The sequence below is a fragment of the Ochotona curzoniae genome, unplaced genomic scaffold (assembly GCF_017591425.1).
Source record: "Ochotona curzoniae isolate NIBS_2020 unplaced genomic scaffold, NIBS_Ocur_1.0 contig_4501, whole genome shotgun sequence".
Taxonomy (NCBI): Eukaryota; Metazoa; Chordata; class Mammalia; order Lagomorpha; family Ochotonidae; genus Ochotona; species Ochotona curzoniae.
Genome location: NW_024466307.1, coordinates 18,975,978 through 19,048,066, shown reverse-complemented (window position 1 = coordinate 19,048,066; position 72,089 = coordinate 18,975,978). Strand labels below are relative to the sequence as shown.

The 72,089-nt window shown below is 46.3% G+C and overlaps 1 protein-coding gene across 1 annotated transcript; it reads right to left on the bottom strand.

Moving 5' to 3' along the window:
• Positions 1 to 56,183: 56,183 nt before the first annotated feature.
• Positions 56,184 to 65,948, bottom strand: ENC1 (ectodermal-neural cortex 1). The gene is made up of 3 exons (XM_040985910.1): positions 65,847 to 65,948; positions 60,922 to 62,736; positions 56,184 to 56,992 (listed from the first exon to the last, which is right to left on the bottom strand). The coding sequence occupies exon 2, from the start codon at positions 62,721 to 62,723 to the stop codon at positions 60,954 to 60,956; it is 1,770 nt and encodes a 589-aa protein (XP_040841844.1). The 5' UTR covers positions 62,724 to 62,736; positions 65,847 to 65,948; the 3' UTR covers positions 56,184 to 56,992; positions 60,922 to 60,953.
• Between the last annotated feature and the right edge of the window lie 6,141 nt (positions 65,949 to 72,089).

The window sequence follows — 72,089 nt, the reverse complement described above, 5'->3', positions numbered from 1 at the left end:
TTTCAAGATAAATATATAACTCATTTTAAAAAATAAAAATAAACATGCTGAATTCAGTGTCAAATCCAGAGTACTTAACATCGCAAATAATTTTTACAACCCCTTCAGTGGAGGAAAAATGTATTTTTTAAAGATTCATTTATTTCTATTGCAAAGTCAGAAATACAGAGAGGAAGATCTTCCATCCAATGATTCACTCACGAAGTGACCACGACAGCTAGTGCTGAGCCAATCCGAAGCCAGGAGCCAGGAATTTCTTCCAGGTCTTCCATGCAGGTGCAGGGTCCCGAGGCTTTGGTACGCCCTCCACTGATTCCCAGGCTACAAGCAGGGAGCTGGATGGGAAGCAGGGCTGCTGGGATTAGAACCGGTGCCCATGTGGGATCTTGGTGGGCTCAAGGTGAGGACCTTAGCCACTAGGTTACTGCTCAGAGCCCAGGACAAAATATTTTTAGTGATAACTCTAAAATATACTTAATAAAAATGGCCAGAAAATAGACACAGGAAATGGAAATTTTTATTTCACTCATATTTCCTGTATTTAGCCTAATTGTTCACAACTGGTTGAGATGTCTGCATTTCATACTAAAATACGTAGGCTCTGGGTCAACCTTCCGGTATAGTAGGTAAGCCTACCACCATATGTCAGAATCTCATACAGGCACTGGTTCAAGTCCCAGATACTGCTCTTCTGCTCCATTCCCCAGCTCATATGCAGAGGAGGCAGCAGCGGAAGATTGCCCAAGCCCTTGGGTCCCTCAAAACATGTGGGAGACCTAGAAGACACTCCTGGTTCCTGATGGGCCCAATTCTAGCTGTTGTGGCCATTTGGAGAGTGAACCATTGGATAAAGAATCTCTCTTGCTCTCTCGCTCTCTCTCTCCCTCTCTCTCTCCCTTTCTCTCCCCACCCCCAGCTCATACTCCCCGTAAGCACTACCCTGCAAATAAACTATTATTTTTAAAAGACCACCTTTTTAAAAATGAAAGCTCTTGTTCCTGAGTCTAGCTCTCTGCAAGGTAAGGATTTAACCATTAAGCCACCGTAGGGCCCCATGAAATATAGATATATATATGTATGTATGCATATGACAGGATCACAGCACCATGAATCCCTACATGGCTTCAAAGTGAACAAAATGAAGTTGAATTCAGAAACTGCCTTCATAACAATGGGAGTTACAAAGATTACAGATCACTAGGCACTCAAGATTCATTGCCAGGTTTGGTCCAAATGGCTCCGGACCAATTGTTGAAGTCAGGGCCCTAGTAAAAAGCTCTTTGGTCTAGGAAATGAGCAGGACTGGGTCAACCAAGAAGGGTTTATCAGTGTCAGAAGATGACTGGAAACTTGGCAAAATTCTTCCAACCAAATACTATGCTCCTATTATTGTTCCAAAACCGTGGTTATTTATGAAGTGAATATTAATCTGGGGATGTCTTCTCTAAAAAAAATTGAAGAATGAAAGGGGTAAAATAAAATTGTGCTGAGACAAACCATTTCTTTTGCTGCTTCTCCTTGAGTTTCTGATGTGGCCTTTTTGAAAATCATTCACAGACTTCCCAAGTTATTATGTGTCTACGGTGCTTCAAAAACCACCTGCTCAGCAGCTTCCTGTGCAAACTTTGATTTTAATTATTATAACCACCATTTATTGGGCATTAACTCTGTTCCAGCACTATGTTAAGCTACATCTATAAAAGTAATGATAATAGTTGGTCTTTTCAACGTAGATTTACAAAGAGATAGTTTCCCATTAAAACAAGAACAACAGACAGGGAACAGCTCAAAAGAATTAGTCACCAGGCCAGCTGATAGATGAAGTCACACGGCAAGGTGTGTTGGAGTCAGGAAATACCACAAGATTGCGTAGATTTCAAAGGACAAGGATGACTAATTATTCACCTCCAAGTAAATAGCATAACTGAATCACAAATTCATTTTTATTCTTTAAGTTTCTGGCTTGTCTCTTAGTATTGCAGGTCAGGGATGGCTATAGTGTCCATCGTATGGTCAACAACTGCTGGGGGAGCAAGGCATTGGATGCAGAAACTTGAGCCTCTCCTGACCACACCTCCTGTGACATCACAGCCTGGAATAGGACGAACCGTTGACTTCTCCAGGATACAAAAACTTCTAGGAAACAAGTTGAAAAGCAACCTTTTTAGAAATGATTTGGAAAGGCAAATTTTCCATTCGTTGGCTCACTCCCCAAATACCCACTAGAGCCTGGATCAAGCCAGGTGGAAGTCAGGAGCTCAGAATCCAATCTGGGTTTCCCACATGGGTAGCATGATACCATTCTGCTTGTTTTGAAGGTTCCTTACGAAGGTTATAAGAGATGACAAATGTGAAGGTACCTGCGACAGGTCAGACAGCACATGAAGTCATTTCTTTCTGAAAGATTCACTTATTTAAAGCAGAGACAGAGAGGGGCATCTTCTGTTCACTGGTTCATTCCTTAAAAACACACAGCAGCTGGGGCTGAAAAGGGCCAAAGCCAGGAACCAGGAAGCCCTTTTGGTCTCAGACAAAGGTTTTAGGAGCTCAGGTTCCCAGGTTATCACCCACCACCTCCCAGGAACCTTAGCAGGAAGCTAAATCAGAGACAGAGCTGCCAATTTTCAAAACAGGCATGCTGATAAGGCCTGCAAAGGATCTCAAGCAGTGGCCTGAAAATGCTGCAGCACAGGGCCCAGTGTGGTGGCCTAGCAGCTAAAATCCTCACCTTGAATTTCCCAGGATCCCACATGGGCACCAGTTCTAATCCCAGCGGCCCTGCTTCCCATCCAGCTCCCTGCTTGTGGCCTGGGAAAGCAGTTGAGGATGTCCCAAAGCTTTGGAACCCTGCACCTGCATGGGAGACTCAGAAGAAGCTCCTTGCTCCTGGCTTCAGATTGGCTCAGCTCCAGCCATTGTGAATGTTTGGGGGAGTGAATCAACGGACAGAAGATCTTCCTCTCTATCTCTCCTCCTCTGTGTATATCTGACTTTGCAATAAAAATAAACCTTTTTTTAAACTGCTACAGCACAAAGACCGTAGCAGAAGAGATCATCACTAATATTGTCTGTAATTCCTTTCATGCCAAATGCATGCCATTGACCACAATCTTTTCTGAGCAGCAGACAATATTCAATTTTAAAATTTGAATTTAATGTACAATTCACTCTGGCCAGCATTGTCGCATAGTGAGTCAAGCCACTGCCTACAGTGCTAGTATTCCATATGGGTGCCGGTTTGAGTCTAAACTTCCAGTCCAGCTCCTTGCTAATGTGTCTGGGAAAACAGTCAAGGACCAGCCAGGTCCTCAGGTCCCTGCATCATGTGGGAGACCCAGAAGAAGCTCCTGGCTCCTGGCTTCTGATTGCCTCAGCTCCAGCCATTGCAACCATTTGGAGAGTGAACCAGAAGATGGAAGATCTGCCTTACTCACTTTCTCTCTCTCACTCTGTATTTCTGCTTATATAAATAAATTTTAAAATTAAATTAAAAAATAAAAATAAGATACATTGTAAAAGCTATTCGAGGAAAAGCAATCCTCTTAGTTTGTTTTTCTTTTGTAGGTTGTCCTACATGAGAAATGATTTGCTCTCATACAATCTGCTTTTAATCTTTTCTATTTCATTTGGACCAAATGCAAAAATGAGGAGCAGTGAGGAAAGCAGTGGAAGTGTGGCCAGATTCTTGCATGGTCTCAGTTTCACTGAGGACTCTGAATGACACAGGATTTAGACCAGAGAGTGAGTAGTGAGGGAAGCCGTAGGGATTTCCAGCTCTGAGAAAATGTCCTTGAGCAGGAAACAAACCCTCAAGGGCCTCAGATTGCAGTAAGGCACCAGGTCATTGTCAGCCCGGTCCACCCTCCACCCAGGCCTCAGCCCCATGACTCTTTGACAAAGAGCTCAATGGGGAAGCCCAAACCCTGGACCATAGCTGATGCATGCTGCTGTAACCCATGGGCTGGGGAACAGTATCTACATCAGAGAGCATGTTTACTTAGGTTGTGGCAAGGCTGGCTTCGCACAGAGTAGCTATTTGTTTAAGCCTCAAAGCTGATTAGACAGATTAGGAAGCAATTTGCTTACCCTGTCAACCACTCAGTCTCTCATTGTGCTGGTGTTTGTGTCCCTGGCCGTGCTGTGTTCATTTGTTAGTGCTGCTGGAGGCAGGCAACTAGCAGTACGTGTGTACGGAAAGGGTCTCTCAATAGACTATTGCGAATAGACCATTTCAAATGTCCTGTTTTTAGTATAAAATGAACCTTTCATTTGAATAGGGCATTAGATATGGCCTGCTTCTTTTCCCACCTAACTTCTGCATATGACATGTTAGACCACAATCACATTTTCTGATTTCTACTTTCACTTTGATACCATAGAAATTATCTTGCCTGGAAATATGTAATATACAAGAAAAAAATACATCTGGAGATTACTGAACATTGAATCTGTATCGTAACTGGTCCGACACTCTATGTCTAACATAGTTGCCCCGAGAGACAAAGAGACACACATATGCTGAGAATGAAACCCCGGTTTCATTCAACCTTTGTTCACCAGGAGGGAGACAAAGCCCATACATGCAAGACATCACAAACATGTGGCACTCAACAGCGACATGAATGAGCTGAGAGACCACCAAGACCAACTTTCTCATTTAAACCTTTCTGGGTAGGCTTGCACTGCACTAGAAGCACAGCATCAGTGAGGACACGAGATTGCCTAAGCGCAAGTCCCAGCTTTGCTGTTTACCAGCTGCTGTTCGCCATCAGGCAAGCATGAGTGCCTCGGCATGCCAGTCTCTTCATTTGGAACATGAAGATAATGATGGTGCCTACTCATGAGGTCATTGTGAGGAGTCACTGATTTCATTCTTGTAAAGCAATTAACCAGCATTCAGGTTATAGTAAACATGGAATTATCGTTACCTCTTGTTATTATAATTTGAAAATTATGCTACTCCATAATTACATATTTTTTGAAATATGTTTGCTCTCCTAATCTCTCTAACCAAATTGACCAAAATTAAAACTTAATAATAATAGAGAAAAAGAGCATTTCTGCACTCACAGAAGCATTTGATATGGCAGCCACAATCCTAAAGCTACATGCCAAAGACATAACCCTACAGGAACAGGTTTGTTAGAGCAGAACTTTGCAAAAGGGATCTGCATCCCTGAGTTTTTTTCACTCTGAGCCCTGATCATGGCTTTCATAATCTTGGAGGATCCATCAAGTCAGGCATCTCCACACAGCATTACCTAAGAGTTCTTTAACTTCTGACTTTAGGGGGACAATTTTCAAAAATGTGTTGAAAACTAAAAAACACACTCTGTGAGAATTATGTCTAGCTTGTATGGGTGGTGTGTATATGTACGGAGTATCTATTGAAAATAAACGTAAGGGAGACGATGTGCTTGCCTAGTGGCTAAGAAACTACACACCTGATCTCCCCACCCCTTATTGCACAGTAGAGTCATTGAGTTTGACGCCCAGCTCAAGTTTCTGATTCCAGCTGCCTGCTAATGCAGACCCCAGGAGGTAGCAATGTGGCCAAGTACTGGACTCCTGCCACACATGGGCAACGTGCGTTAGCTTCCTCATGTCAGGGCTTGGCCTCCCAGCTTTAACAACTTGAAAACTGAGGACATTTGGTAAGTAAATTAGTAAGTCAGAGTTCTCTCTCTCTCTCTCTCTCTGTTTTATGTGCACCTGTTTCTTCTTTCTTGCTGTGTGTGTGTGTGTGTCTGTGTGTTTGTGTGTCTGTATCCGTTTCTGACTCTCAAATAATGAATTAAAAAACACGTATATATATATAAAGTAAACATAGGCGATATAACAGTGGGTGGTATAACACTGTTTTAGATCTCAGTTTAATTTGTCTCTAGCTCAAACCCAGTATCAGCCGCTTCCCTGTGGTTAAACAGAACTGCCCTGGATGTGCGACCTCACTGGCATTTCCCAAGTCATTCATGATGATGCCTCCTGCTTTGCCTCACCTGTTCCCAGGCCCTTGCTTCCATCCACGTGCAGTTGTAAGTCTTTATTGCTTATCAGTCTTACGAGTGACTGTGTAATGCCATACTTCCTGCTCCCTGCAAGCATTCTCTATATCATTGCACTGTTCAGCAGCAAATGGAAGGCCTGGCAGTCACCCATGTTTTGGTCATAAACAAATTCTTGCTGCTCAGAATGGGCACTAAAACTGGATGTTGCATTATTCAAAAATATGGGGCCACTAGTCCCCTAGTACTCTGCGGCAGGTTTCACTGGCCCAGGGGGTGGGATGTTGAGGTTTAGTGCTTTCCCTTCCAGGGTTTACTCAAAAGAAAGCCTTTCTTGGGTCTCTGCTTCAAATTCTTTATGAAGTTCAGACTGTCTGCTTTTAAAGACCCCAGCCTTGAGCTGGACTTCTATCCATCATGTTTAGCTAACGCTGGAGGCAGCTTGATGAGCTTGAGACAGAAAAATATTACTGTGCAGACCTTAACTATTTGCCTTGAAAAACATCCAAATTTGAACTCCACCCTTGGGCCTGAGGCCCAAAGCTTAACGACTTTCTACTCATCCTCACTTTCTCTTGAAGGATCTATGTGTGTTCCCACATAAATAATTCCTCAGAAGAACTCGTGCAGTAGAAATGTGGATAACCATGAGTTCTTTGCACTTAGAATAATATATTTAAAACAAGGAACTCATCCTCTAGAAAATTTGTACACCACAATATTTGCCAGAAAGTTTGGAAGGTTCTGTACACACCTTCCCTCCAACCATTCTTGGACTCCAACAGGTCCAGGGGAATCAGGTGGGGACATAGGGTATTTCCCTTCCCAAAGATACAGGAAACTGATGCCACCTACACTTGCAGGAGAGTCCATCAATCACCCCCTCTACTGGCCGGATTCTTCCTGGAAATCAACCAGAAAGCAACCCTGCTCAAGGACCTGGATTTCAGGGAGGTGTGGGGAAAGCACCAATGCCTCACAGAACACAACAATGGGCCATTGCTAAGTTCCTGCAGGGTGCTAGGACCAAGGAGAGGGAGTACAACCAGCCCCTTCCCAGCCCAGCTGGCTTCAGCCACGAACCTTGGGGAACTTTGACTCAGGGTCTCAATAAGTGGGGGTTCTTACCAATCACGTGTTCTGTCTCCAGTGGAGAGCAATGTGGCATTTCCCAAATAGGCATGCATTACAAGCTTCTTGGCAGTTATCAGACAAATGCACATCCTTTTAGAAAACAAATCATAAGAATGAAACTGTGTTTCAAGGTTGGCGATGGTTTGAATCCAGAACACATGCTTTGTATGGGTGAGTGTGCAGGGGCTGAAGGTCCAGAGAGCATGAAAGGCTGCCAGGAGAAGGTGGGGCTTGCGTCGAGCCTATATTCTAGTTCTCTCTAACTACTGTTCTCTTCAAAGAACACTTTCTTCTACCCCACCTCCACCTTAATCCACCTCTCAAATGTTGTCTTAGCAACCCGTTTACTGATTAACACTAACAAGCCAAGCAGGCCAGCATCAAGGCTGCCGCCTGAACTCAGTACTGCTTTTATAACCTCACAGAGTTTCAAGGTCAGAAGGGACTTTACAGGTCCACCAGTCCAAGTTCCCTTCCATTGCGAGGGAGGAGACATCTGGAGAACAAGTTCTGCAAATCTCTTGGGAGGGAAATCCTGGGGCTGTGTTCATCCAGCCAACAGAACTAGCTTTGTGCCCACAAAGAAACAAAAGATGCTAAGACGCTGAGTGCACCGGCACAAGCTCACTGGCATACAAAATCCAAGCATCTCAGAGATACAGGCCATCATGGTACCAGCTAGTGTGATGCCGACCCCATACTGTATTATCTCTTCAACCAATCACAAATCCCCAGGCCAGTCATATATTAACCATAAACCTTAACTGTAAAGATGGTATGGAGTTTTAGCCATTTACACCCAAGCTAGCTCTAGGTCTAGCTAAAACTCCTACTGGAGGACCTGGTGCAGTAGACTAGTGGCTGAAGTCCTCTTCTTGCATGGGCCAGGATCCCATATGGGCCCCTGTTCGTATCCCAGCTGCTCCACTTCCGTTCCAGCTCCCTGCTTGTAGTCTGGGAAAGCAGTTGAGGATGGGCCAAAGCCTCAGGACCCTGTAGCCACATATCAGTTCAGCTCCGGCCATTGTGGCCACGTGGAGAGTGAACCAGCAAATGGAGTATCTTTCTCTCCTACTGGATTAATTGCCATTCACTCGTGCATCTCCAAAGTCAATACAACATCTGAGCTTGAATAAATGGTCTAGCGTAGCTTTGTTGGACAGAACTGAATCGCACGAACTAAACTATACTAAATGATACAGAACACATTATCATGAATGTGAGAAACATGAAACACAAAGAATATGAGAGCAGGTGAAAATGAATACAGACATAAACAGTAATTCCCCACCCATAGCCGCCTTAAGTTCTCCAGCTCAGAGAAATGTTTATTCTTAAAGACATAAAGGATATCTCAATTACATCTAGGAAAAAAACCAATGACTAACAGACAATACGGACATGTGCGAAACTGCTTTCATTGAATCCTCACAAGTTGGTCATCTTATGATCTCCATCCTGTGGGTGAAGAAATCAAATCCGATAATAATTTACATTGGGATCGTAAGTATAGCAATGGGATTTTATTTGTAGCCTAAGTAGAAACTGGTCTGGGTTTCTAGGGATGGGTAAGAGTTTGATATCAACATTTATGTAGAAAGAAAGGGAAGACAGAAGGGAAGGCATCGTCAGAGGGGTAGGAGGGACAGTGTTCTCACCGCAGCCAGGAGGAGACGGAGCTTCCACAGGGAAACTGGGACACTCGTGTGGGACAGAGGCAAAGGCAGATAAGGGCTGAACTTGCCATTGGATTCAGCAATTGGGTGAACACAGTCGAACTTGACAGGAGTCGTTTTGACTGAGAAGGAAGCCAGATTCCAGTGGCTAGAGCAGAAATGAGAGTCCAAGGACACCACAGCAGCCCACTGAGGAGAGACAGCCTGGAAGAGCATCGTGACTGTTGGCAGGAAAGCTGGCAGGAGAGATGTGGAATGTAACGGTAACAAATGGTAGAAATGGAGGGCAGTAGGGTAGTTTGCTTTCGGGAGAAAGAGGAAAAAGCAAAAGACAAGACACTTTGCAAATAGCCAACTCTTTTCTCCCCACATGCTATGCACAGAATTCGTTAAATACATTAGCCTTCTTTAAAAAAAAAATAGCTTCCACTTCTTTTTTTTAAGATTGATCTATTTTATTGGAAAGGCAGATATACAGTGAGGAGGAGAGACAGAGAGGAAGATCTTCCATCTAATGATTCACTCCTCAAGTGAGCGCAACGGCCAGTGCTGCGCCGATCTGAAGCCAGGAGCCAGGTGTTTCTTCTGGGTCTCCCACACAGGTGCAGGGTCCCAAGGCTTTGGGCCATTCTCGACTGTTTTCCCAGGCCACAAGCAGGGAGCTGGATGAGAAGCAGAGCAGCCGGGATTAGAACCGGTGCCCATATGGGATCCTGGCACATTCAGGGCAAGGACTTTAGCCATTAGGGCATGGTGCCGGTCCCAAAATACACTAGTCTTTACAGCAGTCTTCAGTTCTGCAAAATAAGCAGAATATAAAGATGCTTCCCATATATTCCCTGTCCTCACACATGTATCTCTTCCCGCTTCATCCACACCCCTTCCTACAATGGTACAGTTGTTACAATCAATGACCCTACATTTACACACCACTACTGTGCAAAAATCATGGTTTACATCAAACTTTAGTCTATGGGTTTGGCTAAATATATAATGATGCATTATCTACCACTAGCGTATCATACAAAGTGATTTCATTGACCAAAAAATCTTTTGCTATACACAGATATCAAATTAAAAAAAAAAAATGTGGGCCTAATGGCTAAAGTCCTTGCCTTCCACACATGGGGATCCCAAATGAGTGCTGATTCTCTTCCAATCCAACTCCCTGCTTGTGGCCTGGGAAAGTAATCCAGGACAGCCCAAAGCCTTGGGCCCCTGCTCCTGTGTGGGAGACCTGGAAGACGCTCCTGGCTTCGGATTGGCTCAGCTCCGGCCGTTGTGGCCACTTGCGGAGTGAATCAGCTGAAGGAAGATCTTTCTGTCTCTCCTCCTCTCTGTGTATCTGACTATCCAATAAAAATAAATGAACCTTAGGAAAAAATAGTTTTGTATTTCTGCTTTTTTGGAAAAATGACAAGACAAGACAACTCAGAGTATATGAATTCTGTGTCAAGCTCTGTGGTGAGTAATTTGATGCTTATTTGATCATCAAAAATGCATGTTTGGCTACAGAAAGCGGTTTGCCAGCCAGGTGACATCTGCTTCTAGTTCTGGAGGTTGGAGTTCAAGGCATCCAAAGTACTTACACTAAACGGGCCTTGACCGTTGCTATCTGCCCATTGAAAGCTCCAGAATGACAGAGAATAACTAAGCCTTTGGGATTCCCCTGTGGTCTGTTGCCATCAGGCAACTTCTCATTTAGACAACTTAATCATAAAACATTGTCTTTTTTCATCATATGAGAGAAAGTTTAATACCCTCGGGAATAACAGTTTGCTGATCCATTAAACATTGATTAAACATCTATTACATGGTAGGCTATAGTGATTTGCTTTTGATGCTTAATAATCCACCTCAAAGCAACATTTATCATTTCTCACAATTCTATGTATCTGAGTTAAAGTCAAGGGCAGCGGTGCCAGGAAGGGGCTCTGAAATGGTCCAGTCTGCTTCCGAACCGCAGGAAAAATGCTCAGCAGAAAGATTGCTGAAGAGCTCTACAAGAGTGAGATAGGACTCTTCGGGGCAACACCCCCATGCATGATGCGTCAGCCAGTTCTTTGATTTAAAGGTAGCTGAAATTCCTCACAGCTGCCTTAGAATCAAAGTCTCACTCACCATTCCTTGTTCACCAGTCCTCCCAGCACCACCCCACATACAACATACACCTACACTCAAAGATGGAAGTTTCTTTAAAATTCTCTGTTGATCTAAAGAACAGGATCCAATCAAAGCACCACCTCCCTTTAGATTCTTTCTTTGGGATTCTATTAACAGATGAAGATTAAACTCATACCATTGGGGAACACTGGGGCCTGTAACCACTCCCAGACCGTCACAAAATAGTGTCTGTTCTTTGGTACGTTCTACTGCCAGAGAGAAAAAAATCATTTACAAATCTTTGTCAACTCTTTGAGTCTAACCAATTCCCCTAGAAATTATTTACTATCGCTTCAAAATTATCTACCTCCATTTCCTCTCCCCTGTGAAGAACACACAGATTTCTGAGTCTCATTTGGGATATTTGAGTACATCGTGATAAATATTTACTCATTCTTTTCTGTTAATCTACCTGCTGTCAGCTCAATTTAGCGAAACTTCAGAACACAGAATGGGGGTGAGCACAGTGGCTCAACTGGCTAATCTTCCACCTTTAAGTACCAGTGTCCCTTATGGGCACCAGTTCATGTCCTGGCTGCTCCACTTCTGATACAGCTCCTTGATTCTGCCTGGGAAGGCAGCGAAAGATGGCTCATGTCCTTGGACCCCTGAACCCATATGGTAGACCTATAAGAAGACCTGGCATACCACCAGTCATTGCAGCCATTTGGGGAGAAAACCAGGGGATGGAAGATCTTTCTCTGTGTGTCTCTTGTACTCTCTATAAAATTGCCTTTCAAATAAAATGAAATAAATCTTGTTTAAAAATAAATAAGTAAATACAGAGTGGAAGCATCCTCCCCACCCCCAACCCCCATAAGTTCATCCGGCAATGAGAACCAGAGTGGCTCAGGAAAAGGCAGAGCAACTTAAAATGACATGGGGAGCTTGAGGAACTACAGGATGGGATGGGGACCAGCAACAGATGACAGAGGCCAGGGCAACCATACTAAAGCGTCTAAATTACATCCTGTCAGCAGGAAGAAGCTACCGTTGTAAGGAGTTGCCCTGAAGATCAGTAGAGAGGGAGGTGTGAGGCATGATGGTATGGAGAAGAAGGGAGGAGGGAGTTAATGGAGGACGTGTGGAGGACGGGATTAGAGCCAGCCACGCATGGGTTCAGATGATGTTGAGAGCTGTTTTGAAGTATACTCGACAAATCAGTTGTAGAGATGAAGTAAAAAAATACGAGTGACTTTCAGATTTGGGCCAGGGGTTGATAGACAGACAGCATGTTAATCAGCAAGACAGACACAGAAGAGAGCAAGGTCTGAATTAACAATGTAAGGTAGAAAAGCATCACGAATAGAAGTATCATGGCTGACACTCCTGTAACAGGAGAAATGTTCCACCATATGGATCATACAGCCAGTAGACCAGCCAAGGCCATCAAAACCAGCTGGGCTAGTGCCATCAAGGCAACTACAGACGGTACTCAAAATTTTGTAAGTACACAATAGGCTAATGTTTATGATCCAGGAATGATATTATGGATATCCAATTGGCCTTTGGCAGGAAAAATGGTTCCCCACTCTTGAGTTCGAAGGAGAGAAGCAGCTTGGGCCTTGTGGTGCAAGTGGATTGAGCTCCCACTTGGGATGCCCACATCTCTTACTGACATGCCTGGTTCATATACCAACTATTCCACGTCTCCAACTCATTTTCCTGTTATTCATCCAGAAGGCAGCAGATAATGTCCCGAGATCTTGGATTCCTGCTACCCACTTGAGACACCTGGAAGGAGTTCTTACCTCCTGGCCTTTGGGCTAACCAAGCCCTAGCTGTGTTGGGCACTTGGAAACTGAACTAGCAGATGAAAGATCTCTTTCTCTCCCGCTCTTTCTCTCTCTGTGTATCTGTGGGAGTGTGTGAGTGTGTGTGTGTGTGTGTGTGTGTGTGTGTGTGTGTGTGTGTCTCATCCTGCCTTTCAAATACATCTTTTCCTAAACAGAGATAAAGAAGCACGGCATATTTACTTACTCTAAGATTTATGTGACGTGGAGGCCTTCAGGAATTAAAACCCAAAGACCCAGGAAAGCTATTTATTTGTATGCTTCAATTAGATGATGAATGGAAAGTCATATAGAAGGATAATTAGACAAAAGGGGAACGGCCTAATGGTAAAAAGGTGAAGAGAGACTCAGCAAAGCTCGTCTGTTGGACTCCTCTTGACCTCTTCAGCATAGGATAGGACCACTTTGGAAATAACAGTCTTAGAATCTACTACCAAGTCAAGACAGGTCCAATCATTTCTCTATGGTCAGCTCTCACATAGAAAGCCAAGCAAAGGTTAGAGTAATATTTTTAGGTCTTGTGGCTGGCTCTAAGGGAAGGGTTCCTATTTCTGCATCTTATATCAAGGAAGGAGAAAGTTAACTTCTGTGGCCTGGGTTGCTGGAGAAAACAGAACAAGAGAGGCAAGGGCAGAAGAAAGTCAGGAAGCTCTTGCATCTGGGCCCTTTCCTTCAGTTAAAAGTATCCAGCCTTTCAAGGCGCTGTGCTGGGGGATCTGGCCTCCTGTGTCCCCGCAATGGTGAATTTGTGTGGGGGCTCCAGAATATTCTGGAAGAGCGATTCAGTGGGTGATCTGGAAGTTAATTTGCAAGCTGTCAGCATATGTAATGTTTTAAGGATATAAAAAAAAAATAGAGATCTTAATCATGAATCATCCCAGCTGGAAAACAAAAAAAGAAATCATTTCTCGTTAAAAATGAACAATCATTTTCCAATTCTCTTCTCTCCCAACCATCAAAAGAATTAGCCAAGGCTTTGTTTCAAGAACAAACAAAAAGGGAAATAATAGACTTTCTACATGGGTAATTCATGACGCTCTGACAAATACAGCTGCAGTTTTGCCAATAATTTCCTGTGCATATATAAACAGTAGAGGCATCTCTGAAGCTGGGCCACCATGCCTGTCCCAAAGTATCAGAGCAGAGGGTGGGCCATGTCAGGCTGGACTGCACCACTCCACAAAACACAAGAGAACCTGGTGGCAGGTTCTGTAGGGGACTTGTGGGCTTGCCTCTGTGGGACTGCAGCCTCAGCCAATTTATGAGGAGAGTTGGAGTGGTGACAGGCCTGGACAGGCTGGACAATGGAGCTCACCTGAACTTGCAGAGGCTGGCACTGGGAGAAGGCCAAGTGAAGGCCAACTCCTGCTGGCTCATGCAAGGGTCAGGACTGAGGACAAACAATGCCAAGCAGGGCCTCTGCATCTGCCAGCATGTGTGGGATCTGGGGATGGCAGCAGGTCTGGTAGAAAAAAATGGCAAACTCCCCTACTACTCCACAGCTCTCTCTGTGGAGCACAAGAGTCAAGGATGGGCTGGGCCAGGCCAGGAAAGCCTGCAACACTCTGTCATTGTCTGTGTGGGCCAGGTCTGGGGATAGGATGTGATGGGCAAGGGCTTAGCACCCACCGGATGCTAAGAGTCAGGACTGGGTGTGGGACGCACCTGGTTGGGTTAGGATGCAACACCCACCAGCAAGAACTGAAATCGCAAGGTGCCATGCCAAGCTGGGCTGAAGTACCTCCAGCAAACACAAGACCTAGGGCTGGGAACAGGCTTGGTAGGGGGATTCTAGGGACTCCCCTGCTGGACTATAGCTCCCACTGATGAGTGTGAGAACCAGGGCTATGGGCGAATCTGGCTGGGCAAGGCCGCAGCACCCACCAGTGCCCACGTGGGCTGGGTCTGGGAGTGGGCCAAACTAGGCTAAGAAGGGTCAGAAAAGGGGGGGACAGGCCAGAATAGGTTGTAGTATTCAGCAGTTCACATGAGAGTCAAATCTGGGGGTGGGCCAGGATGAGAGCCAGTCTTGGAGTGCATGTGTTGAGACTGGGCCTGATCACTTGCTGGTGCCTGAGCTGTGGACAACATGTCCACATGTACACCAAGCTCGTGACTACCAGTTCATCTAGGCCAGTAGGGATGTCTGTTGCCTTGTCAGAGGATGGAAAGCAGAGCAGGCTGAACAATTCTCCTGGACAAGCTTTGCAGCATGTTCCTGAATCTGTGGATACATTAAGGTAAACCTTGTCAGCCAATGGAAAGACTTTGGAAAGATTTTCTCAACCCTGGAGCAAAACCACTCAAGTAACACCCTTTGAACTCTCTTCCCCACATCAGGGTCTCTAAGATATCACCAAAGGACAGTCTCCCCCATTTCCTGAGTCCCCCATTCCCAGGTACCGAAATAGTTAGACAGCAGGAAGCACCTGGAGGCCTTTTTGTCTGCCAGGTGTGGGGGTGGGGATTGGGTGGGATTGAGGGGCGGGTCCCAGGGGATTGGTGCCTGCAGGTGAATGCCTGAGGATGATTGGTGAGTGGGCGGGGTTGGGGAAGGGGCTGGAAGATTGGGGGTGGGATTCTCAGGTGGAATGCCAGGTTACATCTGATTGGTGGATGGCTGGACTGGCGCGAATTTCGTGAGCTGTGAGGGAGAAGGAATGGCGCCGAGTCCAGGGTGGGATATTCGAATAACTCCTTACAACGTGTCCCACCCACCTTCCTCCATACCTGACCAACTACGCAGACAATATTGAAATAAACTTTTAAAAATAAATAAATAAGTCTTCATAAATTTAATGAATTTACTTCTACCCCCAACGACGCGGCAAGGAAAAGGTTAGGTACAAATGGCCCAACGTGGTTAGCCAATGAGGACTGGGGAGGGGCAGGGACAAGGGACCACAGTAACACAGTCCTCGATGTATCATTTCCACCCCTTGCCAGAACTGTTCGCTACTGCAAAAAGGACATTTTGCTACTGCATCAAAAAGAAAAACAAGCAGTGAGCTTGGAGAACACTGGATTCCCCTCCTAGAGAATGCTAGCGTGGGCTCTATTTGGCCCTAGGAAATACCGCGATGTGTACTGGAGAACTAACCCCACAGAGTGTCCCTGCAGGTCGCAAGCACCTGCGCCAACCAGGAATTTGTAAAAAGAAACCTGAATACTCCCCAGTCCCACAGAGCCAAGGGTGAAGATCTCAGCTCTGGGTGATCTTTTACAATTTAAATTCTGAGTTGTTAGTGATCAAAACAGCTTCCTCCCCTCCCCGAGAGGTGCTCTGCAAGGGAGGAATTCCTATTGAGGAGGAAATCTACCATTTCCTGCCAAAGCAGCTTTCTAGCTGAAGAGTGCACTGACCCCGTGAGTGAGGGTGTCTGTTGTTGGATTTCTCTAAGGTGGAGGAACTCAGAATTCTTTGCCTTTATGCAATACACCTCTAGGGAAACCCCACCACCACCACCAAAAAAAAAAAAAAAAAAAGAATACAGCTGATTTTTGCAGTTACACTTTCTCTTCTACTCTGCAATCAAGTCGACAGAAAGCACTTTGCTTTTGTTTGTTTGTTTGTTGTTTGTTTTTTCCTCTGTTGAAATCAGTTCAGGTAAAGTAACATGGTTCAGGCTTGGTGCTGTGACCTAGCAGCTAAAGTCCTTGCCTTGAACGTGCCAGGATTCCATATGGGCGCCAGTTCTAATCCCGGCAGCCCCACTTCCCATCCAGCTCCCTGCTTGTGGCCTGGGAAAGCAGTTGAGGACGGCCCAAAGCTTTGGGACCCTGCACTCATGTGGGAGACCCAGAAGAGGATCTGGGCTCCTGGCTTTGGATCGGCGCAGCACTGGCCATTGCAGTCACTTGGGGAGTGAATCATCAGATGGAGGATGTATCTCTCTGTCTCTCCTCTCTATCTATATACCTGACTTTGCAATAAAAATAAATCTTAAAAAAATATATAAAGTAACATGGTTCGTGACTGCTTTTATTATATCCTCTTTTAAATCAAAAACTGCAACAGCTCATCTGCCTTAACTATTTCTTGTCACCAAAGATTTTCTTCCTTAGGCTGCGATGTCAAGCACTGTAAGTCTACAGCCTCCTAGACTTCCCATGAATGCACACACTGTACCTTGGAAGCACCTCTGTGTGAGAGGTAACCGGGCATGCTGAGGTTTAAAATAAAATGAGAAGGTACAGGAAACCATATTAGGGGTGTGATAAATGGACATCAAACTTCAGTCATGACAAATAAACAAATTAGCAAATCAATGACTAAGTTGACTTCCTTATGAAATTCTTCAAAGCTGGATAAATGGAAGAAGAAAAAATAGAGAGAAGAAAAGGATGTCTTATTGAAATCAGAGAATGAGCCTGTGGTGAGAGATACATGTATCAAATAGGAAAGGCAAATGTTTTGTTTTCATTTATTCTTTTTTCAAGATTTATCTGTTTTTATTGGAAAAGCAGATTTATAGAGAGGAGAGACAGAGAGAAAGATCTTCCTTCTGCTGGTTCACTCTCCAAATCGCCACAACAGTCAGAGCTGAGCCGATCTGAAGCCGGGAGCCAGGAGCTTCTTCCAGGTCTCCCACACGCAGGTGCAGGGTCCCAAGGCTTTGGGCCATCTTCTCTACTTTCCCAAGCCACAGGCAGGGAGCTGGATGGGAAGTGAAACATCCGGTACATGAACCTGTGCCAGTATGGCATCCTGGCACTTTGCAAGATGAGGATTAGCCAATTGAGACTAGGCCTGATGTTTTGGAGGAAAAAAAAATGTATTTGTGAATCAGAGGGACAAAGAGCTTCTGTCAGTTAGTTCACTCCCCAAATGACAACAGCAGTCTGGGCTGGATCAAGTTGAAGACAGGAGCCAAGAACTTGGTCTAGATTGTGTTTTGGCAGGAAGTTGGAATTAAGGGTAGTCAGAACCGGAACCCAGACGCTGTCTCTGGGTCAGGGCATCTCAACCAACTGCTTAACCAAAAGTTTGCCCCTGACATTCCATTTTCACTCACAACAAGTAGAGTAGCTGCAATGACCCATGTTGATTACATCACCTCTCCCATATGTCCGAAGGAGGCAGGGAATAATTTTCAATCTTTTTGAGCCTTTCGCTTGATCCTTCCACTAATACTACATCATCTACCACGTGTCCAGATGCAACCGCTGCCTTCCAGGCATTGTAGTGGAAGGAGAAAGGTTACTTTCTTTTGCTTTTTTTACTTTTACTTTTTACTTTTACTTTCAGTTACTACACTCTGAAAGACCTTTCTCAAGGCACATTCAAGGCCATAGGATTTATATTTGTTAGGATTTCTCTCAGCTGTAAGTGACCAGTGAAGTAGCTTAAACGAATCCATAGCTTAAGAAATCCATTTTCGGGAAGATGCTGTCGCGGCCGCCGGGAGGGCTGTGTGGGCGGCTCAGGCTCCTGACTCACCGCTGTTCGCTCTCTCCGAGGGTCAGGAACCTGTGCCGCAGCCATGGCTGAAAATGAAGGCCCTGACCTTTGCAAGCCTCTAGAACGGAAGCAACAAGGAGGCGGAGCAGCCCTGTTGGCTTAGCCAATAGGAAGCACCTGACAGATCATTCCTAAAAGGAAGTAATAAAGCCAGTGAAAAAGGCCACATCCCCCTCGTCGCTGTCCTGGGACTTCTCCCCGAGTCGTGCTGAGCCAATGGTATGCGATCACTTTGTTCTCCTTTAAATGAACTCTTTTAAATTAGTTCAATTTTTTTTCAGTATCATTCATGTCTTCCCCCAAAACCCACCAGTTTCTTTGGTTTACATCAAAGTCCTATCTAATTTGCTCCCAAGAGGAAACTTACCACAATAGTAAAGTTGTATATTTCCACAGGGATTTTTCCTAAACTGTTAATGAGTTGTGACTTCCTTATATGTACCTGCAGACAAGACTGGTGCACTCTGAGCAGGTAGACAGAATTTGAACCAGATGGTTCAAGGAACGGAAAGTGGATTAACACATCATTTCAAACACCTCCATGTGTTGACTGAAATCTGTACGAGGGATGACAAAACATATACCTTATTTTCCCAACAAACTGTGTGCTACTCTGTTGTCATTAAACATCCAGTAGAGAGAGGGGTGGAGCAAACTCTTTTTTTTTTTTCTTCCTTGTCATTAGAACTATAAGCTTTGTTGTACTTCTAAAGAGCTTAATAATTTGTTAAGAAGCATGGCTGCTTTCTAAACTCATTCCGCTCAGAGACCTAGGGCTAATCCTTTAGCAACAACATTTGAATAAATCTGAGGTGACAAAGGTATGTCTAATCTCCACGAGTTCCTGTATATGGAAACAAATCCCATTTTGCTTGATTTGTCCAATAAGACAATGAACTCTAGGAGCCTCTCATCCTTGTCCTAAACCAACTGTAGCGACACTGAGGCTGAGGAAAACGCAGGCACCTCCCAGCACACAGGCCCCTCACCTCCTGCCCTAAGTTTAATTAAAGCCAAATTTGGTTGGGAAATAAACCGTTGCTTATTTACAAATCAGGAGAAAATTGGGTTCCCGTGGTTAAAGGGGTTTCCTGAATCTTGTCCTCCATTTTAGAACACTTGTTTTAGGTGGCGGTTCCTCTTCCCTGGGTACTGGGATGTGTGGAAAGTCGTATGTGGTTCCCCCCTTTGTCTCTCCCCTTCCCCCAGAAACAAGAAGAAATAGCAAATTTGGAAGCAGTGAGTTCACCCAATTTTCTCTAAACCTCTGTCCTCCCACACTGATCAACCATGTAATCATCATTTAAAAAAAATTAAATTAAAAAAAATTAGTGAACTGAATCATCCTTTGAAAGAAATTTGAAAAAGAAGATTAGGGACCTTTCAGCCCACACTGACAACGGGTACTGGAGTTCTCTGCTAGATCCTTTACCCGAGATAAGCTTTTCCTTTACCTAAAATACTTCAGGCATATGGGGTTTTCTTCCTCCTCTTAACAAAAGGAAGTAATTGCTTGCCTTTGTTTTGCTAAAGGCGGGTTTGCAAATTTAGAGCTATTTCATAAGCAGAAGCCAGTCTGCCCGTCACTCACTACCCCAGTCATCTCAGCCTAGGTCAGAGGCAGATGTGTCTTCATCCTTCAATTTCTCATGCTAACAGGTCACCCTTCCTGGGTAGAGGCTCCCCAAACACAGAGGGCAACATTTCCCACATGCCTCCCAAGTGTAAATGGGTTTAAACTAGGTAAGCTCATCAGCCAACCAACATTTCACCAGTCCTATGTTAAGACAAATACGTACGCAGTAATGTTAATACAAGGCACAGGGACACGCATGATGCACTGGAGATACAAAGGATACAAAGGACAGAGGAGCAAGGCACAGATAGATTCTGAACGAAAAGCCCTCACTGGGGATGGCTCCAACTGTCCCCTCCCTGGTGGGGGAAGCAGATGTTTGCAGAAGAGTGTTCCCAAAGGAGAGAACAAAGGCACGGAGACACAATATGCATTTTAGAGACTGTGGCTCCTGGAGTGGAAGGGCTCAAAGGGAGGGAGCCTGGGAGGTGGAGAAGAGCCCAGTACTCCACAGAAGGACCACCTGGCGGAGTTGGTTTCCTGCTGCCTCTGGAGGAGTACTTGGGTAGGAGGAACAGAAAGAGACAAGCAAGATGTGAAGTCTGTGGCAGCAGCTCTCGGAAGTCAGCTCCAAGGCACAGGTCTTCCAATTCAGGTCCTCACAGGCTGGGGTCCAGGGGACTTATCAAAGGGTACATATCCCAAGATTGTTTGCAGAGAATCAATTATTGGTCCTCAACTTGGATGTGAACTTTTGTCTGAAACTGGCTTATGCCCTAATCTTTCTTGGTGGAAAAAAAAAAAAAAAAAAGAGCATGTCTTGCCCTCTCCCTATCCTAATCTTTCCAGGATGAACTAATGACTCATGAAGGCCCATTAAGCCCACAGTTTCCTATCTTTCCCTGTCATGTTGATTCTTTTTAATGAAGTTTGACCCGAAGGGAAGCTTCTGAATTGAGAATCATCAATGCAAAGTAGATAGCGACACTAACCACTTAATGTTCCTGGAATGGAAAGTTTCCTAGAATTACTGACGTTTCAAACCTAAACCCACAGGCAGAGGCAGGCTCTTGGCTCAGCTGTTAAAACACCTCTTGGAAAGCTTGCATTTCATATACAGTTACATGAGCAAGAGTCTGACTACCTCCTCCGTTTCACCTGCTCGTTCACAAGGCCCTGGGTTCCTGCCACCCATGTGAAAAAGTCCAGATTGAATTCCAGATCCTAGGTTTGACCTGCCTCAGTCCAGCTGCCATAGGCATTTTGGAAATGAATCAGGAGATGGAACCTCTTTCTCCTTCTACCTTTATCTGTTTGCCTTTCAGACAAATAAAAATAAAGGAACACATAAAAATACAACACAACTCTCACATTTTAAAAATGTACCAGTAGGCCTTGGAGCAGTAGCCTAGTGGCTAAAGTCCTCACCTCACATGTGCTAGGATCCCATATGGGCCCCGGTTCTAATCCTGGTGGCCCCACCTCCCATTCAGCTCCCTGCTTATGGTCTGCAAAAGCAGTCCAGGACCACCCAAAGCCTTGGCACCCTGCAGCTGCATGGGAGACCTGGAAGAGGCTCCTGATTTCTGGCTCCTGATCAGTTCAGCTCTGGCCATTGTGGCCACTTGGAGAGTGAATCATCACATGGAAAATTATCTCTGTTTCTCCTTCTCTCTATATATCTGACTTTCCAATAAATAAAATCTAAAAAATCTGTACTGGTAAACATTCTAATTGAATTATATCTGATATATGTAGTGTTTAATCAAATACATCAAAATATTTTTAGTCAGTTCTCATCTTATTTAAAATTAATATTTTTAGTATTTTCTACCTTCTCTTCACTGGGGTGAAATTCTTTATCTATAACAAAACATTTCAAAAGTAAGCTTAAACATTGATAAAACAGTTCAAATGAGTTTTAAGAAATACCTTTTGGAGCCAGCGTTGTCACATAACGGCTTAAGCCACTATGCCAGCATTCCATATAGACACCAATTTGAGTCCTGGCTGCTCTACTTCCAGTCCAGCTCCCTGCTGATGCACTGAAAAAGCAGCGGAGAGTGGTCCAAGTGCTTGGGCCCCTGCACCTGCATGGGAGACTCAGAAGGAGCTTCTGGCTCCTGGCTTTGGCCTAGTCCAGCCCCAGCCATGCTAACCATCTAGGTGAGAGAGGAGTTAGAGTGGGTAGTAGGCAGTTAGGGTATTCTGGGTCCCTGAGTAAAAGAGAATTTCCCCACCATGTCTTGAACTCACCAGAGCACGTCTCTCCCAAGGGACAGGGGTGCTATTAGCATATCAATTCCCCACCAGAAGTATCGGCCATTACCTCCAGCCACTGTGGGAAGGCCTCAGGCCAATCCCTTTATCATTGAAAGGAGAGCAGGAAGAAGTAATACACATCTGCCCAAGGCCTGGAATGTCCTATGTCTGGCACCTCTGTGGCCTTTTGTCCCAAGGCCAGGTACCATGGAAACTAGGAATTTTCTTTGTTCATGGAGAAACATCTTTGAGGGAAACCTTTAAAAGGTGCATTCCCCACCATTAATACGGGTTTTGCTTCTCGTCCTCCTGCCACTACGGCAGAGCACTAGGGTTCTCATTTTCCTCCTGCCACTATGGCAGAGCACTAGGGTTCTTTTTTACTTTTCCTCCTGCCACTATGGCAGGGGGTAAGGGTCCTTTCTATCTCAAAACCCCCTCCTGTCGCTAGGACGGGAGTCTTCTCTTCTCAACTTTTCTAATAAATCTTGCTTTAAATCTAAACTGTGTCCGCATGAAAATTCTTCTTTCCTGCGAGACAAGAATTTGAGGTTGCTGCCATACTCGGAGTCAAAAATCCTGCAACATAGGGAGTAAAGCAGCAGAGGAAAGATCTTTCCCTGTAACTCTGCCTTTAAAATAAACAAAAATTAATAAATCCTCACAAAAGAATTTTAAAAATAAAGGAGAAGAAATGAAATACAATGTCGCTGGGACATCAGAATGAACTCAGGCTAGAATGTGAGTTCTGGGTATTAACAGAGAAGTGCTTAGTTGAAGTTGAGCACACATCAGGTCCATGATTGTCATGATGGTTAAGAGTCTCAAGAGAAAAAGGAGATACACTGTTCAGTTAGAAGGATGTCAACAAGGAATAATCCAAGAGTATTGTAGACTTCTCCTTGGGACTGGTACTGTGGTACAGAGGATGAAACAGCTGCCTCTGATGCTGGCACACCATGTGGGCCCCAGCAGATCAAGCCTCAGCTGTTCCACCTCTGATCCAGCTCCCTGCTCATGGCCTAGGAAAGCAGCAGAGGACAGCCCTCATGCTTGGGACACTGCACCAGCCAGGGAAGATCCAGAAGAAGCTCCTGGCTCCCAGATGGGTTCAGTTCCAGCCATACAGCTATTTAGGGTGTGAACCATTGAATGAAAAATTCTCTCTTTCTCTGTCTCTCTTCCTTTACTTCTGTAACTCTGACTTTAAAATAAATATCTTTTTAAAGATTTATTTGTTTTTATTGCAAAGTAAGAAATACAGAAAGGAGGAGAGACAGAGAGGAAGACCTTCTGTCCGATGATTCACTCCCTAAGTGAGTGCAAAGGCCGGTGCTGCACCAATCTGAAACCAGCTCTTCTAGGTCTCCCACACAGGTGCAGAGTCCCAAAGCTTTGGGCCATCCTCAACTGCTTTCCAGGGCCACAGGCAGGAAGCTGGATGGGAAGCAAGGCTGCCGGGATTAGAACCAGCACCCATATGGGATTCTGGCACATACAAGGCGAGGACTTTAACCGCTAGGCCACCACACTGGGCCCCTAAAATAAGTATTTTTTAAAAGAACAAAAAATACAGGTCTCAATAATATCCATTGCACAACGTCCTCCAGCCACCTTCAATAAACCAGAAACTGAGTGGACATAGCATCATACTGCAGTGGCGTGCCAAAGCCCGCACAGTGTGGGAACAACCAGAACCAAATGCCTTCCAAGAAAAAATGCTAAAGTAGTAGCCACTGTGAAACCAAACCACACCTGTGCCCATGCACCAAAAATAGCAACCGAAGCAACATCTTTGCCTTAATACACTCCAAAATAGATAGTATTTCTGCCAAATCCTCAGAAAACACAAATCATCCTGCTTCAGTTTCTCCTGACTTGGGCCTTGCTATCAGTGGTCTAGTCTTGGAACCACAAAGTGGCAAAGGAAGCCAGTTCACCAGAAGAATGGGCCCTAAGTTGGGACAACTTCCTCAATAAAGAACTTCTTCCTGATTCATCAGTTCACACTACAGACAGAATTCCCACCCCACATGTCTTTCACAGGGTGTGTTTTCCAAAACGATCCAGAATGCTCACAAGTATTGTCTTGGTCCTTCTAGAAGATTCCCAAAGTATATTTAGTTGCCCATATAATTCCAAACACTTTCAAATTACTTATTTCCTGGGAAAGGAAATACATCTTTTTGTTCCAAAATTAATAAGACTTTTCCTATTTGGTTCAATCTAACAAGATAACCTATTGACTGATTAGCTCTCTGACTTTTCAATTGCGTATTTGGCTTTTGTGTCTGCCGGTGACCTATGTCATTGTGCAAAATGACAAGGCCATCTGGCAAGCACTGCTCAGTGAGATAAGGAAGAATGCTGGTATTCTTAGAGCACTAGGGCTCAATACTGAACTCTGCCGAACGCTGTAAAATGAAAGCTCCTCCAACAAAAATGTCCTTCAGAGGCAAACTCCCTATCTCCCTGTCACACCCGTGCTTTCTCTGCACAATGATGAGTGATTCTGACATAGCCTCCCAGTGCCCTCAGCATCCCCACAGAGCAGTGTGAGGAGCCTGGGTAATTCTCTGATGCGTGGTAGGGAACATGTAATTTCAGAAATCCGATGGGAGCCCTTTTGCACAAAGCAATGCAATTGCCTATGCACTTTCTTTTATTATAAGACATGATGACATTACTTTATAATTTTGTACATTATGAGTCATGTGTTTTGTCTTGACTGAGAGCTCTTCAAAGATTAGAATTGTGTGTATATTATCTTCATCTCCCCAACAGCCAGTACAAAGTAGGCACTCAAAAAAAAAAAATCTTTGTTAAATGAATGAATGGAAAACGGAATGAATGAATTAAAAATTTGATTAAAAATTAAAAATTTCCTGGACAGAGTCATCGGAAACTCTAAGTGCCATTCTAAGAGTATCTTTTGTACTAACTGTTAGAATGAACTGTTTATACAAACAGCATGACAGCCAGTATCTGATGTTCCCAAATCTTGGAAATTCACTCTGCTCTATCTCCTTTAAATCAGCTCACTAAAATTCATACTTTGATATACTTGTCATACTTTGAAATTTAGTCTGTGTTTTCCAGATACTAAACAATTTAGCACAAATGACTGCCCCTAAATTTATATTCTTTTCCTACATATCTTCTCATCTACTTTTTAAAATTAAGATTTATTTTATTTTATCATTGGAAAGGCAGGTGTACAAAGAGAAGGAAAGGCAGAGAGAATAATCTTCCATTTGCTGGTTCACTCCTCAAATGGTCACAATGGCCAGAGCTGAGCCAATCCAAAGCCAGGAGCCAGGAGATTATTTTTCTGGGTCTCTCACATGGACACAGGGTCCCAAGGCTTTGGGCCATCCTCGACTGCTTTCCTGGGCCACAGGCACACAGATAAGTCTGTAAGAATAGTTCCCGACTGGGGATAGAAGTTCATCCTAGCAACTCTTTTCTTTTATTCCTTTTTTTTTTTTTTTAAGATTTGTTTATTTTTATTGGAAAGTCAGATTTTAGAGAGAGGAGAAACAGTGAGGAAGATCTTCCTTCTGAGGATTCACTCCCAAGCAGCCACAACAGCCAGAGCTGAGCCGATCCGAAGCTAGGAGCCAGAAGTTTCTTCCAGGTCTCCTATGTAGGTGCAGGGTCCCAAGGCGTTGGGCTGTCCTGGACTGCTTTCCAGGTCACAAGCAGGGAATTGGATGGGAAGTGGAGCAGTCAAGATACAAACTGGTGCCCATATGGGATCTTGGATGTGCAAGGTGAGGACATTAGCCACTAAGCTACTGCGCTGGGCCACACCCTAGCAATCCTTATTATGGTAAATAAAAGGTGGCTTATAACTTTTTAAAAAGAGATGTATTTGCTTATTTGAAAGTCATAGTTACAGAGGGAAGGAGGGGTGGGCTTTTCCATCTATTGCCTCACTCTGCAGATGGCCCTAATGGCCAAGGCTGCACCTGGCTGAAAACAGGAACCAGGAGCTTCTTTTGGGTCTCCCACAGGGGTGAAGGGGTCAAAGCACATAGACTGTGGTTAGCAGAGAGCTGTATCGAAAGTGAGCTGCTTGGGCACGAACCAGCACAGGTAGTGGCTTTGCCTGCTACACAACAGCAACCCCTCAGAACCTTTTCAAATCCAAGAAAGAAATTGCTCCAAGGTGCCAGCACTATGGCACAGTAGGTTAAGCCATTGCCTGCAATGCTGGCAACCCCTAGCAAGGGCCATAGATGAAGTCTTGGTTGATATGCTTCCGATCCAGTTTCCTGCTAATGTGCTTAGGAAAACAGTGGGAAATTGTCTAAGTGCTTGGTCCCCTGTACCATGTATGCGATCCAGACGGAGTTCTGGTTCCTGTAGCAGCCTGCTCCAGCCCTGGCCAGTCTAGCCATCCAAGAAAGTAAACCAACAAATGCAAGATTCTCTCTCTGCCGTTCCCATAAATAAAATAAATCTTTTCAAACTTAACAAAAATCGCTTCTCGGCCTTTTGGCTAAGATCAAGTGTAACACTTAACAAAAGACACTACTCCAAGCCCTGCCAAGGCCACAGCAGCAACAGCTGTGCACAGTGCCTGGGCGGTTCACAGCTGGCTTCCCAGCACATTTCCATAGTCTGGTTCTCTCGTTCTCAGGAGCTGATGGACAGCAGGTGCGGGCCTCTTTGCAACTCACCCACCTTTTCTGGGCACAGTCCCCTTCCACACCTCCCTCATTTTTGTAGGTCAAACCCTAAAAACTCCATATTTATTAGAGAGAAGTCACTCAACAGACATAAGGACACGCCCCCCCTCCCCAACACACACACACACACACACACACACACACATACTGCTGTGCTCGCTTTACGATCCTTCTTTCTCTATTCTCTAATACTAAAGGGGAGAAGTTCATGCTTGCCAGGCACTTGTCAGCGGCAGGAATTTTATGCATGTGTGCTTGAGTGCTTCCAAATCTCTCCCTCTTTTCTCTTCCTCCTCCCTTGCCAATATTCTCTTTGATAGAAGGAGGTCTGAAGAATGGAGGGAATCTTTTGCCAGATTTTCACAGTATAATTAGCACCAGCGAGCACAGTGAGGCCCACTCTGCTTAGGTAGCTCCCCATGCAAATGGGCATTTGGCACACCTGTTGAGAGACAATACTTGGAATGCCTAAATTCCAAATAGGAGTGATGGTGGGCCCAGTGTGACAGCCTAGTGGCTAAAATCCTTGCCTTGCATCTGCCAGAATCCCATATGAGTGCTGGTAATAATCCTGGCTGCTCCACTTCTCATTCAGCTCCCTGGGAGAGCAGCAGAGGATGGCCCAAAGCCTTGCATCCATGTGAGAGACCCAGAAAAAGTTCCTGGCTCTTGGCTTTGGATTGGCTCAGCCTGGCCATTGTGGCCACTTGGTGAGTGAACCAGTGAGTGGAAGATCTTTCTGTCTCTCTTTCTCGCTTTAAAATCTGATTTTCCAATTAAATAAAACAAATCTTAAAACAAGAATAATAGGAGTCATGGCCCTGCTTTGGATTCCAGATTCTTGCTACCATGCAATCTGCAAGGCATCAAGCAATGGTGTAAGCGCTTGGTTCCCTGCCACCCACGTGGGAGACCTGAAAGAGTTCCTGGTTTGGGCCTAGCCCAGCTCTGCTTCTGTAAGCATTTGGAAAGTGAAGCACTAGACAGACTATTCCCCTTTGTCTCTATTTCTCTGCATCTACCTTTTCAATAAAATGAAAATAAATAATAAGCGTTTGAAGAAAAAAAAGGGACGGGGGGAGTGTATGAAGCTCTGAAATTTGAAACCCTCTCCAAAGTTTCAGTAATAGCATTCCATGAAGAATAAATCCAAAGTTGATTCCTCTTCTTCCTGTGTCTGTTCCCATCTCACTTTAAAAATGCTCCTTTGTTACAGAGGATCCACTATTTACTCCCTCTGCCCAAGATTCATTCCAGGAGGGCTGCCTCAGCCTGCAAAAAGCATTTCCTGCAATTTCTTTCATTCAAAGAATGCAGGGTAATTTTAATGAAAAGCACTTAATTAAAAAAAAAAAGTTACTTTAGGATTATTCGTGCAGGGGACTTCCTGACAATAGAAGTGGCAAGTAGCCCCTGAGTTAATTATCCTGTAAATTTCTTTTTCTGCCCCAGTGTAGAGGTGAGACCTAATTTGAAAGATTAAAATCTTTGCATGATTACAGTAGATGGTAATTGTTAAGCTCTGTAGTTACATGTTCAATAGCTACTAAGTGCAAAGAATTACAAGGTGATTTGTGCCTGTAAGATAAATTCCAAGAATTTCACTCTTTAGGAAAGGCAAGGAAGTGGAGGTGGCAGAGCAGTAAAGGTGCTAAGTGTGGTCGTTTATCGGGAACCTCAAGAAAGAGGAACTTCAGGGTGTCAGGATTCACAAATGGGCCAATTCACTTAGTGCCTCTGAGCACTACTTAGGTGAACTAAACTCCACTGCTTCAGTGCAGAAAGTCATCTAAAGATTGTTAAGATTCTGCTTCCAAAAGACCCCCAAAGGTCTCCTTTCCCCATAGCTAACAAACCTACCAAAGTATGTTTTTGTCACTCTCAAATCCAAAAGCCAGGTCTAACCTTCTTGAACTTAGTGCTAGAAAAACGACACCAGATTACACACCTGTGTGTGTTTGTAGAATAAAAACAATAAAATGTTTAAAGAAGAAAGGAAGATAATAGAGCTGTTATATTTGCAACTTTACCACTATTTGGTTTCGTGCCAACAGTTCTTGCTCGACTGTAGTAATCACACCGGAAAATTCATCCACTAAACAAATATTTATTCAGCACCCGGTGCATACCAGCTTCTGTTCTCCGGTTTTAGGAACATGGCGGTAAGAGATAAAATCTCTGCTCTCATGGAACTCAGGGTCTGGGGAGAAGGGGGAGGGGTTAAAAGCATGCACCGGATAGAGCCCTGGGCAGGAGAGAGGACTGGGTATCAGAGTATGAGAGGATTTTTCTACTTCAGTGGCCAGGGAAAGCATCAATGAGGACATGATGCTTGGTCTGGGCCCTTTGAGGCTGAGTAGGCATTATTACAAGAGACAGAGCGAAGAAATCCTAAAGGAGTTTCCAGACCTACTGCCTCTTCCCTTCAAACCTCAAAGAGTCTCAGCTCCGTTTTCCTACGACGGCTCATTTATTTCCCTAGGTGTCATTTCGGATGTCACTGATAGATGTAGGTGTGATTTTAAGAGAAGAGGAGATCTCAAAGTCAATAAAACCGAGCTTCTCTGTAAACAGTAGTGGGTGAGCAGGAATGAACACCCCACCAGGAGGGACGTGCTCTAGCCCAGCAGGTGCCCTGGCTGCCGGGCGTCCCTTACTGCTTCAGGTGAACAACCACTTCAGTCAACCCAGAAGAATGCCAGGAGAAATACACAACTGGATAACCATCAATGACGTACCTCATACTTTATTTGTGAAGACTCCATCTAAATAGACTCAATGTCTAGAAATTTTGGAAACTTGGCCCACTTCCTCCGTTGGTAGGATTTTGCAGCTGAAAACAGACTGAAGCCTCATCATTCACTTTAACCTTGGCTTTTGTTATTACAATGGCTCTATACTTACATATGTAAAAGTTCACGATTATAAATACCAGCTATAATTTTGAAAATAGATTTTGCATGTTAAAGAAAATTTAAAAGTTGACAAAAAGAAAATACGTGACCTGCAGCTCTATCGTTATCCAAATACAGCCACAGTAGATCTGGCTGTATTTCTTTTTAACCACACTCTTTACTACACCACACTGTTGAATCTTAGCTTTTTCTTTTCTCTTTTAAAAAAAAATACAACTAATCCGACACTCCACATCCAATCCTGATTGTTGTTTTACTTTTAGTTAACATGCTATCTTCAACATTTTCCCCACTGTAGCAGAGCATTCGTTGCATGACGCTGTGTGATTGTGCAATTCCCAATCAAATAAATACGCCATTCCTTCTCTCACCAGTCTTGTGGCACATGTGCACTTCCTGCCCACATTGCCTTTTCATTTTAATTATTTATTTATTTAGCACTTCTAGTTGCATGGTAAAGAGAGACAAAAAGAGACAGGGCAACAAAAGGAGACACAATTGGATTTACCCTATTTCAGCCGCAAGTTAATGAAATATTTAGGTAAATTATAGGTGTGTGTCATATATATTTAGATGTCAAATATTCCTGTTTACAGGATAGAAAATACTACTATTTTCCTTATTTGATGATTCATTTATTTATTTGCAAATCAGAGCTCCAAAGAGAAACAGGAAGAAACAGAGAAAAAAAAAAAAGAGAGAAAATCTTCCAGCCACTTGTTCCTCCCCACATGGCCGCAAGAGCCAAGTCTGAGCCAGGTCAAGGCCAGAAGTCAGGAGCTTCGTCCAGGCTGGATTGGAAGTGGAGCCGATGGGACAGGAACCAGGGTACACGCAGGCTGCCTTCGTTGCACGGATGGCTTACCTGCTATGCCACAGTGCCAGTCCCAACATCATTTTATTTTAAACCAAGGAAACATGTAGCTTATTTTTATAAAAGGAAAGAAGGAATGAAGAAAGGTAAATACTTGAAAGATCATGCTTTGATTTCACCAAAACATTTTTTTAAAACTCTTCAACTGGGGACAGACATCGAGATGCAGTGCATTGAGTCAGGAGTTTCTTACGGGTCTCCCACATGGGTGCAGGGTCCCAAGGCTTTGGGCCATCCTCAACTGCTTTCCCAGGCTACAAGCAGGGAGCTGGATGGGAAGTGGAGCAGCCGGGATTAGAACTAGCACCCATAGGGGATCCTGGCGGATGCAAAGTGAACACTTTAGCCACTAAGCTACAACACTAGACCTAGGGTTTTTTTGTTTGTTTGTTTTGTTTTTTTTTAACTTGACTAAAATATCTGAGAGAAGCTAACCTGCAGGCACTGGTGCAAGATCAGACCATCCATCAGTTTGGTGTCGAACCTGGGAAGCAGAGGATCACATGATGGGCCGAGAAGGCAGAGAGGAGGGGGCTGTGCCCTGCTCGGCCTCCAACTCAGACCTTTCTAGGACACACTCCTGGAGGCTTCTCACTCGACTGGTCTCCTGAATACAGCAACTGGCTTACATTTCCATCCTCTCAATATCATTAGCTTATGACCTTGGAATTTCCGTGTTTGCTTGGTTTTGGGAGCTGTTGAAACCACAGCGGTCCATATTCATAAGAATCTTGTTGGAAATTTGAAATGAAAGTTTAGAAGAGGTTTTAGAATTAGTAAAGTTATCCCATGGTATGTGAAGGGGATTTTAAAACCCTGGGTATTTTTGATTTCACAGCCGAATCTGCAGTTGCTGAACCTAAGGTGATGTGGCTGACGTCACAAGGTACCCAAAGGTGCCAGCTTTGCAGGAGTTTGCACGTGTCAGAGACCTTCAGGGACAAGCGTGGATAACCTGTAAATGCGATGAGCCTGCTTCCTGAATGTGCATTTGCAAAATCCATTTTCAGTACTTACTCTTGCTTCCAATATTCAAATCTGCTTCTCAGGGAAGTTGTACAAATTCCAAAGTAACCTGAAGTTAGTAAGGCAGCACCAAGTCAGGTTAAAGGATTTGTCTGCACGTCATTTTGATGGCCTCTTTTTCTGATGAAACACAGCTCAGTGAAGTCTACAAAGATATATCACAATTTAGAGCATTGCCCCGTGATCCTCTGGGTGCAGAATGACAGATATACGTTGATATATACGTCAATTAATATTTGTTCAGAGTTTCTTAAGATGCTCATTTTCTGTAATGGCATGCTTATCCCTTTAAAAAGTATGCTTGGGCATCGTAACAACAATAAACTTTTGTTTTTTGGCAGATTAATAATTTTTAGTTCTACTTCTAAGAAACTCAGTACAGGGCCCCAGCGGCATGGCCTAGCGGCAAAAGTCCTCACCTTGAACACGCTGGGATCCCATATGGACACCAGTTCTAATCACAGCAGCCCCGTTTCCCATGCAGCTCCCTGCTTGTGCCCTGGAAAAGCAGTTGAGGACGGCCCAAAGGCTTGGGTTTCTGCACCCACATGTGAGATCTGGTAGAAGTTCCTGGCTCCTGGCTTCGGATCGATGCAGCACCGGCTGTTGCAGTCACTCAGGGAGTGAATCATCAGAAGGAAGATCTTCCTCTCTGTCTCTCTTCCTCTATATGTGTATCTGACTTTGCAATTTAAAACAAATAAAATCTTAAAAAAAAAAGTCAGTACATCAGGAAAATCACAAACTAAATCATTAAAAGATATGTTGACACTAGCTGTTTCTGGCAACCTCTGAAGAGGCAACGGAGCAGAGCCCCAAGAAATGTTTGCTGTTGATTGCAAAATGAGTAGTGACGGAAAACACTCTGAAGCAAAGACAAGCCCCAGGGACTCATTATTCAGGTGACAGCTAAAGGACATCCATCCCCTTCTCACAGACTCCTCTGTGGGCAGATTATGCTAAGGCTCAGGCAGTCTTTCCAGCATCCTTTAATGCCTTATGCAGACGGAACAATGATTTGTGTCAGTAATCTTGCCTGCATAAGCACTTTAAGATTTAATTCTAACCCCTGAATTGGCTTAGAACATCCTGTATAGAACAATTCATGATATAACCTTTGTCAGTTTTTGAAATGGCGTTGCTGTCGTCTTATATTTGAGATCAGTTCTGAACTCTTGCCTTGTGCTAGGCTTTTGGTCTGGCATTGCCCACTGTTCTGTTGGGTAAGTTACTTCCGTTGCACTTGTTGGGGGTAGGGCAAAAATATTACACAGCTCTAGTCCAGAACTGTGGGTCAAACCAAGCTCAATAACCCAACCATCTCCCCTCTTACTATTAAGAATGTAAGATGGGTTGATTTTCCCTAGAATTGCTCCATCTTCTGAAATCTGGCCGTGTGTGACTCATTTGCCTGTGTTCAGGTGTACAGAGTTAAATACCTCCATCTTTTCGGCATTGACTTCTGAATACAAATTACTGGGCAAAGGAAAGCTCTTTCAATAAGAAAGAGGAGAGCAGACACAATGGACATTAATGAACAGACGGGAAGGGCCATTCCTGACTTCAAGACAGGGAAATCCTTCAACAAAAATGTCCGCCCTCCTCAGATTCCAAAACCAAAATACACGAAAGGCAGAACAGGAAAATATCATGTAATAAAAAGAAATGAGAAGTCATGCATATTACATCAAAAAAAGAATCGTGCGGTAATCGGCGGCTTCTGGAGTGTAAATATGTGACGAAAGGCCATAACTTCTCACCAGCAGCTGAGATAGAAAACAAAGGGGAGGGCGAATCCAAGACTGAACGGCCGAACAGATCCACAAGAGAAACCATGCTGAAAACGACTGTGGGAGAGCCAGCCCGGTATTCAGGTTGAAAATGTGAGATGCAGTGACTACCATGATGGGCCGTGTTCACGGCCATCAAGAACATCTCTTGCTGCATGTTTCTGCATGCATTGCAAGTTAGTTTCCACTGAGGCTCAGACGCGCTGATGCACCCACCCTAGAGCTAAGAGCGGAGAAGGGAATCAGTAGGTTTGCTCGGGAATGAAACGTGTTGGGAACAAACTTGATAGTAAAGCAGCCATCGCAGGAGTGTGTTGCAAGTAAGGGTGAAGAGGAGCCACAGGATGAATTTCTGAAGTTACTAACAACCCAACAAGAGCAGGAACAACATAGAGAATCAGATCAACTTGAGACGGGGGAAAAAAGAGAGAAACAGCCAAAATAGAAAAAAAGCAGAAACTTCAGAAGAGCAGGAGTAAACATACAAGCCATGAAAGCAACTCTTCATCCTCTTCCTCTCGGATGGGACTTCAGGCTCTACAACAAGCACCTAGGTCTGTGGACACACTGAGGTAGACATGGACAGCCCTCAGGCCTTAGCAAGAATTTCTCATCTTTGGTATAACAAAGCTGACAACTTCTCAGTACAATCAAGACCACTCAAGTAACACCATCGGAATATTCTTCCCTGCATTGGGGCCTCCAGGTGACATTAAACAACTGTCTCTGTGGCCAGGTGCTGAAGAGTATGAGAGGAGTACCACACTGTCTCCCTACTCTGCCCACCATCCCTGCACTGTGCTCCTGGGGTCACAGGACGAAAACCTGGAGCATTCATCTCACCCACCTTCCCTCGACCCAGACCCTCCCCATCCTAATGGGAGGTACGCATGAGTTTGCGTTTTCCTCATCTTTGTGATAAAAATTAAAAATAAAAGGCATCAACACGAGGGAGGGAGTACTGCTGGAGAAAAAATGTGACAAGTAACGAGTAACTTTCACCAACCAAGCTACTGCACTGACAGGTAAACAAGCAGGCTGAGATTCAGTAGTTCCGAGGGAAACCGGAGAATCTTTAGGGGCCAAAACAATACACCTGCCCATGTGGGGCACCTGAATTGGGATTGTTGGTATCAACCTCCATGTACTGGAGCACACAAAAGCCATGACTGAGGCACTGCATGAGTCTGGGAGCAGATTCTCTGTGTTTGTGGGGGTGGGGATCACGGGCTCAACTAGTGACTGTCCCTCATGTCAATGCCTTTTATTTTTTTTCAAAATACACACTCCCCAAAAATATTTTGAAGATTCCACACATGCATGCAAGTCAAAATTTGTGTCCCGAAATAGTTAGCCTTTAATCCACTTTTCAAGCACACTCACATGCCACAGTTACCTGGGAATAAACCTGTCTTCACTTTCTTATTAACACCTATCCCAAGGAACTTTAGAATAGCAGCAACAACTAAAACCCAGCGTAAACACAAAAATAAGGTGAGAGTGTCACAGGAGCAGTGGCTGGAGGAACCTGCAGCTCCAGTCGCCCAGGGCTGGGACCCGTCCCTGAGGTGGACTCTTCTCCACTCCTCGGGAACAGGACAGTCCCCGTGTCACATCTCTTTATGTTGAGGTTCTCTTCAATCCCAGGTCATAGACTCTCTCTCCGCTGGGTTTGTGCTGTTGCTTTCTGGGTCACAGCTTCTTTTCTCAGCGAGGTTCTCTGCCTCACGACCATGATCAATGAAGTACATGGACAAGCAAGGAGTGAGCAGAGCACGCAAAAGGAAAGACCTTTATTAAAGGGGATAGGACTGCTCTCTTGTAACTAACTGGCAGAGCCTGCCTCAGTCTGAGTCAAAGGGGTTGCATCCCCTGAAGCAGAAAAGTCTTCCTGATTGGTTGACATGTATGCTAATGAGGTGTCCCACATGGACCAATCAGGGGTCTGACATTGAAGTTGTCCGATTTGCACAGAAGTCTACCTTACTTAATCAGATCTGTTGGGGAGATCTGAAGATTCCATTGTATAAGTTTCTCTCTCTGGCTTAAGATTCCTGGAAAGTGACATCATGTATGTATTTTTCTTTCCTGTGTTTTTTTTTTCTTTTTCTTTCTGGAGATCCTTGAAGACCCTGTCTAACAGAGCATCAAGAAGAGCTCAAGAAGTACACAGACCTTCGTAGATGCTGTTCAGTGAGTCACCAGTAATAACTCCTATGTTGGGAGGCCCATTGTTGTGACTCAGCATTCCACATCAGAGTGCCAACTCCAGTCCAGACCACGCCATTTCCTCCCCAGCTCCATGTTAACGAGTGTAGCAAAGCAGCAGAAGATGACCTAAATATGTGGGACTCCGGACCCACTAGGACAGCCAGAATGGAGCTTCTGGCTCCTGGCTTCGACTTGGCTCAACTCTAGCCATTATAGCCATTAGGGGAGTGAGCTTGCAGACAGAACCTCTCTTCCTCTATCTCCCTCCTTCTCTTTCTGTTGCTTTGCCTTCCACGTAAACAAATACATCTTTTAAAAATCAGATTGTGGGGCCCGGCGCGGTGGCGCAGTGGTTAAAGGTCCTCGCCTTGCACACCCAGGATCCCATATGGGCACCGGTTCTATCCCGGCAGCCCCGCTTCCCTTCCAGCTCCCTGCCTGTGGCCCGGGAAAGCAGCAGAGGACGGCCCAAAGCTTTGGGACCCTGCACCCGCGTGGGAGACCCGGAAGAGGCTCCTGGCTTCGGATCGGCATAGTATCGGCCCGTTGCACTCACTTGGGGAGTGAATCATCGGACGGAAGATCTTCCTCTCTGTCTCTCCTCTCTGTATATCCGCCTTTCCAATGAAAAAATAATAAAAAATAAATCTTTAAAAAAAAATCAGATTGTGGATTTGACAACATAGTTGAGGCAACCTGAGTTCTATATCCTAGACCTGATAGGAGGTTTAGGAAAGCCTGTGTCCAAGAGCGGAGGAGCTGGGTGTCAACATTGATCATGACCATGTGGCAAGGAGATGGAGCAACAGTGTAGGATTTAGGAATGACCCGGGCATAGGTGTTAGCTTTTATTGCCCACAAACCCAAAATGCCAGGCACAAATAAGCAAACCACACAAGAGATCTTTAATATGACAGGGGAAGTAGCCGTGGGGCAGCAAGAATGTGGGAGCAGGGAGAGAGAGCATGAGAGAAAGATAGAGAGAAAGAGAGCCTGTCAGATTGCTCCCTGGTGGGAGACAGCCCAGGGTGTACAGCACTGGCCTTTTATACATTTTAGGTGGGGGGTTGGGAAGAGGTGGCAGAGAGAACATCACGTGTTGATCTGCACAGATGTGGCATTTGAAACATTGCCAGCTTAGAGTGTGTTTGACCTCAGCAAAGATAGCAATGAGGCTAGTGAAGCTCCTTCTGTGGCTGGGGGCCAGAGGGAGGCAGGAAGGAGAGAGAGCAGGAGGAGTCCGCTTGGTGTTTCAAGGTCACCAGGTGTTCCTGCTTGCGCTAAGTTTCCTTGTCCTTGCATACACTCAGCTCCTTCAGGAGTTGCTTCTGCTTGGCCTAATAATAGGTACACAGGAAGAGAATTTGAAACACTTTACTTGTTTGAGGTTGTTTTTCAGGAGGTGTTCCAGGGAAGCTTCTGTTGTAACATTGTACTCAAGGGGCTCAGACGACCACAAACAAGGAAAATCCAAGGACAACCGTCTGAGGCCAGTATGAACTCTGCAGCCAGGCAGGGGCCTCTGATTCCCCTTTTTCAACATCAGGAACATTGCAGACTGCTCCTGATGGAGGTTTTCTGTAGGCATCTACCTACTGTTTCCTTCATTTGTCTCAAGTAAATACATCATTTCTCTGAGCAACCACTGCTTAAAGGTGATTATTTGGCAACAACACAAGCAAACAAATAATTTTGTTTAGAATATGACTTAGGTTGCAAGTTAAGACTAACTCAGTTCACAAAGGGAAGAGTATTCTGAGAAGTTAGGTAGAAATCTAGAAGTTCGTGGGCATAATTGCCATTGTCATACCATTGTGCCACTGTTGAGTGGACCCAAAAGCAGGAAACATCCTGCAAAGGGCAAGATGGGGTACCCATAAGATTCCCCTACATTTCTTTTTTTTTTTTTTAAGTTATATTTATTTTTATTTGAAAGGCAGATTTACAGAGAAAAGAGACAAATCTTCCATGCACTGGTTCACTCCCCAAGGGGCTGCAGTGTCTGCAGTGGCTGGAGCTGAGCTGATCTGAGGCCAAGAGTCAGGATCCAGGATTTTCCTACAGGTATCCCACATGGGTACAGGGTTCTAAGGCTTTGGGCCATCCTCAACTGCTTTCCTAGGCCACCAGCAGGGAGCTGGATGGGAAGCGGAGCAGCCAGGACATGAACTGGCATGCATATTGGCTTCTGGAACTGTTGTGAGTTGACTGATTCTATCCTGAAAATGAATTGGAGGCAGACTCTTAGAAGCTCAGGCTGTCTTCATTCACTGGCCTCCAGAACGTCCCATACCGCTGCAAGTGGAAGAGGGGACCAGCCCAGAATGGTCACTCTAAGGGGTTTTAAGCTCACATTGGCATGAAAACCTATCCGATCAACTAAATTAACATTGGTGTGGGCACAAAGGACTATCCAATCAACTAGGCTAACATTGGTGCAGTATGGCAAAGGGGAACTGTCAGGAATTCTTTGCCTTCTCAAGGCTGGGCACTCTTTCCTCCATGGTTGCTCTTGGGGTCTTAGCAGATGCATAAGAATGCCCAACGCTGAACTGGCCCAACTGGTTGGCAAAGGATGTGATAAACACACCGAAGACCTGTGTTTTAGCCTGGGCTGTCAGGGGAAACTTTGTAGCTGTGTGGTGATTGGGATCAGGGGGTTGACCACCTGCAGCCCAACTGCCAGGCACCACCAGGAGAAACAATGAGACCGATAATTGATAATTCCGTTACTGTGTCTCTGTAATTCTTCTCCTTCACCCAGGATGTGCCTTTCAGAGGCCCTGCCGGACCAAGAAAAGCAACATCGCATCCTGGAAGGAGTTATTTTTTTTTTTTTAACTATACACTCTCATTCTTATAAGGCACTCCCCTAGAACTTGAGATCATGGCAAGGGTCAAGTTATGGACATATCAGAATGTTTTAGGGGGTCTAGCTTGACTGTCATTATTTTCTATTGCCTCGGTTGCCACAGCACTGCAGGTGGAAGATTAACCTGTTGAGCCATTGTGTTGCCCCCTCCTGCATATTTCACCCACATTTCAGGTATCCATTTATGTGAGTCAAAAACTTGATATAATGGTCTGTGCCTAATAACTCCATTAAATGTATAAACACAAAAGACTTTCACAGCTTCTATAAACAAGGACTTGGCCGAGAACACATCTACTGTATGTCAATCCTTTTCTTTTTTTTTAATTTGGAATTTTATCAAGAACTGATTTCACTTTAGGCCCATCTCCCCTGACAATAAGCTCCTCCTGATAATAATCTTCCCCTGACAATGTATCGATCTGTGTTTGTGACTGTCACCTCGAAGGATAAATGCCAATCTACTTTGCCAAGTACTTCAAAATGCCAAATACGAGGAGAAAGAACTGACTTAAGCTCACACTAATTCATCCTACTTACAAGTATGAGAGTACTTCGTATCTATTAGTTTAGTCAGGCCAAAAATACATACGCTTTTATTAGAAATTACTTTCTACTACAATTTGTGCCCCACCCTCTGTGCCCCACCCAGATCCCTGGGAGTGCTGACAGCAGACGGTCTGCAGCTGTGGCCACCACCCCTTCCCGACAGCCTACTCTTAAGGGGGCTGCCTCCCCCAAGGTCCTGCCCCTAGTATCCCCACTAGGAGCAGCCTTTGCCCACTGACTTTCTCACTGGGGAATAATAAGGTTCCAATTAGACATGATTCTCCGAGCCCTTCGCGTTGGAAAGGTCACCGTGGGATCTGCGAAGTGGTTTGCACAGCTGTGTGGCTGCACAGCCCAGCTTTGCCCTGCCCCCTCCAGCTTCCTCCTTCTGCAGGCAATACCCTAATAGCACGCCCCCTAAAGCCTTCATAGGTTGTGCTTCTTAGAATACATGCACCGTGGCACAATGGAAGCATTCGAATGATTTTACACATTGGGTGTATATACAGAATTATTTGAAATAAGGAGACATCAGAGACAGGCCAAAACACAATTAGAGACTTTTTGTTTGCTTCTCCAGTGGCCTCAACAACCGGGGCTGGGCCAGACTGGAGCTGGTAACTCAATCTATCTCCCTCATGGGAGATACAGACCCAAGTACTTGAGCGGTCACTTACTGTGTTCCATATTGCATATTAGCAGCAAATGGAAACCGGGAACTGACTGGAGACTTGAGTCCAAGCACTACAGTATAGGAGGCTAGTGTCCTAAGGAGAGCTTTATCTGCCACACCAAGTATAGCCCTTAGTGTTGTGTTTTCCAGGAACTTAAACTTAGGATAGAAAAGAGGAAAATTACAAATATTTACAAGGTTTAAAGGGCATCCCATAGTTGTTGAAATACTAAATGTTTATCCAAACATTTCAACAGCTTACTCTCTGAAGATCTTCTCTCCTAGGACAGGAACAAGGCTTTTCTTATGTAAACCAAACCTCAAGATAACACCTTATGTTACTGTTTCCGGTATATTTGGATAAAATAAGTGGTCTTTACACATTGCATTGCAGCACTGTACATCAGGGGCACGTGTTACTGTGTGCCAGGCAAAATTACCATCTGTGACACTGGTATCTCACATTGGCTGTGATACGTGTCCTGACAGCTCCAATACAGATCCCTACTAATGGCCTAGAAAAAAGCAGTGAAAGATGGCAGAAGTATTTGGGCCTCTTCCACCAATGGGAGAGACCCACATGAAGTTCCTGGGCTCCTGGCTGATTCAGCTCAGCTCAGGTTGTTGTGACCATTTGGCAAATGAACAAGCAGATAGAATCTCTCTCTTTTCAAATAAATAATATTTTTTAAAAGTTGCACAGCACGCTGCCTAGATGATCCATCCATATGCGATGTATTGTCCAAGTACTGCTGCTAAGTCTGGTACTAAGAAGGTGGACACTTAATCCAACTATAGTGTTTAGAGCTAGACACATTGGGAAGTGATTGGTTTGATTTAGCTAATTAGGATGGAGCCCTGGTAATTGGATCAGGTGGCTTCGGGGGACACCACATTGACAAAGCTAGAGATGAGCTCCCTGCCCTTTGCCACTCAATGCCTGCTGCCACTTCAAGACCTTGCTGTCAACACCACTACCCAAGGTCAAGTCCATGAGGTCCGCCTAATCTTGGACCGTGAACCTCCGGAGATGTCAGCCAAAATAAACTTGTGTCTGTGATGATGTCAGCTGCCTGGGGTGTTTCACTGCAGCAATGTCGGCAGGCAACAACGACCACTGCAGGCTGTGCTGCAGAGCAGTGGGCCACAGCACTGAGGCCCCTCACCATAACGCCTGCATCTCCCTCTAAGGGACGCTAGGTGTTTACGAAGAATAATACACTGGCTTTGTAACACAAGGTGCTTTCCTCTTTGAAATTCTGTAAGTGATGTATAGTTTTTACTCTTTATGTCATGATATAGTAGTCTTCTTTGAACTAGTAAGTCAAACAGATTTACACAGCCCTGTGTGAGTAGGTGTTTAAGTGTGTATGTGGTGTTTATGATTCAGTATATGTTTTTTGTATGAGTACTTGCTGGCTTAGTTATCTTTTTTAAAGATTTATTTTTATTATTTTTTCATTGGAAAGGTGGATATACAGAGAGGAGAGACAGAGAGGAAGATCTTCCGTCCGATGATTCACTCCCCAAGTGAGCGCAACGGGACGATACTATGCCAATCCGAAGCCAGGAGCCTCTTCCGGGTCTCCCACACAGGTGCAGGTTCCCAAAGCCTTGGGCCGTCCTCGACTGCTTTCCCAGGCCACAGGCAGGGAGCTGGAAGGGAAGCGGGGCTGCCGGGATTAGAACCGGCGCCCATACAGGATCCCAGGCGTGCAAGGCGAGGACCTTTAACCACTGCGCCACCACGCCGGGCCCTAGTTATCTTTTTTAAAGAGTTAATTATTTTTATTGGAAAGGCAGATGTACAGAGAGGAGGGGGAACAGAGAGAAAGATTTTCAGTTCACTGGTTCACTCCTCAAGTGGCGGCAACAGCCAGAGCTGAGCCTATCTGAAGCCAAAAGCCAACTGCTTCTTCTAGGTCTCCCACACAGGTGCAGGGTCCAATCTCTTTAGAGCATCTTCAACTGATTTCCAAGGCCACAAGCAGGGAGTTGGATGGGAAGTGGAACAGCTGGGAAACAAACCGGCTCCCATATGGGATCCTAGTGCTTGCAAGGTGAGAATTCAGCCTCAGAGCCATGATGCCAGGACTGCTGGCATAATTATGGAGGAGGAGAATCTAAAAGCAAGACCAATGAGTTCTAAGTTCTAGATTTCTGATCAGCCCATCCTTGGACCAATGGCTCAAAACTCTTTGAAGGTACTTAATTTCACCTCATGCCAAGAAAGGAGCTTGTCATCCTCAACAAACCTGGAATGGGAGTTATTTACCTGGTTCTGTGACTCATTTGTAATGATTGTTTACATAATGTTTCCTTGTGTCACCAGGTCATCTACTGCCTTGATCACTAGACATTAAAAACACAGAGCAGAGTCAAGGTTTGCCTGAATTCCTCAGCGTAGACCTGACTGCCTCCGGGTGATCTGAGTATGCGAAGAGGCTTGAGTCACAGTGTCTCCTCCTTAACTCCATCAACTGGAATACTGGGATGGTACTGATAATGTTCTCAATTACAGAGGCATTCTGGATTAAAGGCACCACACGCGTGAACACAGTGACGGAGGTTTATGGAATTGCAAGCCCTAGTGTAGCAATAATCCCATCTTCATGACTCCTCCCATGCCTGCCAGTCTGCTTCAACATAAAAAGAAGCCCAAGAGATAAAATAGCAGGGTAAGAAAGAAATGGATTTACCCCCACCCCCAGCTTTCATTTCTGCAATAAACAATTGCATATAATGCTATTCCTCAGTCACTTAATTCAAAGCTAAAAAGTAGTTAATAGTACGTGGCACATTCACTGATTCATCTAGTCTTTTGTATTTCGTAGGGTTTTTATAAAAGCGGTAATGTTGCTTTAAAAATAGGAAGGCTATGTAAGGTGCAACAACTGACCTGAGTAAATGCCTGTTCATTTTCTTACGGAGGTAGATACGTCATCTCCTGTATGTAATTGGCATCCCATGCTGTCAGACACCTGCCCTGCCACTCAATACAGCAGCTCTGGTCATCTAATTCTAAACCGGGAAGGGCACCAAAGGAGGCAATGAGAGGTGAAGTATCAGTGTTCATTGGGCAGCTTGGACTCAAGAGTCCAGCAGAATATGAGATATGAAATGCGGACACAGACAACATGCCTATTTTATTCCTAATATCCAGCTAGCTGTTTAAACCCCTTGCAGAGGAAAGGGGAACAAAATTAGAAAGTGTTCACAGGGAAAGAACCCAAGCTGCCACTCAATAGTAGTTCTATGACTGAGTTTCCCTTGTTTTGGCCATGGCCAAAGTCACCTGTGACCAAACGGGTATGATCTCCTGGATCATGGACTGAGAAAATTTTGGAGGGTTCACCAGGGGTAACGCCTGACTTCGAACCATTGTTGTCTATCAGCTTCTGAACCTAAGATTTAGCCTTAACTGTGGCACCAACTCCATTTGGAAAGCACCATCTGCTACTACAATGAATATAAACCCTGATTATAGAGTCAATCCCACTGAAATGATTTATCTCCCAGTAAGAAGAGCTACATTTTCTGTCCCTAGAGTAAAATTAGACTTTTTAAAAAAAAACCTAGTGAAAACTAAAAAGTTACTTCTAATTCTGTATTTTACCAAAATACGGGAAAATGGGGAGATGAACTATAATTTCTGAAATACTTTTTATCCTTTTTGTTTTCTTCAAAGATTTTATTTATTTATTTTTATTGGAAAGGCAGATACACAGAGAGAAGGAGATAGCAAAGAAAAAGATCCCCTATCCGCTGATCATTCCCCAAGTGGCCGCAACAAGCAGAGCTAAGCCGATCTTAAGCCAGGAGCCTCGTCCAGATCTCCCACGTGCAAGTGCAGGGTCCCAAGGCTTTGGGTGATCCTCCACTGCTTTCCCAGGCCACGAACAGGGAGCTGGAAGGGAAGTGCAGCATCCAGGACGTGAACTGGCGCTCATATTGGATCCCGGTGGATGCAAGGCGGGGACTTCAGCCACTAAGCTCTCACGCCAGCCCTAAAATATTCTTTTAAGAATTTCACAGAAATTGGGACTCCTGAGCCTTTGAACGATGGACATTTAGCCTCAGCAGCCATTCCTGGAGTGCTGTGGCTTGGAAAGGAGCACAAAAGGGGGATGTCTGCTAACTCCAACCATCCAAGTCCAAGCTCTAAAGCTTACAAGCAATGCCTGCCGCCTTGCTATGCATCCGAATCGCAGCATGGGCACACACACATCTGCACACAAATCCGGGCTGTTTACATATAAACAGAGGCATGGGCACTGCATTTGCCAGTGGTAAATTCAGGTCAGAGAAACTGGTTTTCTTTAGTCCTTTTTGTGCTCCTGGTTCCATTTACTTGAGTTGCTTGGGGGAAAATCTTTAGAGTTCTCCACAAAGCTTCAAAAACCTACAGAAGCATCTGACCCCAGACCAAGTGAACAGAGCTCAGGGCAGAACAGCCTGAGAATACTGCTGGGCATTAAGAACTTTTGAAAATCTCAGAGCCAGCATTGTGATTAAGCTACTAGCTGTGTGACTCTGGTGTCCCATCTAGATGAAGCTTGGTGTCCCAGTTGCTCCACTTCAGATCCTGCTTCCTGCTAATGTTCCTGGGAAAGCAATGGAGGAAGACCCAAGTGCTTGGGCCCCTGGATTCACATGGGAGACCAGGAAGAAGCTCCTGGTTCCTGGCTCCCGTTTTTGTCCCAGCCTAGCTTCAAACGTTAAAGCCAACTGGGGAATGAACTGCTGGATGGAAGATTCTCTAGCTCCTCTACTCTCCCTCTCTGTTTTTGTAACTCTACCTTTTCAAATAATAATAATAATAATAATAAAATACATCTTTTAAAAATTTCTTAGGCCTGGCACGATGGCTCTGTGGCTAAATCCTCACCTTGCACGTGCATGGATCCCATATGGAAGCTGGCTTCTGTCGCAGCTTTTCTGCTTCCCATCCAGCTCCCTGCTTGTGGCCTGGGAAAGCAGTGGATGACAGCCCAAAGACTTTGGACCCTGTACCCACGTGGGAGACCCTGAAGAACCTCTCGGCTTCAGATGGGCTCAGCTCTCGCTCTTACAGCCACTTGACAAGTGAACCAGCAGTGGAAGATCTTTCTCTCTGTCTCTCTTTTTCTCTGTAAATCTGCATTTCCAATATAAACAAATAAATATTCTTTTAAAAGATACCTTGGTGTTGAAATGACATTAGCACGCTATTGGTTGCCGATACATAGCCTTCATGGTTAGGAAATGTAGCAGTATATTTCCTATGGCAATGGGTTAATCAATCTTTTAATCAGTTGAAGAATTACTTTTCTGGAATGCACGGTCTTGCAGAAATTTGTTAGTAAAGGCATAGCCAAGAGTCTACCCCAACTGCTGCGTTCTGAAAACTGAATGCTTTAACAAATTACCTCAAGCAGAAGACTAACTCGCTCTCTGTTCATTTAAGCTGTTGGGACATTCTCACACCTCCCACCGCAGGCATCGTATGAAACACAAATCTCACCTCCAAAACATTTTTTTTTTTCAAATTCCCTGGATGGTATTTCCATCTGGAACAATAATTATCTGCTACGACAGCAAGTTGGAACAGTAATTACTATTTAAACCAGAATGATTTTATGCACCACACTATAAAGAGAACAGCTCATGTTACTTAGATATTTCAATTCTGGTAAAGATTGAAATTATGTTTGGATCAGGCTAAAACATGAAAAACTCCACTAAGCTTTTTTCTGAACTTGAATTTGAAAAACTTGTTATCTGTCATCTCTCTCTCTCTTTTTCAGATTTATTTTTGTTGGAAGCTCAGATGTGCAGAGGAGAAGAGACAGAAAGGAAGATCTTCTGTCCCCTGATTCACTCCCCAAGCGGCTGCAATGCTGCAGCTGAGCCAATCTGAAGCCAGGAGCCTAGAGCTTCCCTTGGGCCTCCCTCATGGGTGCAGGGTCTCGAGGCTTTGGACCGTCCTCCACTGCTGGATAAGAAGCAGGGCCACCAGGACATGAACTGGTACGCACATGGATCCCTGCACTGCAAGGTCAGGACTTTAGCCACTAGCCAACTGTGCCGGGCCCTCATCTGCCATTTCTAAGTATGAATTTGCAAAAAGACATGTGGTTGTCAGTGATCCTATTTAACTCTTCCGTACTATTTCCACGGATGGACCAGCTCTAACTTCGTCTTGCAACATTTCAATAGAAGTGGCTCCTAATGGAAGTCGGTAATAACTCTCAATTTGCAAATTACTTGATGAGATAAAAAGGGAGGCCCTTAACACTTCTGTGACTAACATGATTTCTTATCCTCCTCCCTTAAGATCTGAGGTGAATCAGAGGCAAGCTAAAGGCTGGAAACAATGTGTCAGCTTTTTAATGAGCTTTAATTGTCGCCGCAGAAAATTCAGCATATGCTGAGAGTTGCGATGATTCAAGGTCAACAGCAAACCTCAGATGGGTAATCAGCTCTGATTGCAGAATGCCCCTGCAGAGAGCTTTGTTTTGGGGGTTTAGAGAAAACCTACTTGGAACACAGAAAGGTGACTTGGCTAGCACTGGGATTATACAGGGAGACTTCAGAAACTTCATGGAAAATGAAAAAATATTTACTTGAGTACCAGAAATCTTTGAAATCTAGATGCATTTTTTTTTCTTAATATACATTTTCCATGAATGTTTCTTTATGCTAGAGAAAGGGAAATAGGGCCCGGAGCGATAGCCTAACAGTTAAAGTCCTCGCCTTGAATGCACCAGGATCCTACATGGCCGTCGGTTCTAATCTCGGCTGCCCTGCTTCCCATTCAGCTCCCTGCTTGTGGCCTGGGAAAGTAGTCGAGGACGGCCCAAAGCCTTGGGACCCTGCACCCACATGGGAAACTTAAAGGAAGCTCCTACCTCCTGGCTTCGGATTGGTTCCACTCCAGCCGTTGAGGTTGTTTGGGGAGTGAATGGATGGATGGAAGATCTTCCTCTCTGTCACTCCTCTTCTCTGTATATCTGCCTTTCCAATGAAAATAAATAAATATTAAAAGAGAGAGAGAAAGGGTAATAGAATTGCCATGTGCTGGTTCACTCTCTGACTGCTCTGGGCTGTGCCAGGCAGAAGTCAAAAGCCTAAAACTTGATTCAGGCCTCCCACTGTTGTGTGGTGCAAGCGAGATCACGCCAGACATGTCCAAGGTTTATTAAGGAGTCTTTATTAACCAAGCTTGATGATAAGAGAGCACACTAGAAACAGCAAATCACAAATCCGTATGGCAGTCCAGTCAATCGTAATCCCAAGAGGAACAAATGGTCATTACCCTGAGGTCCATCCGTTAAGCTGAAGACCTATGTCCCAGCCTCCCCAACAATGTAAGTTATCCTAAGAGACATGCAACGAATAACCTGGACACACTTACAAAGCTGCAGACATTCATCTTTCCCTGATGGTTGCTCTGCCCACATTCCATCACTGCTAGGCCTCACCTCTCCTGGAATGCTTGAAAGTACACACATTAGAAATACAAAGCATCTTAGCATTAACATCTTCACTGTCCTGCCCAAGCAGTGAACAGAGGGTGAGGAATACAGACACACAGGGGCCATGCTCAGGGGACACCTGTCCTCAGAGTCTATCTGTGGGAAGCCAGAGAGCAAGCAGGTACAGGGGAGGCCAAGAGTCACGAGTGAGCCTTTATAGGGGCTTGTGAGGGGAGTGGTTACACAACTATGCAATACCGCCCCCTCTCAGGTGCCAAGTGGGGATAGGTGAGCGTCACAGGACGGAACACCTAGGTGGTGGGGGAGTAAGGGTGTCTACCAAGCTCATGGCCCTGAGCGAACTGCCTACCTCACCATACCACATGGGTGACTGGGTCCAAGGACTTAAACCATCACTTCTACCTCTGGCATAAAGCTGAAATTGGCAGCTATGGTCCAGGCGTTCTCACGGTGAACAAATATCCTCCAAACATTGTCTTCGAGCAGCAGGTCAAATGGCTGCCCCTTGCTGAACTTTTTGAAAGCTTCCTGTACCTTTGGCTGATGGTGCTGTACTCTGAATATTTTCCAGTCATTTTCTGTCTTTGAACGTAGTCAAGGGACCCTAAGGCAAGACAACAATGCCCATGCCAGCCTAGCTCAGAGTCTTTCCGGGAGCTGGTGAATGGCATCAAGATGGTGGTACCAACTTGTGGTCTTTTCCAGGGCATTGCCCTTGGGGCTTTTTCCAAAATTCTGGGCAAGAAATAGAAAATTGGCCTTGGAAAAGACATCTGCTAAGGTTGAGGACCTGCAATAAATTGAAGATGACCATCATGCACTTGGGCTGCCTCTAGGGCAGGACAGATCTAGCAGATGCATTCAATCAAAATCTTTTTTTTCCTGAGTAATTTTATAGCAGTTTGAGGGAGAAATGGAAGGAGAAAAAAACAGGAAGTCAGCAGACTCGGTATCTATTGCATCACAGTGCTCAAAGGTCTCCTTTGGAAAATCTTGGCTACATATGCAATAGTCACGTCTTTTAAAACTGTCAGAGAACGCTGGCCCGTGAGGCTGTTCCAGAACCACGAATTTTAAAACACACATTAACTGGTTCCCAAATTCTTTTACTTAAACCCCTAGATAAAAGAAGTAGTTTCCTCTCAAAGAAAGCAAGATTACTCCCTTCTCAAAGAATAAGCTGTTAGCGCTCTAAGGTATTAGCAAATAGCCCATCTGAGCTACAAAGAGAAATAATGGTTTGGTTTTGTCAGCATGGGGAAGTCCCATTACCTTTAAGACTTTGATAGAGTCCCACTGGATGATTGTTACTGCTGCTAACCGGAGTGTTCTAATTGGATACCGGCTCAACCATGGGCCAGACCGAGGAAGTGGTTTTACCCTGGTGACTTGTAACAGAGTGAAGTAAGCAGATGTTACGTGTCTCAAAATTGTTGCTAAGCTTTGATGCGTTCTTAGATGCTGAGATACTTTGAAAAACTCTGCCTAAAATTGCAGCTTGGTTGTGAGCAGACCAATTATGTCACAATGTGCTGGAAGACTGTGCCTTAAAAAAAAAAAAAAAAAAAAAAAACCCTCTGTGAAAGAAGAAAAATCAAAGAGAAAGTGGAGCAGTAACCCATCTGTGAGATGCTCAGAGCTGGGTCCCAGGGGCCGTCTCATGCCCTCTAAAATCTTTCCTTACCTGCCCCTCCCCCAGCCTTGCCCACAGAGGAAATCCTTGGACCCCTAAAGGGAGGGGAGGAAGGGACTGGCTTCCATCATGAACCCGTGGAGTCCCTTTGGCGCATCTAAGAGGCAAATGCTGACATAGGATGGGATGAGCAGGGAGAAGGAAGGGTCAGGGAAAGGAAGGGCGAGCTCCAGACCTGTGGAGGACAGGGAGGGATGCACAGGGTTTCTAAACCCTGACACCTCCTGCCTGGTGGCGAGCCTCTGTGCTGGGCACAAGCTGCCCCACCTTGCACCTGTCTTCACTGACCGTCCTTGTGTGTCCATAGTGACAGTGCTGAGCCTGGCAGAGCCTCTCCAATGCCTTTCTAGCCTCATCTGTGGACAAGACACACTTGTCATCAAATCTAGCAGGCATGAGGAACCTTCCTCCACCACCGCCCCAAGGGTCATTTGGATATTTATAGCATCCTTTTGTAAACAATTCAAATTTATCAACTTAAAAATGAACCATTCTGCCCCTCTTTCTTCTCTCTCTCTAACTTTGCTTTAAAAAGAATAAATACATCATTTTATAAATTAACCTGTTCTGGATTTATTGCTTACGGTTGCTTTGGGCAAGCTCGAAACAAATACACCAAACACGTATTTTATAAAATCACGGGAAAGGAAGTGTTTTCTCTTTTTCCTATAAATGGAGCATACTCCAGGCAACACTAGACATGTTTTGCTTTAGTAGAATAACAGTTTTCTGAAAGATTATTACAAGATAGAGTCACAGAGAGAATAAGAGAGATTTTCCATCCTATGATTGACTCCCAAATGGCTACAACATCCAGAAGCCAGGAATCCCATCCTGCCAGGTCTCCCCAATGGTGGCAGGAGCCCAATTATATGAAACTACATATGAACATATTCATAAATTATATGAAAGTGCTTTCCCAAGTGCATTGGCAGGGAACTGAATTGGAAGCAGAGCAGCCAGGAGTGAAACCTGCACTTTCACCAGATGCTGGAGCCACAACTGGCATCTTCACCCACAGCCCACAATGCCAGCTCCTAAAAGAGTGATTGACCTGACACCCTTTAAAGACTTCTTCTGGTTCAAATGTTTTTGAGGGATTTGTTTTAGGTTCACCACAAAACTGAGAAGTCCCCGAATCCTGTAGACCCCCTGAACCACACACCCTCCTTATCACAGTCTCACCTGCAGTGGTAAGCCTGTTACAACTAAAAGTGCTTAGAACCTGCGCTGAACACCATGAACACCTTGGCGTACCTCATGTCTTGGTGTTAAAACTTTTATGGATTTTGTCAAGCATGGAAGGACCTGTATCCACTGCAATGGCATCATACAGGACAGTCCCATCGCCCTGAAAACCCTCCATGCCTTGCCTATTTGTCTCCTCCTCCTCCTCAGCCAGAACATTTTGAAGCAGAATTTTGCTTCTTCATCCTTCACCCAAACATACAGACCTCCGAACCCCGAGTGATTCCCCCTGCTCTGCTTTTACTGCCTGCACCCCATTCTCCCATCTCACAACCTGATCCCTATGAATGTGTGAATCACTGAAGACTCAAAATGCAGCTTCTTGGAAATGGGTGTTGCGTTTTGGAAATGGGTGTTGGTGAATTCCTCTCTCTCTCTCTCTCTTTCTCCTCTCTCTACAGTAGGTGGGCTCCCAGGCAGTAAACAAGGAGCCTGCACCCCAGGACCTGGTTTCCAAAGGGTATCTTCCTTCTTCCTTTCCCCTTCTTATCCTTTAAAGTATATAAGCAAAACCCCAAGATTCATTCTCATAAAAAAGTTCTCCTGGCAGCAGGACCTCCACTGGTGTGTGTGGGTGGTAGAGTGGGCACAGTATGTGTAATGTAGAGCTTGCTTACACGTCACAGAGAAGGGAAGATGCAAGGGGGGTGGGCATCTGGTCCTTGTTTTGCACATACCCACCCTGTGTCAACCAAGAGGCCTGTTTCACTTCTCTGCAGTTAAATGGTGTAGCTTGTGGGAAAACATCCTTCCAGCCTTTCTAGAACAGCCAATAAATACTCCCACCTGAAAAGAGGGTATAAAAAGAACTCTGTGTAACAGCACAAATCATCTGAGAACATAAAGGATTCCCGAGAAACTTCCTGAAATCCCAACTGCCCCTCCTCCTGCAGACCCGCTCCCATCTTGGTGGCGATCAAGATTAAGGTTGCCAAGGAAACAAGACCAGAGACAGAGAGAAACTTTGTCTCATTTGGTTTCCCCAGCACTCACATAGTAAACATCCATAGGGGAGCAGGCTAAGACAACTGTAGAATAATAATTTACTTAGTCAAATTACTTTTAACGCATGGTCATGTCTCAATGTACATTTTGTTTTTCCCTGAAAGTTAGATCTTATACCTTAGTTGTCCAATGTCTGAGAAATAACAGAGCTCTAAAATGCATTGTCTGTGATTAAATTCAAATGCAGGACAGATGGCTTAGTCTGAGTATGTGTCAGACAGGCAAAGCACTTAAGATTTGCGACAGGCAAGACCAAGAATTAACTGCTAAGTTTTTGCATTTATTCATACTTTTCTGTGCGCCATGAATATGGCTGTAAAACTTACTTAAGGGTCCTCATTTTATTCAAAATACTCCCAAACAATGCTCTCCTTTTGGCAAACCAGATGCCCTCTTCTCAACCTCACTAACTCAAAAACCATTTTGCTCATGCTGTATGTATTGTGTACATTTTTTATTCACTCAGACCTTCAGTATGAAAACAGCAAACTTCTGAAAACGCACCTTGCCCGGAAACCACAATGTTCTTCTCCACTTCACTCTTGTGAATCTTTTTATTAAAATATTTAATTATCTTATTGAACAAACATTTGTCTGTGGAGATGTACAAAGAGTAACCCAACAAGGACAAGCAACGGGTGTTTATTAAGAGCTTGCTCTAGCAAGGGAGTTGGCTACTGTCACTGCCACCGTCACTGAGTCACTGCAGAGACTCAACAAAAGACAAAGAAGCAGGGAAACGTCATTTGAAAATAAGAATAATAAAAAAGAAGCAAGCAAGCTTCAGGTCTGATTCGAGCCGTTCTTGTGGGGAGAGTGCAGCTGTGCCAACTAGAAGTGGGGTTTCCTGCAGTGATTGGTTAGACGATGTTACTTGAATCTCTTGTTATTGATTTCTTAATAATCAATTAATTAATTTCTTGTTATTAATCAAGTCTTGACTGCTTGGGGCTGATTTTGGAAAGGGGTCATTGTTTGGCTTTCTTGACTAGTGGCTAGACATATGAGTCTGACTTCCTCCAACTGACAGACGGAAGGCCAGCTTTGCGGGCTGCGTACTACAGGTAAAGGATTGATTTGCTGGACTCGCTACTGCCCATGGTGTCACAGTTATGTTTGGGGATCGGTCTGGCCATGACTATTTATGTATTCAACCACAGGGTCAATCAACATCTTACAAAACAGCAAGCAGCATCAGTGGGCAGCCTCATAAATCGTCAACAATGAAGCAGCCCTATTTATTTTGAAATTCTCTATGATCTTATCCTCAGAAACTAGCTGTCAAGAAACACTGAGCCTTGCACCTCCTGTTTCTTTGATCATGCCTTCTGTGTTGCTGTAGGTTCACCAGCTGCCATGCCAGCCTCTTCAGACCAGGTCACCAAGTTGTGTCCTGATGAACCCAGGCAGCCTGGCTTCCCACAGCCAGGCTCGGCCCCATGAGTCACCTGCTTCCACATTCCTAGACCTAGAGCAGCAGTTCAGAACGTGCCTGGACATCCAGCTCCACCACTCCCTTAGGCCAAACCAGTTTCTCCCTCCACAAAATGGGGCTAAATGGCACTGCCTGCTCTTACAGGGCTGCTGCATGGCTGCCATCAAGGAAAGGCAAGGGTGCAGAACCCCTTAATACAGTTCCTGGAAAAGGGAAAAAGATGCTCAGATTTATAGCTGTTTATTTCTCGTGATGGCATGAGGCCCTAGCACTCTGTTATGTTCAACTCTATCAGTGATTAAACTGAATTATTAAACTTTTGTATTATCAAGCTAGTCAAATAATTATAAATAACAATGGTTATTAAATCTGTTTCAGAATCTCACATCTCTTTAGTCAAGATTATTTTCCAGATTAAGGAACTGCGGCTTAGCGATATCGACATTTCTCCATATTTATCCAACTGTGTTCATGTTGTGAAGACGAATTGAAGTAATAGTCAAGCACAATCGCCAGTTTGCACCTTCCTTCTCTAGGGTTCCTCTCTCTGCAGTTACACTCCCAGTGTCTGGCCTCCCTTCCCCCTTTCTAACAAAACTCACATTATTGCTTTGAGTGGCAAAGTAGCCAGATTTAAGTGTGCCCTCGTCCTAACCTTCCTTCAATCTTGGCAAGTTTGCGTGGTCAAGTTCTGGCCAATGAGATGTAAGTCTGTCTCCTTAGGTAAGCTTTTTTGGTAAACTCTTAGTATTCCAAGACCCTTGTCAGTGCCCGCCTTATGCCTGGCAAGCAATGGAAATGATGTGAGGTGCAGCTGTCAGTCTGTCGGGGGACCAAAGCCCTGGGCGGAGGCTCACATCCCTGTAACACTCATTGGGAGTGTTACATCAACCTGGACTGTCAACTCCAAATGGTCTCCCCATCAGGGTCAGCTTGATGCATGGCCAAAGGTACTCCACCTAGCACCGCTGTGTGAGAGTGATCCTAATGTACGAGTGAAGTCATTTTCAAACTATAATTAACAACTTAAAGTATTTTCTAAACCTGTCTACATATGCAAATGAGATAACTAAGACTTCCTGCGAACAAAAGTTCTGTTCAATCTCTCTACAGGAATTGTCTTCAACCTAAGGATTAGCATTAAGTCTTTCTTCCCCAGTATTCAGGTCCCACCCATGAATGCCTAACTGCTTTTTTCTTCGGATCATCTGGTGTTGGTCAAGGGGTGTCTGTGGGTCACCAACACCAGGCAGAATCTGAGGACTGAGACACTTGTTCTTCAAGACTTGGCTCTAGACCAGCCCCACCCAGCCCGGAACCCCGTGATCCTTTTGTCAAACCCAAGACATCTGTTCTCGAGCAGCTGGGTTCAAGTCCAAAGACTGCAACAGCATTATGTCTACTTGTGAGCTCTCCTCTACCTTCTAGCCAGAAAAGAAAATATGCAGCATTATTTTGCCCCCTAAACAATAAGGGGTTTGGCCCATGTGAGAACGGGTGTGACCTGAAGCCATCAGGAGGTGGGGATGGGAAGCCTCACCCAGTCCGGCATTGAGCTGCTTCCTTGGAAAAAGCTGAGGGGCTACGTTAGAAGTTTAGGAAACATGCATGTATTTCCACTTACTTCAAACGACTCCTAAAGCAAATCTCAGTGGATGAAAGAAGGTCTGAACTCCAGTCCTTTCTATAAAAATACAACCTGCCTGTGGAATACAAAAACTAAACTCTTACTTCTGCATGGTATGTGACTTTTATATTCCAAGCCATGAAAGACCCATCAAAGAGGCATTGTGCTTTGCGTAGAGATATTCTCAAGGTCAAAATTTCATTCAACGAGCAAAATCACTGAGATACATATATAGAACAAAACAGTCAATAAAACACTTGAAAACATTCGAAGGGAAGCACCTTTTGATACAAGAGGAACAGCTCCCAAATAAAGACCCCCACACACATTGAAGAGAAAATCTCTAATAATTTATTGACCTCCAGTTTCACATTGTGAAAAACAAAAACTTTTACAAAACCTCAAAAATGTCATCGTAACAAACAAGTACATATGAACATGAACATTTTACTTCAACTTATACAGAGTTTTGTGCGTGAACCACATACTCTATAACCAAGAGAGGGATATTACGCGGCTCTAATCACTCTTATTCAGACAGGTGTCAAACCCAGAGAAAAGGGGCTACACAATTATACCAGAAGTGGAAGGCTGCCTTTTGTTACCCGTTGCTACAGCAACCAATTCACAAAATAAGAAGAACCTTCCCCGTCTTATGCCAAGTTTTTTTGTGTGTACTGTGCTGTGAATTGCATTTGCTTCAAAGTGTGGGACGTTTCACGGGGTGTGAATGGTCAAGCAGTGAGCCCAAATGCCTATATCCATTCAAAGAGTGGGAGTCCAGAAAGTTCCCTGCAGGATGCGGGGGTGGGGGTGGGGGGCCCAGGGCACCCTTATCAGCGGCTCCCTTTGGCTCTCACACAGTAATTAACAGAGGATTCGGGGACAGGCCTCAACTTTGAAACAGCTGCAGAAAATGCATCCAGCTCCCAGAAGCCAGCCCCAGCAGATTTGCATCACAAACTACAGGGCCCTAACTGCTTCGCTATAACCACTCCCAGGGACCAGCCAGGGGACAAATCCAGGGACTGCTGCCAAGTACTGTAATGCTTAGAAGCCAATGGCGTATTTCTTTTGGTCCCACTATATTTATGGCACACCCAGATGCGTACAATTAGCCTAACGTACTAAGGTGGAAGCAGTAAGGATTTGTGTCATTACACAATAGAAGCACTCATGATGTGACAGGTTATCAGTCTTAAATCTTATTTTCTAAACTACAGCGATGTGAGAAACACCCGGCGAAAAACAGTTCAAGTTGCAAACTTTGGTCTTCCCCAGACACCTTCGAGGAAGCCTAGCACTAATATCTACCACAGCACGTGTTACAATAAACAAGCACTCAAACTAGCAAAGAATGTATTGACAACTGAGTCCCAGCTAGACTGGGAGATCCCTCAACAGGGGCCACTGCTCGTAATTCTTTGGTGTTTTGTGGCCAAATATGTCTCATTTGGGGGCACCAAAGAGGTTGTTTGGAGAGTCACCTAAGGGTGAGCCCTTGGTACACGCGGTACCAAGGTGCAGGTCATCTTGGAGAACTGGACCCTAACAGCACAGAGCAGAGAGGCTGTGCGTTCATCTACAGTGGTGAGTTCTGTTTTTCCCTGTTAACTATGGTTATGGCAAAGTCTTCTCACGGGGCAATAAATAGATAAATAAATAAACTTTGCACACTGACTTTACCTATGCCCTATGTATAGAACCATCCCACAGAACTTTCCAGGACTTCAGGATAGTATACAAAGAAACAAACTGGAAAGCAATTTGGTCCTCTCTACATTTCAGCAGCTGAGGCTGAAGTTCGGTGCATCAGATGTGAAAGCAGGGTGGAGAGAAGGGGCCTCTCTCTACCCTATCAGCCACCAGCCTCAGAAAATTCCATTAAAAGTTGGTACATTTAAAAAAGTGACCCCTTCCCCCCAACAGTTCCTCCTCTGGGATCTAAAGTTCCCACCTCCTAATCCTTCCCTGTCTCGGCATTCATTCCCACCCCCCTCCCCTGCCAGCCCACCCCCCACCCTCCAGTTATATCCCAAACTGTTAACTCAAAATTTAAGTTTTCACTTTTGTGCAGCAAAGCACATCTTAACAGCCACAAAATGTGCAAAAAACACACAACCATTCACACAGGTCCACACATATGAAGACAACGGGGGAGCACTGTCTCAGCATGCAGGCGTCAGATAATAAATAGCTAGATCTAGAACACATTCTTAACAGCTAAGGGGAAGTTTAAAGTCATTTATAAATAGACAAGAACATCTACCCAACGGCTCTCAACGACAGCCCTATTGTTCAGAGAGCCTCCTGGGGCGCACAGCCCCTTGAGATGAAGGGGGGGGCGGATGATGGCTCTCATGCTTGAGCCAGCCCCGCCAGCATCCCTCCTGACCCACAGACCCCTGCTCTCAATCTCCCACAGCAGCTGGTGGGGGAGCCTTCAAGCTCGCTCCTCAGAGAGAGGTGACAACCATTTCAAATTTTACACATAAATGGTGGAGCCCATGGAAATCAAAGGCTGAATATGGTACAGCCAGCGAAAAGGTCCAGCTTTTCTCTCCCTTTAAGGGGCTGATTAACGCTGACATTAATCCACAATTACAAGACAAGGACTGGATCACAGGTTCATTCATTCATATTTAAACCATGTGCTACGTGCACGGAAACTCCCGCCCCCCTCCCGCCCCCTCTTCCTTCATGTCCAGTTAAACATTTACAAGGTGCAGCGGATTTTACTCAAGTCTCGTAGCAACTTTTAGGTTTACTTCCTCTTCATTAAACTTGTCCTCCTCTCCAAAGCAGAAACCTCATGTTGACTTGTAGAGTGAGCTAAAATAGAAAAAAAAAAAAAAAAAAGAGCATGAAGGGTTTGTATTTGTTAGTAGACAGAATCCTAAATAAAAAGCTCAAGACACAGCTGGGCAACACTGCTTCTAAAAGTCTTAATTACTGTTCAGTAGGAAATATGTTTTAGGCAGTTGTCTCCATCGAACACACATGTGGCGTGCACACGGATGCAGACGGCTGCCTGACAAGAACAATGGTCTCCAAAGGATTTCCAGTTCCTTCCTAACCACGTGAGGGGTCTTCAAAAAGTCCGTGGAAAACATGTCTTCACTGATCAATTAGCCTGACGTACTAAGGTGGACTTACTCCTTCGGCGCCGAAGGAAACAGCTTTCCTTTCACTCTCCAGGAGCTTTGGGAAGTATATTCAAATTCAAGCCTATACATCTAGGTGTCATTATGTAGTTTATTTTCTGCTCCCGTTCACAAAAATTCATGTCTGTGGTTAAACAGAGCAACTGCAGAGTGATAATGGGGGAGGGGGGGCTCAACGGGAGGAGACCCTGGTGCAAAAAAAAAAAAAAAACCCCTTTGACCACCATAGAGGATTCCAAATTAAATTTATTCACCATATTAAGGCAGATGTATTAATCCTCTTACTGAAACACATCTCTGCTATTCATTACAGCACAAACAATGCATCAAAGCTGACAGCCCAAGGCTGGAGTTTGTTCTCAGAGTTCATTAGTCCACATTTAGGAGTTAACAGCTAGGCGGTGCTGGCATTGCTATCTACAGAGTCCACCGCCATCGGCCCTACAGAGAAAAATCAGAGTAGCAGCGTGGACAGGAAGTGTGCACACCGACCAGGAACTGGCTATGCCTCACACCACCCACCCCTTTCAGCTGCTGACTAGCAATTGCAGTGTAGATTTCTGCACACGTTATGTCTTTAAAACTTGAACCCCGTTTTCTAGCCCCAGTCTACGCCCTTACTGCTCTAGCTTTAAGTATAGACAAAGGGAATTCGGGAGGGCTCCTGCTAAGTACTTGCATTGAATTCTTGCTCACTTTTGTGAGTTCAGAAGTCTGATTCATTTCATTCACTGTTTCCTTTGGCTGGGGAGTTAACAGTGATTCAAGCCTTCAAGGCATTCCTTGGACAATTGTCATCCCCTTCGCCTACCTCCCTGTAACCTATCAACTTTAGGCCCAAAGAATGCATCTTGTAATAAAACATTTCAAGACATTACATATTTGAACAAGAAGAAAAAATGGCACACACAAATCTAAAAGAGAAGAAAGGAAGAATGGAGGTTAAAGGGCTGCCAGGTTGGGGTCGCACAGTATCAAGAAAATACAGGTCATCAAAGTCATTTCCTTTCTGTCCCTCCCACCCAGGGACAGAGCAGCAGGGGCCAGGGACAGTCTCCGTGGCTGGAGTAGCTCCTGCAAATAGACTTCCATTCATTAGTACCTCCATCTGGAGAGCCAGGGCAAGGGTCTGGTGACGCCAGGGCTGCTACCTACCCAGAACTTCTTTAAATCACCCCCATCCAGCTTGGAGGTTCGCACACTGTCTCGTGTGTAGTAAATTTCAGAAATTTAAACTGACATTCTTTCTATGGGAACCTGAAAGCGTGGCTTTAATCAGGGCTCAGGCTGCCCTTCTGCAGCTGCAAGCCTGCGCCTGGTGGGCCAGGGACGTAGAGGATACTGTTTCACAGATGACCCAACATGTTAATGGCTCTAGTTCCCAGGGATCCCAAGGCTTGGGTGGACTCAAGTGTTTGCTAAATATGCTCTTTGCAGGGTGAGAAAGGAGGAACCAAAAACACAGGGAAAAGATGAGTAGATACAAGTGAAAGGAACAATCTCCCACCACTCGAAAAGCCAATTCCACTGCTGCATCTCAGAGGATGCTCTCGGCTTATTGTGGGAAGGAAAACCAAGAATATTGAACACAATACATGCCAAGCACTGAGCAAGGCAATTTCAACTTTCTCCTCCCTGCCTCCTCATCAGTTCATCATCACCCATGTTTGAACTGGGACAGACATTAGGGCAAGTATAATTTAAACCATTCACTTGACAGAAAAAATCTTGAGCCTAGAAGGGTCTAGAACCGGAGCACTCATATGGCCACTCTATTCTTTATGTCTCAACTTCTTTCCCTTGCTCCGATGACACCAGTCTATACCAATCAGCATTTCTGACGTACTGCTGCTGCCACTGGAGATGTTACAGTTCTTCAGCGCAAATATAGTCTGTTCTGGACGAACACCCAATTTTGTAGCTATTAACTGATGCTTTCACCAACGAGGCTCTTTGAAATTGCTTTAGCATGGAGTCACACATTCGTATCGCAAATAAAATAGCCCATTTCAGAGCATTTGTTTATTTAGCATTACGAAGATGCCAGCGAGGCTGCAAAAACCAGTTTGGCATGGGATGCTGTAAGCCCAGCGGTTGCCCAGAGGTGTGACTGTCCCAGCTCCTTTAAAGGCGTGTGGTTCTGAAGCAACACTGCATTACTAAGGGCTGCTAACTGTCAGAGGCTGGAGGAGGCGAGCAAACAAATGGAAAAAATAAGTGAGATGAGAAAGGGAAGCCAAGCTGAATGATGTTTGTAAACAACTGTAGGAGACAGAAAGAAGAAACAAATGAGATGGAATCTCGTTGTTTACCTTGTAATTATTCCTAAGATTTCTGTTTACCCCCCTCTGATGTCTCCTTTAAAGGTGTGAAACACATGACTGGAAACTGTGCCAACAATGGGGCAGTTTTCACTACACTTCCTCCAAAAAGCACTTACTTTCTAAGTAATAAGCCCATGAATCACCCCAACAAACCAAGCCGGTCCATGTGTTGTGTGCTACACTCACGCACCAGGGGCTCCTGGACCCACCCTAAGGTTTATAGTCTAGCAAACTGGCCTTGAGCTCTGTGAACAGGGAGCTGTGTTCAGAAGTTATTGGAGGCAAACAGGGCCACACTCTTAAATCTATAAGACAGCCACTGCGTACTGCGACACCGAATGCAACTTCTGTTACATTTGACAATGGCATCAGCCTCAGTCAACTCTGAAACAATGTTAGGGTGGTTGAGGCAGCTCAGTGTGTCTGCACATCCAACAGGTTCCTGTGACATGGGGGCACTCTTTTGCGAGGACAGAGACTGCTTTCTAAACGCCCTAAACGGGATTTTTTTTTTTTATCAGGTGCCTCAAGTTTATTATCAAATGGCTTTCAGGGTGATTCACTTATGCTCTGGATACAGACCGCCCAGATTGATTTCTTTCATTTTAAATGAAAAAGAGACAGAGAAAGCATCCTTCTGCTAGGTCCAGCCCGACCCACGACGGGCGCTGGCTGAAGAAGCAGCTGAGAAGCCAACGCACATCTCGCACAGCGGCAGCAGCCCAGCCCGTGGACTCGATCCATCAGTGCAGTCTCCCGCAGCAGCTGAAGCAAGGACAGGGCTGCAGCGGCCCAGAGGCCAGGAGCAAGTGTCTCCAGCTCTAGACCAAAGCCGACTCTCACTTGATTTATTTACCTCTGTGCCCCTGGGCAACTACCTAGCCTTTATGTAGATGCATGTATTCATCTGTAACATGAAGCTAGTAGCATCCTTAACTGAGATGATCCGGTGCAACATACAGTATGGCTCTGGCGCACAGTGTGGGTTTCATAAACTCGCTGGCATCAAATACTAGACTCTCGGGGAAAACTTAAAAATGCTGGTTCTGGGGCCTCAACTACCAAATGAAAAAGCCTCTGTGGTTTTTACAAACCTCTTGGGAAGACTCCGAGCCTCCGGGAGGACGGAGAACCCTTGCATGGTCAATACAAGGATCTGTCTATCCTGAGGATACAAGTTCTTTCTTTGTACAGCTGTTGTGGGACTTGTGCAGAACCAGCTGTGGATCAGGGCTCCCTGCACCCTTGTGTCTGCAGCTACTCTGCTTCTTACCTCAAGCTCACTTCCTTCAGGACGCAGCTCCCTTAAGAAGGCAGATGCTTCCAAGTGCTGACAAACGCCGTCGGAATCAGCGAGTACGGCACCGTGGTGATGCTGTTCCACACGTCTAAAGTCGGATCGTAGCAGTCCAAAGTCTTGCATCGCTGAATGCCAAAGTATCCTCCGACCACATAGAGTTTGTTTCCAGAGGCCACGGCGTGGCAGCTCATGCGCTTGGCTGTCACATCGCCTACCTTTGTCCACTGGTAAGTCTCACTGTTGAATTTGTAAGCAGAGCAGGCAGAGAATTCTGTGTCTCCTCCCATGATGAAAATCTGGTTCCCCAGCACGGCTGCAGCTGTGTAACGCCAGGGCTGCGGGCAGGTGGCTGGCACCGTCCACCTGTTTTCACACTGATCGTAACACTGAACCTTGGGCAGCTTGTCGTGACTGACACTGGTACCCCCGAAAGCAAACAGCTTGAGTTTGGCGCTCACAACTGCGGCGTTGCTAACACCCTCTCGGAGCGGAGCTACCATGGTCCATTTGTTGGTGGTGGGGTCATAGTGTTCTACTTGCTTTAGGGACACTGAAGGGGAAGCTGGGAGACAGCCCGTGGCAGCCGTGTGCCCCCCGACTACATAGAGGCGGTGTTTCAGTTCAGCGGAGCCATGGCCAAACCTAGCCACGAGCATGGGTGCAGCCTTGGACCACTCCTCGTGGAGGGTGTCATAAACCCACACATCTTTTGAGACCCCGTTTTCGGAACCCCGCCCCCCAGTAATGTACACTTTGCAGCCGATCGCACACGCGCTGAACTCTTTCCTCGGGCTGGGAATGTCAGCCTTGGGAATAATTTCTTTGGCCTTCTGGTCGACCAGGTACAGCTTGTCACACATGAAAGTCTGCCCCCCCAGGAGGAAGAGCGCATGGCCGGTTTTCCGAGGCCGGGCACAGAGGCTGGTGACCACGCCATCATTCTGCAGGATTTTCAGTTTGCAACGGATGGCCTCTTCGACAATCTCCTTGCTTTTCCTCTGCTTGGTGATGAGCTCCTCCATGGCCACGTTCTCCATGAGATAGATGGCCGGCAGCAGCGCCAGCCTCACTGTCTGCAGAAGCTCGGGGAGGTAGCAGTAACGCTTCTTCAGGTCGTAGCTGATCCAGTTGATGGCGGACTCATACACCAGCCTCTCATCTTCCGTCTCCAGCTCTTCGCTGGACAAGAGCTGCACGACCATGTCCTGGGGCAGCTGCAGGAAATCTTCATTCTTGCGGATGGTCTGGAAGTTGCTGAGACACATCCTCCAGGAGAGCTCGTAGAGTTTGGTGCATTGGTGTGCATCAGAGAGCAGCAGCATGCCCAGGCAGTTGGTGGGGTGCAGGTTTTTCTCCAGGAACTCGGCACAGGCATCCCGGATGTCTTGAAACTCCAGCATGTCCCCCGCCTCCAGCAGCGACTCAGCGTTCTCCTCGTTGATGATGACCCGCGAGGAGTAGGCATAGTCGAGCAGCAGCTCCAGGACTTCGGGGTGGATGGAATTGTCGAAGTTGACCTCGCTGTCCTGGCTCTCTTTCAGGCCGCCACTGAACATGGCCTCGAAGTAGCGGCTGCACGCGGCCAGCACCGCCCGGTGGCAGGGGAAGGTTCGATTCCCGGCATGGAGAAGCACGTCGGTGAAGAGCCGCTGCTGGCGTAGAAGGTTCAGGTGGGTGAGCACGCTGTCGGCGTAGGAGGACTTGTGAAACAGGTAGATGTTGATGGAGCCGCTGCTGGCCCTCGACTTGCGGTTCTCGTGCACGCTGACGGACATTTTGTTCCGACTCCTGCAAAAAATAAGCGCAAAGCCAAATCTTTGAAAGTGAGGCTCCCAATAGCAGAACAAAGACAACAATCATTTCCAACAACAACAAAAAAAAACAACTTGCTGCTGGCCGTTCAGGCAACGACTGGAAGGGAAGACTTCCACGGAAGCAGGGCTGGTCCATAAATCACACGCTGGCAAAAAAAAAAAAAATCCCCGCATAAGAGCAGGTTCATCTTGGAAAACCTGATTGCCAACTTGATGGATATTAAAGTCCTTGACACAGTCAGTCAGAAAAAGCCAAAGGAATAAGGCCTCCTCACCACTCCCTGTCTTCGTCCGACTGCTGCTCTCATAACGCCGGCCTGGGCACCGGCTTTCATGTCCTATGCAACATAAAGCCATGGGTAGAACAAACACCCGCCAATTAAATTCCATGAAGAATTCCTTTGGTCACATCCAATCTGCCTGCATGTCCAGGAAGAAGGCCAACTTCTTCAACAGTCAAGACTTAAGTGCTCCAGATCATTTCGAATCAGACAGCTATACTGCTATAGGATAAAAAGCATCTCCAGAAAAACATTACCCTATGTTGGTCAGTAAGCTTTAGCGGACTGCACACAATGGGCTCTGGCCCTAGTAAGCACCCACCTCACTTCGTCTGGACAGCTTCCAAGGTGAGGATGTGACCCACAAAAGGAAGAATATTTTGAGTAGCATGCTCCTGCATCTTTTTTTTTTTTTTTCTGTTCTTTTTCCCTTATTCCAGTTCTTGGAAAACCAGTTGCAAGAACAAAAGATTTCCCCACCCTTCTCTTCTGATGAAAGAGTACGTGAACAGGACTGCTCCCGCGTACCTGCACACAGGCAGTTCAAAACGCAAACACTGCTTTATTTAAGTCAACACACACACACACACACACACACACACACGGTGTGCACTAAGAGCCACTGTTAATTTAGGACCACCCTATAATTTATTAGCTGACTGAAGTAAATTGAAATCACACCAGAGCCCAAAGCTCTCCTCTGCTTTCTCCAGCACAGAAAATGTAAAATGCTGCAGGAAGTGCCTATCAGTCATCTTCCCAAACCGCATGGCAGCCCCACTGCCTTTTTAACACTTCCTCTGTTACTTCAAAGGAATCAAGGCTTCAAGAACCTGCCTGTCAAAGGAGTCCTGAGGAAGCCGTTTATCCTGAGGCTAGACTGGGTGCCTGGTTCCAGTACCTGTGCCAACACAGTCACTCGGTCTTTTTAAATGTACATCTCCGGAATTAGTAATAAACGCAAAAGGAATGGTTTACCATTCAGTCAGAGACTAGAATAATAAACTGTACTTCCCTGGCCAGCTGTGATACCGCATGGAACAGCCCAGAACCCAATAAAGGTAGGTGCCTGCCAGTGCCTTTGACAGACAGGCCACATACCATTAGATGATGCAACTTGCTTTGCTTCATTCTGAGCGTGGCATGCAACCTCATGGTGAATAAACACAGCCTAGTGGAAGAAAGTATGTAACCAAGTCTTATGGCTGCAGGAGTGGGAAGACCTTACAAGGCACCCCAAAGCCTCCCGCTTAGGAAACCCAGCATCTCTCCTACTTTGCACTAAGCCCTACTGCCTTCCCCATGTGAGTCCACGTGGGAGCCGTGCCCTCGGGAACCTCTGTGAACACAGAAAATACCCAAAGCAATAAAGCATCCCTGCTGACCCATCCCTCCTGTGGCTGTCACTTGAATCACTGCTTTCCATTTCAAGTATTGTGAGCAACACCGGGAGCTTCAACTTCAAAAGATGGTCAGGAGCCTCCAGGGAAGCTAGCTGGAGAATGACGTTCCCGGGATGGAGGGGCGCACACTGCCTCGTGCTTGCACACCGGGACACAGCAGGTTTTCCTGAATATCAGACTCCTGGTGGTGTACAACAACATCCACAGCTCTACGTTGGGAAGGCCTTGGGTACGGCACCTGCATGTCTGGGCATGCGCCCGTCTTTTCCAGGTTGGCTTTGAGAGCCAGAGGTAAGACACTGCCTGTCATCCTGGATACTATCCGGCTGGAGAAGCTACACCTGCCACCTAACCTTCTGGCAGGAAGGTGTGACTAAAAATGTAACCAGCAAGGCTCAGGGCAGGTGACTTGGTTTCTGCCTCAGAACTGTGCAGACATCAAAATATCAGAAGCCCATGAAGTCACGAAATGTGCCTTGGTCATAAAAGGAAGCAACCCCTCAGAGACATACCATTTGCATGCCAAGGGGCCGCGAAGGACACACATATACTTAACCTGCATCTACAAAGAACACGGGTTGCTATGACCGTGAACATCAGAAGGGCTCTAGCCACAGCAGCTTCAGTTCTAACACTCCTTCCTCAGACTCTGCGATTCCCGGTCCACAGGTCCTCCGGGTCTCCACCTGATCTGACTCCAGGCACAGGAGAACCCCAGCAGGTCTCCTCAGAGAGCTACGCTATCGCTAACAATGGGCCAACATTCCAAAAACCTTGCTCACACACACACACACACTTTTCGCCATGTAATCCTCCATGATCAGTCGAACAAGTTCAATGTTTCTTCTGCACCTTGTCCACCGATTCCTACCCTTTGAACCTAATAATGGTACGCTAGACAGCGAATGCTTGCAGGGGAGGAAAACCAGTTTTGCAGAAACCAGTCCGTGTTCATTCATTCCCAGACACCTCTCCCCAGCGAATGCGCCCGCAACCACCGAGTCTGCATGCGGCTCCAGCTCTCCCCTCCACGCCGAGGCGGGCGCAACGTGGGCAAACTGAGCCCTGGAGGCTGTAGGCAGTGAGGCTGATGGGATCCCTGGCCGGGCTCCTCGCTTCCCTTGCCTCGGAGAGGAAGCCGGCCAGCCCCTCCACGGATCCTCTCCTCCCGCTTGCAATGCGGAAAGCTGCGGCGTGCGCAGAGGTCTCGGCCCCGGGGAGGGAAAGAGCTTCCGCCTCCCGCCCTGCCAGCCAGCCGGGCAGCCAAGCAGCCAGAGGAGTCGGGGCTCCCGCCGGCCCTGCGCGCGTTCACCCCTCTCGAACACACCCCCCAGCAGGCCGGGCAGCCCGTGCAGCCGGCGGCGCGGGCAACAGGTCCCCAAGCAGTGGAGGAAACTCACAGTAGTGGCGACTGGCCTGGAGCACGATCGGCTGAGTGCTGGCCTCGGTCACGGGCGTGGAGCCGACGAAGCGGGTGTCTCAAGCTCGGGAAGCAGCGGCGGCGACTGCCCGGGGGAAGGGAGCGCGCATGGGGCGCCCAGCGGGGAGGCGACCGCGCTTGGGGGGCCGGCGATCGCTGGCGCTTCCGCCTCGGCCTCGGGGTCTCACGCCACGGACCCTGTGCCCGGGGGGCCCGCGGGCAGTCTCCCGGACGAGTCCCGGGAGGGCAGAGCGAGCCTGCGAAGGAGGCGGGCTGGGCACCGGGGGAGGGAGTCGGCAAGCGCCTTGCGCGCCGGCGGCCGCCTGGCGTCTAGACTCGGTCTCCACAGCGCCACCGCCGCGCCGCCTCCTCTCTCTCTTTCTCTCTTTCTCTCTCTCACACACACAGGCCGAGAGTCTGCACTCGGCCACCGCGCGCCGGGCTATAAACGGCCGGCGGGGAGGGGTGGGGAGGAGGAAGACGGAGTGCGAGCGCCGAGACTGACACCGGGGAGGGAGGAAGCGCCTTAGCGTGGCGCGCGGAGGAGGAGGAGAAGGGGAGGAGGGGAGGAGGGGAGGAGGGGAGGAGGAGGAGGAGGAGGAGAGGAGAGGAGGAGGAGAAGCGTTGGGGAAGAGCCTGGCGGGGGAGTTAACCCGGAGAGGAAGCGAGGGAGGGGGCTGCGGGCGGTGCATGGAGACAAAGCGGACGCGCTCTCCGCCACTGGCAGCTGCAACCCTCAGAGATATGGCGAGTGAAACAAATTTTTCGGGGTCGCAGTGTCTGTGTCTCTTTGGATCAGCCTGCTTGAACGGATCGCCCGGGAACTGAGCGACCCCTCGGCAGGAGGGGCGCGTCCCGGGCTTGTCCAGAGTCGGGCGGGATGCTCAGCCGAGGCGGGCCAGGGGCGAGTGGTGGGTGTCCGCGACACGCGCCCCCGGGCAAGCCCGGCCAGCACGCTGGGGAGGACACTTTGGCAGGGGACTCAGTCTGCACACCCTGGGCACATGGAGGCTCGGGCAGGCAGGGACGCGGGCACGCGGCCAAACAGCCTGGAGCCCCCCTGGCGTTTCCCCTTTCCTCCCTTCCTCGCCCCGGGATGCTGCGCCGGGTCCGGCAGGAGCCTGGGCAGTCCCGGCCGCGTCCCGCGGGGCGCGCACCACAGCCAATAGCCGCGGTCGCTTCATTCAAAGCCAGGTTCTCAAAGGAGCCACCACGCCGGCTCTTCTGCGCCGCGGGACCGTCTCCGACACTGCCGCTCTTTTGTGTGTGTGTGTGGGTGTGTGGGTGGGTGGGTTACTGGTGTTTGGATGGAGTTCAGTAAAGTGGCTTGGGACACACACACACACACACACACACACACACACACACATCTAATGCCCCTCCTGCCAGAAGACTGGAAGGTGGTCGGAAAGTAACATCCGCCGGCGACCACTGTTGAATCCTGGCTTTTCTCTTGGCGCCTAGCTCGTGTCTTGCCACTGGGGAATAAGGTATTGGAATAAGGTTTGTGAAGGGACTGCGCCAAACCCCTTGTTTCACAGGTTAGAAAACAGGCCCGGGAAGGAAGATGTGAATGGCTTGGTCCCAGCTCCAGGGTGAAGCGCTCCATGATCGGGTCGCCCCCGGCCCCCCCTTTGCTTCCTCCGTTCCGGCCTTCCGTAAAATACCAGTTGCAAAAAATGTCCTCGGATGGCCAAGGAGGGGGCCACCTGGCGCTCCCAAGCATCCCGACGCCTCTGAAAATCAAGGCTGCGTGTTTTAGAACAATCCCGCTTGCCTTCAGTAGCGTTCTGGCCCCTTGCAAAGAAAGACAGTGCCCTCTGAAGTCCTTTGTTAGCATTAACTAGTCAAGCTCACGGCAAGCCTTGTTAAGCAGAGCCTCTGAGAGAGGGCTGCGCAAAGCCGGAGCTGGCCGGATGGGTCACCTGCAGAACCACGTGCAGGGAGTTGGGGAGCAGCCGCGGTGCAGAGGTGCGGAGAGCAGCCAGGCAGGCAGGAGCTGGCGCCTAAGGGGAGGCTCACGGAGATGCTGAGGACGCGAGTTAGGGGGCGAAAAGATGGCTGGGGACGCACATGCGTCTAACCTTCAGACACGTTTCTGGAGCCTGTGGCAAGGTGTCGAAGAATCTGATGAAGAGCGACTCCACAGTACCCCTAGACTTGCTTTGTCTGGCTGGGCTGTGGGTCAAAAGCAAGCATGTGGTTTTGAAGAACGACTCTTAGTGTCTTCCACTTGGGGGGATAGAGTTTGCAGCTCGGCAGGGGCATGCCTCACTTGCCTGATGTGTCTTGAATCGTTTCTAGACAACACGGAAATGGAAGGGGTACAGGGGTCCCTCGGGGGGGGGGCGGGGAGTTTTGCCACAAAGCAGCCATCAGGCTGGGGAACAGGGCCCCCGTCTCTGCTGTGTCTTTTTCACCGGGATCTGCAGAGAAGGTCCTGGAGCAAGGGGTCAGCACAATTTCCTTCTCCTAAGCAGGCATGGCTGCGAGAAGACCAACCTCCTCTGCTACATCAGCCTCTAGTGATGCCATTTTAATGTGGCTTTTCTGTTCCTTGCCTACTCCCTACGCTGCAAGAAAAGAAAAAGGGGGTCTAGTCGGGAAAATCTTGAAACACATTCGCTTGCATTGATGCTTGATTCATGCTTATGCATCAACAAATGAGTTTATGCAAGTTAGCAAAAAAAAAAAAAACTGAAAAGTTTTCAGGCTGTTGGGGCAGCTGGTTTCCTTCGCTGCAAGTGACTGGCCAGTTAGCCTATGTAGGATGATGGCAAGTCTCGCTGTGTAATTCCCGCAGCCTCTCTCCACCAGAGAAGAGATGAGCAAGTCTTGTCGCATTACAGGAGGAGAGCTCTTACTTAGTAAGGCTGCGATCGAACTGGATGACAACAGACAGCCGATATCTGAGTCAGAAACAACGGGCAGACACTGCCCGCTCCCCGCTGTACGTTAGCCGACACTTCAGCAAGATATGAGGGCAGTCCCAGAGGCCCCCCCCCGGGAACCTGTCTTTGCCTTGGGACACCAAACCAAGGTCTCATTTTTTTTATTGTTATTAAGAAGCTGTGCCCAAGGCTTTGGCCTTGTTATCTCTCGGAACAATGTTATTTTGTTGGGCTGCAAAATAAGCAGCATGGGGTTAAATGTATTAGCTGCCTTCCAACCTCATTTATCTTCATTCCTTCCTAATTTACACTCAGGCTGAATTAATGAGAATGATTTAATTAACATGGTGCGATCATGGTACCAGGGACAGGACAGCTCAGGGGGGATTAGGTTGAACCGTGGGCCCAGCAGCTGCCACCCTGCCTCCTGTGGCCTCCTGAAACCCCACCCGAATTCCAGGCAGGTCCCCCACCGGGTCTTCCAAAGGCAACCGCTTTGTTCTCTGAGTGAGATGGCACGGCTTCCCTTGCTTGTTAGTTGCTCGGTGGGTTTCAGGCCCGTGGACCCTATGTGGCTCCCGGGCCAACTGCTTGCCACACATTCAAGTTCCTCCTTCCAGAGGATCTAGTGGAGGTTGGATGCCCAGGCAGGGAGTGACATTTTCCAACTATGCATTTACTGGGACCAGCTCCTATGAAAACAGCAGAGGGGAGCAAGATGGGCAAGCGGAGAAGCTGAGCCGCGATGCCGTCTCAGGGATGTCCCTGGAGAATTGACCGTGGCGAGTGCAAGGGGGGCCAGGCTTCCAGAAGGCCAGGTCAGGCAGCCGCTGCGAGCAGACCACCCCAACGGGACACAGCCTTGGGTAGACTACACCAGTCCGAGAGGCAGTTGGGAAGAGGGCTGGTGGCCCAGCTGAAAGCCTCCTGTATCCGCACCCCCAGCAGCTGGCACAGTCGCTCACTTCCTAAGGAGGTGCGGTGTCATGCCAACCTGCACACGGCACCTGGCACAGACATCAAACCTAGGAAGTCGATCTTAGCTCCTCTGCGATCCTCTTATTTGCAAAATGAGAAAAAAAAGCTGATTATTCCTGAAAAAACAAGCACAAGGAAGAAGGTTTTCAGTACAGGAAGTTACCAGCATGTCAATTCTATTGGTTCTCTTGTTGAAAAAAAGCAAGAGGTCTAAATTGATTCTGTCCTGTATGGATTTGTCATCTGCATTTAGGAGGTTTTGATCTTTGTGTTTAAATGCTTGTATTAGGTTTCTGTTCTGCTGAGCTTGGAGAGGCCTCAGGATTGTATCCACACAAGCTTGATCATGATTTCATTTGCTCCCTGTGGCCATGAGATGTCCCACCATCTTGTATGCGTTTTTATTATGTGATTTTTTTTAAAGATTTATTTTTATTATTTTTTATTGGAAAGGCGGATATACAGAGAGGAGAGACAGAGAGGAAGATCTTCCGTCCGATGATTCACTCCCCAAGTGAGCGCAACGGGCCGATACTATGCCGATCCGAAGCCAGGAGCCTCTTCCGGGTCTCCCACGCGGGTGCAGGGTCCTAAGGCTTTGGGCCGTCCTCGACTGCTTTTCCAGGCCACAGGCAGGGAGCTGGAAGGGAAGCGGGGCTGCCGGGATTAGAACTGGCGCTCATATGGGATCCCGGGCGTGCAAGGCGAGGACCTTTAACCACTTGCGCCACCGCGCCGGGCCCTATTATGTGATTTTTTTCATTTAAAGTTCTAATTGTGCATTGCTGATGAATATAGATGACTTTTATGTTATGATTTTTCATGGAAAATGCCGTGTGGAACTTTGTCCTTTGAGCACTAAGCTCCACTGTTTGCGCTGAACTTCTCCGTTCATGGTCGTTCTAGCTGGTGAGTTAACTCTTCCTCTGAGACTTTCTTACCTTTATTTACTCATCTGTATTTATTTGCAGAGCTGAGTGACACATATGGGGAGAGAGAGGGCTGAGCAGTCTTCCACCTGCTGGTTCACTGCTCCGGTGGCAGCAGTGACAGATGCAGGCAGAGGTCTGGACTCTGCCGGTTTAGCCGAGTCTCCCACTTGGGTGGCAGGCCCCCAAGCGCTTGGGCCATCTTCCTTGGGCCCAGTAGCAGGGAGCCAGGTTGGAAGCTGAGCAGCAGGGACTGAACCTGCCATTGAAATGGGATGTTGGCTTTTGAGGCAGCAGCTCAATTTGCTGTCCCTCACTGCCAGCACCCGGACTAGGATTTGAAACCGGCAGGTCTTATTTTCTCTAATTACAAAACAAATACGTGGTAGAACTTGGGAAAGTACAGAATAGCAAAGGCTTTTACCATGAATCTTTGGGAAGCAGTGTAAGAAAAACGGTATTCTCTCCTGCACGAAAGTGACCTGAGTTCTTATCAAAGTTCCCCTTTCCACACCTGCTCCATCACTCTGGGCTTCGGGGGCACTCTTGTGTTTTGAATGAGCTTACCTCGCTCTCGGAGCAGTTATCTGAGCTCTGCTCCTGCACACCCAGGAAGCTGATGGCTTGTGCAATAGCAGCTGCGGTCCATGGGCCGGCCTTTGCCACTCTCCTGCCCTGCGGGATGCCAGCTTCTGTTTTGTATTGATTGATGATGGAGAGACAATGCTTCGTTCTCCATTGCTTTCAAAACCTAAACTGCTGCAAAGTGGGGGAAAAATAGTTTCAGAATCGCACACTCCAAGGAGAAACACCTGGCTATATTTAGAAGCAGGCAGACCGGCCCGAACACACACAGTGGAATAGAGGAATCGACTTTTTCCTGCCCTGGAGGTCCAGTGGGTGAGGCTTGCTCAAAGCTCTCTCCCGTCTGTGAGAATCACACTGGTTTTCTCTGGGTTTCGCCAAGCCCCTTCCCATTTTCCGTCATCTTCTGAGTGCCCCAGGTTCCTGGACCTAAACTCTTAATTTGTACTAAGTAATTACGTTCAAGAATTGACCGTTGTTCGAAGCAATGAAAATGAAGGTTTTGTTTGGCCTATACGCTCCGCTTCCAGGGCGGGATGCCAAGACTCTGAGCAGGTCTGGGCATGAAGAAGGGATCTTTGTGGTCTGAGAGCTTGCACCTTCAAATGAATATTAAAGGGGTCTTGTGGCAGTCGGAGAGAGCACGGTGTTTTTCTCATTGCATGCAGCTCCACTGAGACCCGACTGAAACCAGGAAGCTGCGATGAACATGAGCAGAATGAGAAAGAAGGAGACAGAGAAAGGCGGATGCGTGCGCGGTCTAAAAGGTCCCATGAATGTTCTCCGGGTTTGAAAGTGCCACCTTAGCAAGGGTTTGAACTCACACTTGCATGCACTCGC

Bases quoted from the DNA above. Each gene is read 5' to 3' on its own strand.
- ENC1 (XM_040985910.1), bottom strand. From the start codon at position 62,723: ATGTCCGTCAGCGTGCACGAGAACCGCAAGTCGAGGGCCAGCAGCGGC.